We start from the raw sequence: 72,089 nt of genomic DNA on the forward strand, positions 1-72,089 counted from the left end.
ATTTATTTTGAAAATATAAAGTAATAATTCACTGTACTAATATTATTACTATATATAAAAGTGCTTTTATTATTATTATTGTTATTATTGTTATTGTTATTATTATTATTATTATTATTATTATTATTAATTAAAATAATAACAATGCTAATCTGTGAATTCATCCAAAGTTTATTTCTAATTTCGTGAATTAAAAGTCAAACTGACACGTCAGCAGGTTACCAGGTCAGATGTTACTTTTTCTGCTAATAAACGAAAGATGATTTCTAAAAAGTAAATTTCTCAAAGGATATTGCTAATTTCGTGAAATCGATTAAAGTTCATTTCTATTTTCTGCAGTTATCCCCATCTATTAATATACTAATACTATATTTAATTTAATAGTTTTTATTAATCATCTATGATAATTAAAAATAGGAAATGATATATTTATAACTACTTTTAGCCATTTACAACAATATATGCATTGGACAGTTGTACACTGTGTTGTAAAATATAGATAAATTGTTGTAGATGGCTAATAAGTAACGTAGATATATATCACTTTCCTTAAAAATATAACTTTTTATTTTTATCATTGATTGAAAATATTGTTCCACGTGTAGATCCATATATGCGTTAACAACAACAACAACGGTACTCAACTCCGTCATAAGCGGGGTATTATGGAGGTATGATGCAGACAATCTTACCATTTACCTAAAGGTAGCGAGGCTTACCTTATAGGTAGAGAGATTGCGAGAATGACCTCCAACCTAAGCTTTTACCGTTGAAAAAAATTCTAGACAAAAAGAAGAAGTAATGCCGAAAAGGAAAACTCGCGATCTAAGAATTATATATTTGTTAATCTCAAATCTAAAGAATCTCTCTAGAGAGTAGAATGAGAAAACTTTAGACGGATCGTCACGTATTACTCACTTAGATGTTATCAATCATGTTTTGATTTATTTGTAAATAAAAATTTGCCATTATAAATAGGATAAAAAAAACCCACTACCACTTTCGTGAGGCGGTAAGAAACATTGCTTATACGGAGGTTCCAGCTTCCTATAGAGCAACATTTGGAGATTTAAAAGAGATCAGAATCATTAAATTAGGTCCATGACGACTTGGCTTGGATATACCCAGGTTCAACTCTGAGGAGGCATGGTTTCTCTATTAACCGTCGTGTCTTCGGGTGGATTTAATAAGGGGTTTTTCTTCTATCAGATATTTGAAATAAGCAATTCTACTTCAACGGAGCTTTTTAGTACAAACCCGATTAAAACAACGTATACTAAACCTTAAGGCAGTTGAATTATACAACAAATTTGCTGTGAAATGAAAATTAAATAGAAAAAATAAATGTAATAACGACTTATAAAAGTCAACAAACGGCATCTTAAGTGGTGGTGGAATGCTTCTTGTCAAACTCTCGCTCTGCGCGTCATAGAAACACACCGAACCCAAATTCATATTTATATACCATCAGTTTTAAGCCCTAATCAATAATCATATTCCAATCAAAAACTCTCTATACTCCCCTACGATTTACTTCTACAGATCCATCAATCCAGCACAATAATCTCAAGTACACTGTTTTAAAATTTCACTTGGCGTGATTTGATCCGAATAATAATAAAAAAGTAATAAATCAATTGTTGAATATATTTGTGTTTGTGTATAATAAAAAAAAAATAAAGAGATGTATCCAGGAATGATGATGGATCCTGAGATGATGAGACTTGCTCAGGAGCAGATGAGTCGCATGTCTCCTGCTGATTTGGCCAGGATTCAACAACAGGTTTATTATCTCTCATCATTTATATATATATATATAATTTGCATTCGAGTAACAACACCTTGAAGTAAAATTGATGCTTTTGCATCTCAATTTCATCAAATTGATCCATTTGCATCCCTAATTAGCACTTATACCTAGACGCATCGATGCGGATTTCCATTATTTAATGAAGATTCAAAATGGATGTATAAACAATGTGTAATTTTCTCGCTTTTGATGGATCAATGTGCTGTTAACACTTGAATTATGATAATTAATTATAAATAGCATGATGCTTTGTTTATGAATAAATAATTAGGAAATTCTGACCTCACGGAAGATATCAGTTAATTATTAGGAAATTCTGACCTCGCGGAAGATATCAGTTTGTTATTCATAATTACTACAAGTTGCCGCCGCTCCTCTGTTGTAAAATGTGGTCTTTAGGATGTAGTTTAGAACGTCTGTTGACGGAAATTGATCATCACATAATTTTGTAAATTTACTTGCTATGCTAGTTAAATATTGTCCGAAGATATAAACATTACTCCAATCACTTGAGATTATAGTTGTTAATGGGAAATAGATTACGTCCATGTACAAGCACTTTATTACTCTTTTTAGCGCTGCTCATCCAAGCTTGTCTTCTGCATTCTCTAATTTTCAATCGTTTTTACTTTTCTGATTTTCCAGAATTAACTCTTCTGGGTCCACAAAACTTTTTTTTTTTCCTATCGTAGAGTATAACGTAAAAATCTCAACAGTCTCATGGTTTTGGGGGAGTTGGGAGCTACTTGGAAACCAAGGATTGATGGTGTATATTTTATATAGCATAAAGATAATGTAAATCATATAATTAGAAAACTTGAGTTTTAAGCTATAAGCACATTAAATTTAAAAATATACATTAAATGATGTAGTTTTAACATCAAGTGTATGTGTGCTCCTATTATAAGATCAGAGAGTTTAAGGATGTCAAACTCCAAACGTGACCACTGACCACTATGTCATCATAATTATAACCTCTTGAAAGTTCTTCATGATGATGATTGCTTTATACTTATGGAAAGGCTTAATCTTCTATTTTATGTTTAACTATGTTATGCAGATGATGTCCAATCCTGATTTGATAAGAATGGCCACAGATAGTATGAAACATATGAAACCTGAGGACTTGAGGCATGCTGCAGAACAGTTGAAGTCTACTCGACCAGACGAGATGGCACAAATTGGTGAGAAGATGGCCAATGCAACGCCAGAGGAGCTAGCTGCCATGCGTTCCCGAGTAGATGCACAAATAAGCTATGAATTGAATGCTGCCCAGATGCTGAAAAAGCAGGTAGCTTAATACCCTTGACTCCCAAGGATTAAACTCTTATGAAAGTCACATATGCATGGTAGATGCATAATGATGTAGATTACACTGTCCACTTATGAGGCTGGATATTATTAAAGTGGTTTTGTACTATAGTTGTAGCTCATGTGACTAATGATTTTAATTTATGTAATAGCGCTCATTGAAATTTAAACATATAATCTACCTGATAAAGCAATGTGGTTATTCCGAAAGTTCTAGTTAACTCTTCACATATCTGAATATTGGTTGTGTCTTTTTTATGGTAATTTGTTTGTTAGTTATATGACGAATTTAAATTGCATAACGCGAATTTAAATTGGATAACGTGAATAATGAGTACAATCGTACATGCTAAATAGCTGACACTGTGTTCATTTTGGTAGGGGAATGAATTTCACAGTCAGGGAAAGTTTAATGACGCATTAGAGAAGTATATGCGAGTAAGTATAGCATTCTATGTTCATGACTTTTATGGAATTGTTTTGAGTATATGGTTTTTTCTGTAACTTTACAAACATAACTTTTTTTCTTCTATTCCTTAACATTAATCAGGCAAAAAATAATCTGAAAAACGTTCCAGCATCTAAAGGCGCTGCTCTCCTCCTTGCGTGCTCTCTTAATTTGATGTCATGCTACTTGAAAACAAGTCAGTATGATGAGTGCATAAAAGAAGGTACCGAGGTACGTTTTGATGTTGTGTTTCTAAATTTTATATCTTGTTGGTCAAAGAGTATTTTTTTTACCATTATCACAAGGATCATCATGATTTTTTTTTGTTGCCTTTGTTCTCTTCTGGAACATATGAAGTTGAAGTAAACTTTGCTAGCCTGGGAATATAATAATGGACTAGCTTGTTTTTTAAATTCTTTCAGATATTGGCAAATGATGCAAGAAATGTCAAAGCTCTTTATAGGAGAGGTCAAGCATATAAAAATTCAGGACAACTACAGGTGAGTAATCTTTTGATATGTAATTAAGGTTGATATATTATGTTACAATGTAAAATTTCCTCTTGTTACCTTTATCTGATTGGCTCTAAACTATTTTAGAAAGCAGTGTCTGACTTGTCTAAAGCACTTGAACTTTCTCCCGATGATGAAACTATTGCAGAAGTTTTAAGGTATCAAACTATTAATTTGCATGGGTTCCCTCCCTTATGTTTACTGCTACATACTTGATCACTAACATGGTATCATGCAACTTAATACCTTGGCTGAATTTCAAAAAATTTATTTACTGACACAGGGATGCCAAGGATAAATTAAGTGAGCAAGGTGATGAGGATACACCAGGAGGTATTTTATTTCATCTGACAAATTTCATATAGACCGTTTCATCTTCTTTTGTCCTTTCTAAGACTTAAATATATTTCAATAGGCATAAGAATAGAGGAAATAACAGATGAACTTCCAACTCTGTTCTCTGAAAAGGATCAAGCTTCATCATCAGAATCTCCGGAACAGAAGAGGGATGTTAGTAAACAAGTGAGGAACACTAGTGGTGTTCTCAATGATGACAAAGAATCAATCAGGTGTGTTTTCGTTATACTTATACCGTTCAACATCAATAGTCTGCTAGCCAAACCTTTATGTTATTCTTATTTTAGATGATACCAAATTATGAACTTTGACAACACGGGCTATAAAATGTAAAACACTTGATTTTCAATTTTTCTATCTAGTATAATGCATTTGAGGAATTGTAAATCTTAATATCAAAACAAACTAATATAGTTGTTAATTTTGTGTAATAAATTTTACAATGTAGTAAACATTATGCTAAACAATTTGCTTACCTCAGTGTCCAAGTTAAAAAGCAAACTCTAAAATGTATTGGAAAAACCTGGTAACCTGATGAAGGGATCACATGATACATTATTGTAAGGTGTAAACTTTTCAGTACATTCCCAATAAATTTGCCTTCAAGTTACAACTATGGGCTACTTTCAGCTTGTTGACCCAATTGACCAGTTCTTCGCTTTGCTAATTTTTATTTTACCCGCTTGTCCTGTTTGAGATAAAACACCACTCAAATCTGCCCATTTATAAGTAAATAGATTAAACCCATGCGTTGCATGGTAAAAAATTGTTATCATAAAAATGTTAAAAATAAATAATGCATCTTTCAAATTTAAAATATAAGATTACAATATTATAGAAACAATGATGGGTTAAAATCCCAGTGGCATTCCGAAGTCCTGCAATGATATTTGGATCCTGAAAGACCAGGGTTCGAGTCTGAGCAGGCGAGGTTTTACCTCCAATTTAACGTCGTGCCTTCTGTGGCGGTTAAATTGGTGGGTTTTCCCTCCCCTGTGGTCCCTGACTTCGTGGATCGGTCGCTAGTGACTGTCTGCCCATATTGATGTCAGCTAGCCGTCCCGTGACACGAACGTTCAAAAAAAAAAATACTTATTAAAAATAGTTATATCATAAATGAATATGTTTTCATACTAATCAATGAACTTGGTTTTTTAATAATATTTAGATCATGCAACCATGTAATAACAAATAAACTCAAGGAAAAAAATGTATAAAATATACTCGTACATCATACATAAGTTATCAACATAAGTTCAATTTCAATGTTTAAAGCATAAACTAAAAGAGTAATTTTTAAGAAATTAATATATAATTTATTGAATTTAAGTAAGAGATTGAATTTTTATTTAAGAAAACTAAAAATTAAAATAAATCTTCTGAAATTCAAAAGATCAAAAAGAAAAATAATCACTATATTATATTTAATTCAATATCAATTCAATATAATTTGATATACTCCGTAATCAATATGCTTATACTGCAGAAGAAAACTATAGCTTTTAAATGTTAATACTTTTTAATATCATGACATAAATGATGAATGTAAATCTCAAACTTGTAGATTATGGAATGAATTAATGTATATCCGTTCACATATATAGTTAGAGTAAAAAGATTAAAATATTAAGATATACATGACTTTGACTTTGCCGTATAACTTCTTTTATATGCATGACTTTGCCATCCATTAATAATAACATGACTTTGATTTTGCCGTCTATCTTTTTTAAAGTTTTTTAACTATTGCTTAATGATAATTAGGCTAAACTATAAATTTTAAATTATGATTTATGATGATTAGGTTAAAGTATATTTTTTTATAGTATGCTTAAAATTAGGAAAATAATGTCAGTATGACATCTAAGCAAAAATCCTACATGGCACTATTTCATAATTGCCACATAGTCAAAAAATTATCCTCTCTTAGTTATATAGAGAGATGTCTTAGAATAGCCACTTAGCCATATGTATAATTTTATTTTAGTTTTTTTGCGACTATTTTACAAATATTTCTTTCAAGAACTAATCACGGGGCATGAATTCTTAATATCATAAAATCTTTGCAGACCACATGATCAATCTTACGTATCTCATTTATTTATACATTTCATATTCTTAACTTAAAACATCAATAGTAGTAGCCAATAGGCCGTTTTTACATATTTCTCACTTCTTGATTGTTTTGTTGTCTTATTATGTAGATCTTTCCAGAACTTCATGTCTCAAGCAGATCCAGAAACCATGTCATCTATGGGTGGTGGAAAGTTTGCAAGCTTATCACCTGATATGGTGAAGACCGCCTCCAACATGATTAGTAAGATGCCACCTGAGGAATTCCAAAAAATGGTCCAGATGGCAAGCTCCTTCCAGGGGGAGAATCCATCATTTACGAATGAGACCGGCATGCCAAATCTTACACCTGACATGCTTAAAACAGCAAATGATATGATGAGTAAGATGCCAGCAGAAGAGCTCCAAAAGATGTTTGAAATGGCATCATCTTTGAATGGGAATGGTGTACAATCAAATAGAATTAATAATAATAATTCAGATGGTCAAGAAAATCAGAGAAGCTCAATTAGTAATGGAAATAGTGGTGAGAGTGGTCCTTCTGAGGCTTTTTCAAATTCAAGAAGTGCACCTCAGCCGAGCTTTTCTAGTTCTAGCTCCAGCTCGGATCTTCGAAGCCAGTTGAAGAATCCAGCCATGCGTGAGGTATGAAGTTCATCATTTTTCTATCTACTAGTTTTAATTTGTAATCAAATATTATTGTTTAACTAGGATGTCGTTTTGTTATTATGAATTGTTATTATGAATTAAAAAACATCAATCTCTACACGTAATCTAACAATTTCACATTCGTTGTTTTTTTCATACTAGACATTCCACTTGTTAAATTGCAGTAAAAAAGCACTAGGGTATGTCAAAGAAACTCTCTTTGGGCCATTTCAATGGTTGAAATGGCTTTTCATTTCCTCTCAATTAATACGACAAAATGTAGTCGAAAGTAACAGCCTTCACATGTTTTTGTTGAACAAAAACTTGTCTGATTTTATCGTAAGCAAACGTGATTAACATTTATGTGTAATGTGTATATTACTCGTATGATATTTAAAATTTCACTGTCTTACATTTGTTCAGGCAAGTGTTGTGTTCTGTATTACATAAATGTATGGGTCTTATATATAGTTACATACCCTAATATTAGACTCTTGAACTATCATTATCAAAGCTTCCTATTGTCATATTTAGATTACATAATTGCTGATTTGTTGATTGACAGATGATGTCATCAATGATGAAAAATATGAGCCCTGACATGATGGCAAACATGAGTCAGCAATTTGGAGTTAAACTTTCTCGGGAGGACGCAGAAAGAGCTCAACAAGCCATGTCATCTTTGTCACCAGAGAACCTGGATAGAATGGTAACTTCATCTCAATTGAATTGCGCTTCTGCATAATCTAGTTTAGTAACGAGAAACCATTTATTTTTCACTTACCCTTGAAAAGTAGAATAAGCTACAAAAAGTTGGCTACAAGTGGAGGTGGCAATTGATTCTCTACTTCTGAATGGGTTGATTTGGTTGTTTTAGCAACGGATATGATAAAGACAAAAAATTTATCGTTCACGGAAATGGTTTAAAGAAGTTGAAAAGTTAACCATAAGTGTACTTTTAATGCATAAAATATCCCAAAATCTTTTAACTTACAATTTTCGATGAGTTAATGTGGTATCTGTAATCATTTTTTTACACTAATTGCTCATAGATTATTTAGAAACTGTGGAGTTCTTTTCTGAGTCAACCAAACTCAACCCAGCCCATTTTTATTCGAGCAAGATGTATTCGTTATTAAACCAGCCAATTTTGCCGACTCAAGCAACAAATTTTGATCCCACATCTATGGGATGGGAGACTCGTTCGCACCCATTAGGTTAAAGGTTTTAGGTCCTAGTAGTTTTTTTTTTGGTTGTGTTTAATTAGTTGATTTTCTTGTCAGATGAAGTGGGCAGATCGAATACAAAGAGCTGGTGAAAGCGCCGTGAAAACAAAAAATTGGCTTCTGGGAAGGCAAGGGTTGATTATGGCACTATGTATGCTTGCTTTTGCAGTCTTCCTCCATTGGTTGGGCTACATTGGCAGATAAATGCAACCAATTTGCTGACAAGACCAATCAGTAAACTTGTAACTGGAAATATGTAACGTTTTGAGCTAATCGGGCAGGAACTACAATGCAGAATGCACATACAGGCGCACGAGATAGATTGTAGAATATGTTTGTGTTTTTATGTTGAAAGTTGTAATACCCTGAATCTCTTTTTGCAATTTCATTTTTTCATTATGGTTCGAATAAGTTATAAGTGGCTAAGAAAGCATTCGTGGTCAATACACTAAATTATTCAAAGTTGCTAAGATTGCACCCGTGGTCAATACACAAATATTCTAAGTTGCTAAGAATCGATCTGTGGATTGTCAACCCGCATTTTAAGCTTTGGATTGCCCATTAACCAGCTGACAATCAAATGTATATGGATTAACATCTCTTGTGACAATCAAGATAATGTTTCCCTTATCTCTAGCATTACATAATTGACTAACACTAATTAAATTATGCTTCAATTCTGACATCGTTGGGTTAATAGCCTAGTGGCAAAGAGAAATTTTTCCAATTAAAACTTAGATCCAGGGAGACTTGCGTTTGACTGTTCGAGTGCTGGGGGGCAAAGTTTACCCCTGTTCGAGTGCTGAGGGGCAAAGTTTACCCCTGTTAAGTATTAACTGTCGTGCCTTCGGACGAGTTAATACGAGGATTTCCTCCTTCAGGTATTGGGTGACTCGTTCTCTAGCATGGACCTGATCAAGACTATAGTCTAGACCCCGTCGTGATATTCGATCTGCATATGTAAAAGAAACAAAAAACATGCTTCGATCCTGTGTCAGAGGATCATTTGAGAGACGACCAACCTTTATGATTTCCTTGGGAAGGGTCTCTAAAAGTGACACCAGGACTCATGCAGTTCCTATACTTACATAGTAGGGACTTTGCATCGAGTTGTATGTTAAAAAGGCAGTGCTCTTATTGTAATTAAGCAAATGGATGACCCTCTGTCAAAGCTTCTAGACATTGATGTCAAGGCTCCATTAGTCATTGAAAACTTAACAGGAAGAAATTTCCATTTCGAGGTTTCAATTGGAATCATCACGAGCATTCGTTATCGAGGAGAACATTTTGGTCGTGTCTTTTGAAGACTCAAAATGTGACATTGTTTGGTAGAGTAAGGCTTGGACTGTCGCTTATAAAAATTTAGTCAAACCTAAACTACATACCAGAATGAATATGTTGAAGTTCGGTGGAAACATGAAGTGGGTATGGATAGAGCCATTTCTGAGGTCAACATGATCCAAAGTCCGGCAAAGGAACTAACGGTGAAATAGTCAAACACATTACTGCTTATTCACCAACTAGATTGTTAAAGGGGGAGTTGGGAAAACAAAAGAAAGTTGTATAGAAGTATCAAGTATGCATCAGTGCCTAAACCACTTTTTTGCTACATTTATTGAATTACAGAAAATGTGCCAAAACTAAGGTCCGACAAAAAGTCAGATTACATTAAATGCAAGTTTTTTTCTCAAATTCATGGGCCGATGAATATGGTGAGATATCAGGAGTTGACTACAATTTACAGAGTACATAGTAGAATACATCCAATTGATGCTTGTTGCTTGAAGTAGTAACTTGATTCTGATTCATATTCTTTCATAGTTGAGCTTGTCTGACTGCAATAAAGAGTACACTGGTTTAAATACAGCGAGCAGGCAGGGCCAAATGTGTAGCCCATAACTTTCATTTAAAAGAATTACCTTGATAAGCATGTCTGTTGGAAGCCAAGCTGGTGCGGTTGGGACCCCAATCCATGCAATCTAAATTATATTCATGTCAAATTGTGTTTCAAGCAAGTTTTGTGACAGTAAAATGTGATACAAAGCATCATTATCTGTTTCCTGAAGGTTAAAGGGCAGTGGAGTTATTTCGTGAACTTACAAGTGCATACTCTCCTGTTTCAAAGATACGGATATCCAACACCTCTCCACGATCTTCATATATGTAGTCCAAGCCTTTATAGTAAGGTGGATGCCCAACAGATAGATACTGAAAGGCAACAAACCATCAGCATAAACTAAAACGAACTACTGAGTTTTAACACGTATGTTGAGCCAGAAGCCCATATTACTTGGCAAAATATTGTAACTAGAGGTAGCCAAATGGATTCGTTAGGCAGTCGTTAGTTCTTTCATATCATGACTCCATTTTCACTATAATATATAGAAACAAGTGAAATTTCATGATTAACAATTAAGTGGACATTAATTATTAGTTTTTCTTTAACTTATATATCCAACCAAAGGAGTTTTACAATAATTTGTCTAAAATCAAATCCAAAGTAGAATTTGTAAAAGTGATAAATGTGGAGATGCAATAGGCCTACAACTGGTTTGATTTTTGGTATTCCTGCGTGTAAAGTCATGTTCTTTAGCCGATAGTTAGAAGAAGCAAGTCACATGAAGCGAGTCAAAGTGAGTCGAGGCCTAAATGTGGATTTCCAAGTTTGGGGGTAGTATATTTTAGCTTCAATACTTTAGTATACTAAAACAGCAAGGCCTATACTTTACCCATTTGACGCGATGAACCCAACGTGAATCAACTAATAGATAAGCAAAGGGCTTGAAAATGTGACCTCTAAATGCAACCGTTGTATCTATCTCGTGTTTATATCTATAGTTGATGAGATAATGCATTAGTGGCTTGGCTCTTGTTTCACTTTGTGTATTTGTGAGATAGAGTTTATGCATTTCAAGGTTAATCATCATGATTTCATCATGTGATCTAATGGGAAGTACTTACATTGACACTGTTTAGATACTTTTCCTTGTCCACTCTAACAATTTGGCCCTTTTTCACTGCAAACAAAACATAAATTTACATCTATGATGTAATGCAAGTTTGCAAATGGATTGAAATATCAAAAAGAAAAGGCGAGCAAAAACCGACTGGAAAAAACAGGCTTCTTGGGTGGTTTTGAAGCAGCAGGGGCTTCTGTAGTAGTAGTAGTAGTTGTAGTGGCAGCAGGAGGAGGAGGAGAAGGTGAGGGATCAGCAGAGTCAGATGATTTCACAGAAATGGAGAAACTTAACTTACCACTGCCACCTGCAGGCAGCAGTCCAAGTTTAGTCATGGTATTTGAAGGTGGCGGTTTTATTAATGGAAATGATGAAGAGAAAGATGAGGAAGAGTATGCCATGGCCATTTCTTGTTTGTTCTTCCTACTCTACCTCTTCTTTATCATTTTTGTTTATATATGTATTATGTATAGATAAGAAAAGACTGGTCATCCATTAATTTGCAACATTTTCTTCTCATTATTATTTTTATCTTTTAAAAATGGTCTATTTAGATTAGTTATCTCAATTGTTTATCACATTTAATCTAAGGAATAAGTGACTAACCAATATATTTCAACGCAAATTTGTAAAACAAATTTATATTTTTGATCTTCCACCTTTTATAAAAGTATATATATATATAACCCTGATTTACCTTTAATCTAATATTGTAATGCTCATAAATGAAAGTGGTATGTTTTATGTATTACAGTATATGACTAAAAAAATTAAAAATATGATCCTAAATTAATTATTAATAATCCGAATTCAATAATCTCTATCTCGAGAATTGTTTTTAAAAGAAAAAATATGATGTATCATTCTATAACTTTTTCCTACAATTTTTATAATTAAAGATGATGTCATGTTACAAAAATACATTTATTCTAATTTAGCATATATTTTCTTTAGTCTATCATAGTTCAAATTTTTCATTTAAGTCTTGATAAAATAATTATAAATTTAAACTAATGATATTTTCTATATCTATCTTCAAGTAAAAATTTATTTTGGAGTTAAAATACATAACTACATAAGTTTAGCTCTCTTGGTGACAATTTTTATTAATTACAAATTTACAGTAATGATTTAAGTCTTGATTAAATATTTATAAATTTAAATTAATGATATCTTGTATATCTATCTCCGTAAAACTTTATTTTGAAGTTAAAATACATAACCATATAGGTTTAGCTCCCTTGATGTTTCGATTTTATGGTTATAGATACCTAAATTGTGTTTTGCTTTTATAGGTTGCAGGTTATATTATAATTATTATCTACTGATTATGATGTTAACATTATTCCACAACTTTAAAGTTTCAGCCTTATTAATATCAACAGTTAAAACAATTCCTTTTTATTAATTACAAATTTATAGTTATGATCTTTTGTTTATTATTAAATTCAATATTTGGTAATGTTAAGATCAAAGTTTGCATCTTATTACAATTTATATTTTGTATTTGTAACGAAACATATTTGCAACGGCCCAGATTGAATCCGGTTTGATTAGCTAGTCTACCAATAAACTAAACAGGATTAACATATTCTTAAAACGACACGTGGCGTAATCCTTGATCGACACATGTCCTTTTAATTCATTTATTTTATTAAATTAACTTTTTTAATTATAAATAGATTCAAATTCTTTATTAGACTTATAATTAAACTCTAACTCTTGACTTATTAATAACACATTCAATTTCCTTATTAGAATTATAATTCAACTTTGACTCTTGGCTTATTAATAATACAAAAGACATAATAACCTTATTTGATTGATCATTTTCCCATTAATAAATTGTCATTTTCCCCCTCAATTATTCAACTCTTATTATTTATATTACTTATAATAGGTTATTAACATGAAGACTTAAAAATTTTGAGTTTACGATCTGAAATCACAATGCTATTTGTCGTCATCCACTATGCTTACAAGTTCCGTTTTTGATGTGATTCTAAAAATTAAAGGTAAATATAAACTTTAAATAAACATATATTATATTTATCATTACCGTTTTTATTATAATTAAGTTTCAATCAGCGGTTTACTTTAACCATAATTTATTTCATACTAGTGAATGATGTATGAGACATATTCAAAAATTTTTTTTTGATACAATTTATAAATCTACTGTACATCGTACGGGTATTAAAACTAGTAAGATAATATAATATGACAGTGTTTTGTTTCGGTTTTGTTTTTCTTCACAAATGAAAAGTTCGGATTTTGAAAAACCAAAAACCAAAAATTAAACTAGACTTACAAATATATTTTTTTTAACTCGATTAAAGTATAATCTTTATATCTATATAATTATTAAAACAGTAGTTAACCAGACGATTCTAGAGCCTCCCCAACTTCAAACTAGCTTATAATATTGCCACATAGGATTAATTGTGAAGTCCCTCACTCGATGGTTTAACCCACAAGTGTAGAATACAACAAGTCAAGTAATCACTAGATAGGACTAGTATGAAACGTCAAGTAAGCACTAGATTGGACTAGTATTACGATAAATATAAATGCAAGAATATATATAACGTAATACGTACTTAAGCAGTATAAAGATAAGCAAGTAAAGTAATGGTGAGACACAATGTAATTTTCAAGTGTATTTTATTTATTGATGTTAAATAAAATACAAGGTTGTTGCGGAACAAGATATTACAAAGTAAGTATCTAAACAACCTATGAATTACAAGTGATCTAATTTTGCTAAATAAACTCCTTGATCGAAATACTTAAAGTTGTGAAGTATAACTGTTTAGATCGAGAGTATTTGAGCAAAGACACCAAATTGCAAAAGTATGTAATTTGGACGAGGAAGTGACTTGGTATTTATAGGCAAAAGAATGAATATAATATTCTTTTTTCCGTACAAATATGGTTACATGCATTTAAGGAAATTACTTTAATTCCTTAAATGCATTGATTAAAGTACAAGAATAAAGTTATATGATAGTGACTTATCTTCTAATTAACCAACCACCTTTACATGCGTGTAAGGCTTTTAACAAAGGACAAATGGATTGTCCGGGTAAAGGCATGTAAAGGCATAAAGTCAATTCCTCGTAATCAGTGTTCAGACTTGTAAGGTCTAGAACACTGACAAGGACTCCAGTCAGGAGATCCGGTAAGTCTTCCAGTGAGCTCCGCTATTTGTCAGACTTCTTTCTTCAGACTTCAGTGAGAATGTTCTTCAGTGGAAAGATCTTGACTGGAGTGAAGTCCAGTGAACAAATCTAGTGGAATCCAGATTCCTATACAAGTAAGTTGTTCACTGGTCTTCACATAATTTCTGAACAAATCTTCAGAGGGCTCCAGTAGTCACGTCTGGAGCGAGTCCAGTAAATCTGGACCTAACATTGATCCTATGTGTCATCTACATACTTTTTTTACAATATTTATAAGATATTATTTGATTTGTTAACTATGCATTCAATGCAATACTCCGTATCCTTTGATTTTTTTTTCTTTTGATTTGGTTATTTTTAATTAATATAGATAAAGATATAAAGAAACTATATATTCTAAAATCTAAATTTCATTAATCACGAAATTTTAAATCTATACGAAATAAGAATAAATTTAGTTACCGGATGTTTAAATCACGTGTCCTTATATATTAACAAAAATGATGGTGGATATGAGTCCATGAATATTTAGAAAGTCCACTCACTAATACATACATAATCGTGATATATACAGATATCAAACATAATGTTTTTAAGACCATTGAAATATAGTTTGAGCTTACATATGTTTATATAAAATTGTTCATTGTTCTTTGAAATTGATAATTTTTCTATATATATGTTTTTTTTTTTTACATTTTCATTAACAACTAGATATTGTAGATACTCGATGAATAATAATTTTTTGAAATGTCATTATATAAAAGAACTAAATACACTCATTCTTGTGAGTAATAAATATGAGTTTTTCTTTCTTTATGTTATTTACTTGCTTATTTTATACTTCGTAGATTGTAACGTTAGATATTATTTTTAAATTTTTATTCATATGGCTACAAAAATAAACAACACATCAAAACTATATATGATAACTAAATCACATTATCAACCTTAATTTAAACTCTTAAGTTATCCTAGCATTCTTAAGTTATCCACCTTAATTTAAATTTTCTTTAAACATTATATTTCATTCACGATATTTTAACTAGCCGCACATCGTGCGGGTAAAAGACCTAGTATATATATAAAGAGCTATCGGAAAGCGCTTACTTGGCGCTCTCTTAGCCCGCCATGTCAGCAATTTCTGATGTGGCATTACCAGAACAATCTGAATGACATGCCAGCAGCCACGTAGACAACTTATTTGCTGATGTGGAGTGTCCACTTCTCTATATATAAGTCTTAATTGTCTTTTAATAAAAAAAATGTCGGAGCCGAGCCTAGAACCTATCATGTGGATTGATTTGCCACTTGAACTACCATGAATTTTGTTTATTTTTTTAAATCAACGGTAATTAACAATTCAATGAGTATTCTTTTAAGTTGCAAATCCATATGCATATTTTATTATATAACATATAAAGGAAAGAAATCAACACTTAATTCGAATCAATTAGTGTCTGCAATTACGAATAACAATAGATAGTTTCAAATCCTTTTAGTTTTATGGATCTGGAGGTTTTAATTTTGATGACTTTTATTAAAACTATTCAATCACTATGAAAAATCCAAAAGATGAGGTTAGTTTATTTATACATCATTTCTTTATCTATTGCTATTTTCCAATCTTGATTTTGCATCTACATGGTATATTTTTCATTGATTATTTTATTTGTTTATATTTTTAAAATCGACAATAGTGTAATTAATCCATCGGGTCTATCCATATTTTTTTTTATTATACTATTTTTTAAAAATGAATTGGGTTGCATCATGCAAACTTAAAATTGATTGTATAACTAAAGATGTCCATTGTTTAGTTAGATCCACGGAAAATAACTATCTTGTGTTAAAGTAATAGGTGATTGTTGTTTTTATAATAGGCAAACATGTTATTGTTTAGTTTATAATTTGTTTTACATATAATTCGTGAAAACAAATTGTTCAATTGGCTTCTTTTCGTTTACAAGTTACTACATTATAATCCTAAGTTTGATCGTGAAGTCGATCCTCCAAATGTAATCTTTTGGTAAAAGCATATTACTCGGTTTATAAGTTATTACATTATAATGCTCTGTTTACGTCTATTTTCATGTTTTCTAAATAATATACAAAGTATCACAACTTAACTACGCTCACGATGTAACACCTAGGACTCACAATGCGAGTGTAAGAGTTTTGGGTCTTACATTCTTGGTGGCATGCTGCGAGCGGTAAAGATCCAACGTTTTGTTAATGATTAATTAGTTATTTATTTTTTTCTTATAACACGTCATATTTTTAAGGGAAAAGTGCAATTTTCGTCCCGTGATTTTTAAGAAATACATGTTTCATCCTCAAAGCATTTATATAAAAATAGGTCCGTCTCTATGAGAATTTAGATATATTAGATAAAAAGTTATAAAAGAAATGATTATTGAATTTAATGTAGCATTTTAAATAACTTAACTATACGCATAGGCTATCTTAATTATGTTTCAATAATGATTTTCTTTTTTAATTTTTATACAGGAACAACCTTTAACAAAGCATTACATCGTGGACTAGGGACTTTGTCGGTCAGACTTGCTCTTGCCATGGCCGAGTTCATAAGTTGGTATTTTATATAGCTTATCTTCTTGCATTCTTTTTTTTCTCCTTTGACATTAAGCTCATTGTCTTAATAGTATTAGGTTTAGTTTTATTGTTCTGGCTATCCTCTACGACTGAAAATGGGTATTTTGTTTGCGTTATGGTTTAATTTACAAATTGTTTCTGAAAAGTCCATTTGTATGTCTCTTCAAAAGGGTTTATGGTTTGACTATTCACTTTCGGTATAACAATCTTTTATTGCTTGTCATTTACGGTGAATTATTATGTAGAAAATCAAAAAGCCCGGTAGTTATCTCAACAATATATAACAGCTAAACTAACAGAAAACTATGTAAAAAAAAGTGGATATACAAAGTTTAATAAATAAAACAATCAAAGTACACAGCCAAACTATAAATTTAACGGTTAACTATTGATTGAAATGAAAACTTAGAAGTCTGCTTGGAAACAGAGAAAAGAGAGAAAAAGAAAATAAACTATTCTAAACAGTTTAGTTCAATGATGACTCGAGATTACAAAACACATCCTTAGAGAAAATAAGTTAATGCGAGGAAACACAAGACTGTGATGATGTTGAACTGTGTAACTCACTACTACAGATTATACGATTAAATTAAAACACAAGTAAATAAAAATAAGAATAGATAATCTCTCGACTTTGATGCTTCCAATTTACCAAGTTTTTAATCGTTTACACATAAGTCATGAAAAGATGCACCAAATATCAACCTTACTTAAAAACATAGCCATTGATTATACGATTTGATCTTCTAATATAATATTTAAAGTAGAAGCAGTTAAGAAAATATATTTTTAAAGTAAGTAGTTAAAAGATAATTGGACAAGAGCAATCTGTTGACTTTGATAATTTCTCATCTTTGACACTTTCAATTTACCAAGTCTTGTATCATCACACATATGTTTTTTAAACAATGAGTGTTAATCAAAAGTTGTAAGTTGCGAGAGCTTATAAGGAGTGGAGTGTTGGAGGTTCTTGCCTGCCAATTCAGTGCCACTATCATCTACGACTCTCCAGGACTCCCTTTCTCTATAAGAAAAACTTCTTACAATTTCTTCCACACATAATCAATTAATTTATAACTTTGTAGTTTAATAAGAAGCACTTTTTCTTCTATTTCCTTTTAATATTGCCATCTTTGGTTCCACTCCGTGCGTCCTCCAACTTTTTGGTGAAGACTCTTAGGCTAGGACTCTCATCAAGGACAACATCTAGCGTTCTTATGCTCAAAGACGCACCATTTTGGACGTTATAAGCACCGGCCTTAGTAGCTAGTATATTCCCAAGTTAGTTAATTAAACGTCAAAGTTCATGTTTAAACTTACGACTTCCGTGGAGGCAAAACCTTTCACCTCCCGTAAGATCATTAGATCAAGAGCTTGTTGGTGTTCCTCGTTAATCACTTGAGCCATAAAAAGGTGTATAAAGTATAGAGTACCAACCTAACGCAAAAACATACCCATTGGTTATGCAATCTAACATTTCAATCGTATATTTTAAAAAAAATGTCAGATGATTGGAAAAGTCTTTGGATAACAACATACTGTAAGTAGTTATTTAATCCTTCAATACCAAATACATATTGTTTGAAAGTGAAACTTCGAAACAATTATTTTTTACTTGCCAAGTCATTTTCTAAATAGTGACATAGACAGTGATGGCTTTTTTTTATTTTCCCCTTGAAAGTGTTGGTCTGAATGTAGGAAGTATGAAGTTTGGAATGCATTTGTCCCAAATGTGTTACTTACTATACGCTGTATTCTTGAGTAAGTCAATTTTTGTGTGTGCAGATGCGTAGTTGTTTTAGACATTATATGGACTCTAAAATGTTTGCAATTAGTTGTAAGGCCATGCCAATGACCACTAGCTAATTTTTGTTACGGTGAGATAAGACACTTTGTTTTTGTTAAGAGATCTCAGGTTATTGTGTTTTAGCCCTGAGAATTGGGCTGTTCAGATGGATAATATGTCGTCGTGTTATTGTGTTTTAGCCCTGCAGTCAAAGTCTGATGATATCGTACAAATGTTTAATTCCCAAATAGGAAGGAAAATAACATATGTGATTTAAAAAATTTTAACGCTTCAAGTTTCCTCCTTCCAGAACTAAAACACTGACTTTTGATTAATAATAGAAATATTAAATTGATGGCCTTAGTTTTTAAGATAGTTTCGTGTTGATCTACTATACATTTATATGATGTTTGCTAAATTTTTTGCTATTATCTATATTATCTTATAAAGCATTTTGCCTTTTTTTAAAATCCCAAAAGATGATTTGAACTACCTAAATTACCTTTCTTCTTTATTCACTAGTTTAAACATCTCTACCTAATATACCTATAATACCCTTAAATCCCAACCACTCATTTTTTTCTCTCTCCTCAAATCTCAAACACTCATTTTTTTTTCTCTGCTTCATAAATTATTTTATTTCTCTAATTTATTAAAAATCTTTTATCTCAAAACCGTATATCGATATATTATAAAAATTGTATGGGTGTTCTTAAAATTTCATGCTCTTTCATTAGAGATTTCATTCGATATACTTTCGACGATTTTAAAATCCGAGTACGGAACCCATACGGCTAAGTCATTTGGCTATCGTACTTTATGACTTATCACCTCTATGACCTATCACCCCTACCATCTCACCGCCGCATTGCACAGGTACTATTGCTTATCATTTATAAAACATCTCCAATGTAAAGTTATATCTCAATGCAAAAGTCGATGAAAGAACCCTGACATGTCGACCACGACCTGATGCTAAACAGTGCCAGTATGGGTAAGGGTTTGGAGCCGATGTGCGATGTCGACAACGCTGACAGGACGCCCACCCCATACCCGGTACTTTTAGAATTGAAGAGGGAGACCATAAAACAAAACTAAGATGGAGATCATGAAGACACCATCGAGATGCCAGCCACATCTGTCAAGTGCCTCAGAGTACTAAGTACTAACCATCACCTAAACATAAACTTGCATTAATTATTCAGAATTGACAATTACTGAAACTGAATACACAAATTGAAATATTTTAAGTCATTTCCGGTTTTGGAAAAAGAAAAATATGCAGCGTTTACCTTTCAATATCAACTACTTTAACACGACCGCCTTTCATGTATGACAAGTCCCCAGCGTGTTTGGCTACAGGATTGCTCCTTTCCTAGAAAACTACTTTAAACTATTTTTAAAAGGTTTACTTTCTAAAACAACGACTTAAAACTATATATATTACAAATTGCAAGCATTCTATATAGTGCTCCTAGCGTATAATTCTGTAAATCATTTTGTACGGTGTTTTGTTAATTAAAAACAAGAGAGTACCAACATGCTTCTTCTTTTCACACTTCTGCTATCTAATGTACCATTGTCATTGGCATCACTGCCAACGGCTGAAGCCAAAAATATTCAAAGTCCCCTTGAAAACATAGCCAAGCCAGGCTGCAAAACACGATGTGGGAATTTGACGGTTCCATATCCTTTTGGTATCGGTGTGGGTTCAGGTTGTTCACTGGACAAGACGTTTGACATGACCTGCAACTCAACTTACAACCCCCCAAGGCTATTCATTAAAACAGGAAACATACAAATATCCAAAATTTCAGGTTTTGAAATGTGGTCTACTGATATTTCTGTTACTTTCAGATGCTACAACGAATCTGGAGGCGTGACAAGTAACAATAGCGGGTGGACTAACTTAAGGACGACGCCTTTTGTCTTTTCCCAAAAGAATAAGTTCACGGTCGTTGGGTGTGATGATGTCGCCCTAATCACAGGGGCAGATCGGAATGGGGGTAACTTCTCTACTAGCTGTTACGGATTATGTAACAAGCCTGCAGATGTCCTTAATGGGACTTGCTCAGGAATCGGTTGTTGTCAGGCATCTATACCAAGGGGTCTCAAAAGATATGCTTCTGACACTCTTTCCTTAACAAACCATACAGGAGTCTTTGAATTTAATCGTTGTGGTTTTGCATTTCTTGGTGAGGAAACGAGTTTTCAGTTTCGTGGTGTAGATGATCTGTCTAATGCAACCGAGTTTTATTCTAGGATATCATCCGATGTTCCGACTGTGTTAGAGTGGGTAATTGAAAGCAACCAGAGCTGTGTCGAGGCCAATGTGTGCAAAGGAAACAGCTCGTGTACTGAGATAGATTTTGGTGGATATCGTTGCAGCTGCAATAAAGGTTACCAGGGGAATCCTTATCTTGATCCAGGCTGCCATGGTATGATTCAACTTAATTTTGAGTCTACTGACAACTATATGGAAATTTATCTCTAATCTAAATACTTTACTAGCAAATGGATTAAAATTAGAGCACTTTCATATCTATTATGTGAATCCAAATTTCATATATGTATCCGTTTGTATTTTGCTACTATATCACTCACATAAGTCGTCACGTGATATCCAAAAATGTCACCATAAGTTAACAAAACTATGACCCAATATTTGAAAGTTGGATACACAATTAAAGCATTTTCTAAGGTTAGAAGTGTATATGTATACAGTATATACTTCGAGCTATAATTGCATAAATTTCAAATCACTTGTATACATTATATCTCTTACTATGTAGTATGTGTCCAAAACCCGCGACATACTTGTTAATTTGTAATCGACATTTTTCTTTGCTAGATATCAATGAGTGTGATGTTAATAGCAACATCTCCTGTTATGGGGTTTGCATCAACACAGAAGGGAGTTACACTTGTAAATGTTTGCCAGGATACACGGGTAATGCAGATACACAAGATGGTTGTCAACCTAATAATTCTAATGGCTCAAAATTTCCGGTGATGGTATTTACATTAGGTAATTGTTCATATATATATGTTAACTTTCTTTCGCAACTGCATGAAATTGCGGTTTATTTTTGTTTGGCAAAACGTGTAACATCTCAAACAAATTAACAATAGTGTCAGCTTAATACATGCCGAGAAATTCACCACAACCACATACACAGCTGCAAAACTAGAACATCAATCCTGATGCACGCATATAGAAGTACTCCCGTTTTTCATGACTCATTTGACCGTTGTCCTAAGCAGCAAAAAGAACATTTGCAGCCCTCTAAACAAAATTTCATCCTTGACTTGAGCGAATACTGGAAGTACAAATGTGAATGAGAGTCTGCACATCTTAAAAAAGAAACACATTTCAATCCACAGCGATGTTCCACCCTCATTATCCTACCCATCGACCCTAAATTGCCAACCACAAAACAAATGTATCTTTAAATATGAACCAAGGAAACCATACAACATGATGCCAATTAACCAATTGCTCATTCTTTCGCTTATGAATGTTTTTCCAAGCCACTTTCTCCTTACTTCATCCATCAATTGTTGACTCCACGAGAAATCCTTGAATATTTCTCAATATCCTTTATGATTTTTAGGGAATTAAAAATAAACGGAAGCACAATATACTTGAATAAAACCAAATTTTCAGTTTATTGACATACAAAAGGCGCAACTAATCTCTACAAAAGTGTTAACTGAAAGTAAAATTGGTCACAAGATAAACGAAGTGTGAGTTTCAAATAAAAAGAATTAAGTTATTGGAAAATATAATATTTTGTGACATTCTTCTCCTTTCATGAAGCTCTGGTATTTGGCTTGGTGGCTATACTGTCTGGATTGATCGGGATTTTCTTTGGCCTAAGGAAAAGGAAACTAATCAAACTACGAGAAAAGTTCTTTGAGAAAAACGGCGGTGTGTTTTTGAAACAAAAGCTCAATACACCAGGGACTAGTGATTCAGTGACTATGTTTACTGCAGAACAGCTTCGGACAGCTACTGACAACTACTCTGAGAAGCAAATTGTGGGGTGTGGTGGTTATGGTGTAGTGTATAAAGGAATATTGCCTGATAAGCGTGTCGTTGCAGTAAAGAAATCTAAACTAGTAGATGGGACACAAGCAGAACAATTTATCAATGAAGTCTTGATCCTCACACAAGTCATTCATAGAAATGTTGTCAAGCTTTTAGGATGTTGCTTGGAAGAGGAGGTCCCAGTACTTGTCTATGAGTTCATCTCTAACAATACTCTTTTCTATCACATCCATCATAGATCGGGTGGAACGAGTTGGTTATCATGGGAGAATCGGTTAAGAGTTGCTATTGAAGCTGCAAGTGCGCTTGGATACCTTCATTCACAAGCCGGCATGCCTATCATACATAGAGATGTCAAATCTACAAATATATTACTAGATGAAAACTACACCACCAAAATTTCTGATTTTGGTGCTTCGAGGTTAGTCCCCTTGGATCATGATCAAGTCACTACTCTAGTTCAAGGTACACTAGGGTACCTTGATCCTGAATACTTTCACACGAGCCAATTAACCGATAAGAGTGATGTATATAGCTTTGGAGTAGTCCTTGCGGAACTCATAACCGGGCAAAAGCCACTTTCCGCTGATAGAACTAATGAAGAAAAGAATTTAGCAACATACTTTGTCAAGGCGGTGAAGGAAAGCCGCCTATTTGAAATTGTTGAACCACGAGTTTTACGCGAAGGAACCCTTGAACAATTACAAGTAATGGGTGATCTAGTAAAGAGATGTCTTAGTTTACATGGCAATGATAGACCAACTATGAAAGAAGTGGCAATGGAATTAGAGGGCTTAAAAAGGTTCAAGACTCATCAATGGAGCCAAAACCATACACATGAGGAGGCTAGAAGCTTGATCCTAGAAGTCGAGCCATCTGATCTTTATGATGTCCCATTGATTCCATATAGTATTAGTGACTGGGGATCTTACTCCAGTACTAGTATGACATTTCAAGAAAGCAAACCGCGTTAACATCATAGATTATCATGTTTTTTTCCTTGTAAACTCGATGTGTACCTTGTAATAAGGTCTATAAAGTATTTTGTCACATTAACCATATATATATATATATATATATGGGGAACGGGAATATAAGCCTGTTAGGTAACTATGTTTAGATGCCGGACATTCACATATTAATTTTTTAAACCATAAAAATCATGAGCCCCAGACATTGATTCATTAAACAATAAATAATAAAATATTAGTATATGAGGGGTTCCACACCTAAAATTAGGTGTCGAACAACCTTATATTCCCTTTTCCATATATATATATATATATATATTAGAGAAATGGGTATAATTTTATGACTTTGACTCCTTGATTTTAAGTAATTTTACGTCAAAGGATATTATAGACTTTTCATTAAAGGAATCTTTAATGAGAGGGAAAAATAAAAAGAGTTTGAGATTTCCAAATTAGGGGCGAATTATTAGATTAAACATTTTGTTTCTTTCTTTTATATTACTTTTTTTCCACTTTATTAACAAATTTTATTTCATATTAATCATTTTCATATTCATCTTCTTTAACTTTGTAAAATGTTGGGCTAATTGATTAAAAAGTATCTAACTGTCACTTTTTACTTTACTGAGGTCAAGACAAAAAAGTGTCCTATTGTGAGGAAAAAAATCCGCAAAAACAACTATGTTGGGCTTTTACCGGTTGAGACATGACATGGAGATGGTTAACACTTACCTGGCATCCGTGTGTACAATAGGACTCCACCTAACCCTATCTTTTTAATTATAGTTTCTTTTTCCGAAAATTAATTCATTCACATCATGCCAAAACTCACAAAAAAGGAGTAGCAGCCCAGTACAAACATATAAACATACGTATACCTCTAGTTTCAATCTTTTAATAATAGATATAATACATATATATATATATATTATATATAGGATTATAGGGGTGGGTTATTTGTAGTATTTGTACGTTTTATAGTACATGTGTAACTTAACTTACACACTTCTTCTTCTTTCTTCCTTCCATCTCCGACCACCACCATGATCATCTACGACCACCGCCATGATACTCCGGCGACGGCGACCATCTCCGGCGAGAGTTACACATGTATAACTACAACTTGCACTTGTGTAAGTTTTTCCGGCGAGAATCGGGTTCGTTTTCGGGTGGATACGGTACGGGCCAGAGGCCCTTATCCGTTCTAAACTTAACCGTTAAGGGACGCATATGGGAATCATATGAATTTGATGGGCGACGATCCAAGAGATGGTGGCAGTGTCCTACGGTACGGGCTCCGCCCTTGCTGCTGGCGCAGTCGCTGGGTGGTCGGAAATGATGCTGGCTGGTGGTGGTTGTCTCGCGAAGGAAAAAACCTAGAAATTTTAAACGCTAAAATGCTAAAAAAAAAAAGTTGTACTTACACATGTGTAAGTTAGTTACACATGTGTAAGTCTCGCCGGAGATGGTCGCCGTCGCCGGAGGATCATGGTGGTGGTCGGAGATGATCATGGTGGTGGTGGTGGTGGTCAGAGATGGAAGGAAGAAGAAAGAAGAAGTGTGTAAGTTAAGTTACACATGTAGTTACACATGTACTATAAAAAGTACATGTACTACAAATAACTTTCCTCTAGGATTATAATCAGATCTTTCCCCCATCTCTTTCCTTTTTCAGATTCCGGCCACCAAAACCGTTAGACCTCCGTTCATTTCGCCGGAAAAATGATGTATACCTCAAAATGCTACAAAAATAACCTCCTCATCATCAGCAACAAAGGGCAATCATCAAACCCCCAATACCACCCAACTCCACCTCTGCGACCACCTCCACAACGCGGTGGCGCCGCCGTGAAGGTCACCACTGCGCTGCCACATCTACCGACATCATTCTTCTTGGTTATCTTTGGTTACTGGCAAAACTCACCTGGTAATACATAGATGAATTGATATTTTTTGATTTTATGATATGGGTTTTGTTTGATATTTGTTTAATTGGGGATTAGGGTTTGTTACCAGAAATAAGGCGGCGGTGATGGTTGTGACGGTGATGCTAGAAAATTTTTGTTGCCTACCACCATGTCACAAAGACTATTAACCCCTTAAACCTTGCAACGGAGATCTTGAAATCAGTTGTGATGGCGGTGATCTTGAAGCCGGCTGTGATATATTTTCGAAATGTGGATTTTGAAGCCCATATCAGAAAGATATATCTAGGTACGTGAATATGATCAAGGATTTGATTGAAACAGATCGAAGCAGTTCATGAGTCGGTTTAATTTTGTGAAAAAAAAATATACATAGATGTCTATATAGTTCATTTTTTCCAGATCTAGTCATAACAAATCTGACAGTGGTGGTTGTAGTGGTTACGAGCGGTGATTAATTTTGAAACATCAAATCCTTTTTTTTCAATTGAGATAAATGGAAAATTCTTAAGTATTAGATGATTGATAGATGGATTGATGGATGCCTATAGCTCTATATAGTGGATTTTTTTTATGTATAATTATGTTTATGCTAATAGTAGAATGATTGAATATTAGATGGCTGGAAAAGATGATGTTACCGGAAAAAATGGTAGATGATGATTTGATAGGATAGGTTGTCATAGTGGTTGGTGATGTTGAATAAATTGGGATGAAGAAAGTGACATGACATCTTAGTTGGCAAGACACATTATTAATACATTTATTTAAATAATACAAAATGAAATAAAAAATAACAAAATGACCGGTAACTTGAACACAGGCCCTTTGTCGGGTTTTTTTTTCTCTGAAATAGGACACTTTTTTGTTTTGACCTCAATAAAGTATAAAGTCACAAGTTGAGATACTTTTTAATCAATTAGCCCTAAAATGCTTGACAATAAGTACGTAATATATGTAAACATATAATAACAAAACAATAAATAAAATAAGAAGACATTATTTCTATGCATAATGTTTTTATAGAATAATATGTCCGATAAAACGGATTTATTTATTTTATTGTTATGCTATTATTTATAACGTCATTTATTACAATTCATTCATGTTCATATTTATAACAATAAATAAAATATGAAGAGAAATAATTTACATGCACAATGTTTTTATTGAATAATATGTTCGATAAAACGGAAACTTCAAAATATTAGTAATGGGTAGTAATCTGTACACCACCAGTTTTTGACAATAAACCACCAAATATTCTTTATTGTGTTGTATAGTACAATACTATAAAGCACATTTAGTGGTGTATCGCCAAGAGTTTGAGCTGTATTTCAGAAGTTTTGAGTTGTATTAGCATTTTTGAGTTGTTTTGCAGTTTTTCGGCGGTCTTGAGCTGTTTTTCCAGCATTATAGAGCCGTTTTGAAGTTTTTCAGCTAGTTTTGAGATGTTTTTCAAAGTTTTTGAGTTGTTTTGCAGTTTTTCAGCAAGTTTGAGCTGTATTTCAACAGTTTTGAGCGGTCATTCAGCAAGTTTTGAGTTGTTAGACTCGTACGAGTCACGATTCGACTCGTACGAGTCGACTAAGCTTACAGTGAAAAAGAGACGACTCAGATGGTGACTCGGACAAGCTTTTGACTTGTGATGTCTCAAACGATTCGTGATCTGACTCGGACCGAATCGACCCGTATCGTGAATCGGTCGAGTCACAAAAGAAGCTCTATGTGCGGGCAAGATTTGGTCGTGGTGGATGATGTGGTGGTGGTTCGGAGAAGAAACCTATATCAGATCGATTTAGAGAGAGAAAAATGGGTATCTAGTATGTTAGAAGTAGCTAGGGGCGATTGGCTGACTTTTTCATCCGTCACATAACTTTACAAAATACAACACGTGTATATAAGGATATATTAGGGTAAATTGCATTTTGGGCTATAAGCCCATAACTTTGGGCTGGACTGCTGGAGTATTAAAATTTAACTTGTAGTTTGTAACTTTTAAGGAATTATGGTGCATTATGATTTATTTTATGAAAAAATTACTATAAATATATGTGTAAAATCTATTAGATAATTTAATATTATATTTATACATAAAAATATTTAAAATACTATATTTTTACACGTATAATATGTATTTTTACACATATATTATGTATATCATGACTCTTACGAGTCGAGTCACGATACGAGTCACGCGTCAAAAATCAGGAAAACGAGTCGTATCACGAGTCACGAGTTGACAACTATGATTATATGTGCATTTATAGTTAACTGTGAATATTTGTGAGGACGACATGATTATATATGATTATTCTTTGCATATGTGATCATAGTAAGCTTATGTGAATATGAGGTTTGGATTTTTTTTTTTTTTAAGCTATATTTGCTCATGATCATATGTGCATTCTTGTTAAGTATGATTGTTTGTGTGTATATGTTTTTTGGTAGACATGATTATATGTGATTGTTGTGTGCATATATGATCAGTGTGAGTATATGTGAAATATGGTTATGGAACAAGATAATGTGGACTTTTTTTTTCAAGCTACATATGCTCATTATCATATGTGTATTCATAGTTATATATGCTTGTTTTGTGTATATGTGTTTTAGTAGAGATGTTTATACGTGATCAGTGTGTAAGTGCTCAACACTCTTTAAAAAGGTAATTACGAAGATGATCATATGTGCGTCTCCAACACTTTATATTTGATTATGCTTGATAGATTACATACATGGTAAAATAATTAAATGGACACTAAATAGTTGGGTACAATTTAATTCATATTTATATATGTTTGTACCGAAATAAAATGGTTGTAAGTGTTGGTATGTACTTTACGTTGGGAGGGTGGGCATAAGTAGGCATAAGCATATGGACAACAGTCATTTGTATGCGTATATATGAAACAATTAAATGATCATATGTATGCAAGTAAATTTACATTGGTTATGTAAATGCATGTTTCATGCTTCATGATCTCGTGTGCTTGAACGTAACTGCATTTTGGCCGTGCAGAGATAATTTTCTAAGCAGATTACCAATCATGTGGGAAGAAAAAGGCTATAATGTATAATAGGAGTATGAAGACAAATGGTGGTAACGCTAAGACTAGGAAAGAAATGAAGGTGTCAAAAAATATAAGGAAAGAGGGATGGAGCTATAAGCCAAATGTAATAAAGAACAACAAAATTACTTGCTAGAATTGTGGTTGTATTTTTTTTCTAATCGAGCACAACGCGGACTGGTAACTTGGGAGCAGTGTACACCATTAAGTTTGGCAAGCTTCATTTCATTTTGACAATTTAACAACCACCTTTAATTTGTACCAAATTTGCAAAAGGTTTCTGAAATAGGGACCAAAAGTACAATGAAACTTAAAAAGGTCCTGAACCTGCCAAAACATACAAACCACAAGGACCAAATATGCAAATAACTCTAAATTTTTTTTTTTTGCTTATATATAAAGCTTTCATATAATAAAACATATTCTTAGTTATTGTATTTTATTTTTAACTCAACTTTATATAAATATTTATTTTTGAACCGTGCTATGCATGAGTTTAATGTAGTTAATCAACATAATAATAATATGTAGATATTTTTGTTTTTAAATGAGATAATTGTTTTGTTAAACTTGCTTTATAATATGTGTACGTCTTACTATAGCATTAACATTTGATTTCCATTTTATTATTTTATAGTATTATTACCGGTGCGAGGTACGAATTGATAATATATTTGGTGTGATTAATTCTTAGGTTATATGAAAATTAACCAAAATATAATAATATGATGAAACCTTTTGAAAATAATACCACTTAATATGTGTGATTTTTAATAACTAACGTAAATTATATGCATCGGATAATTAAATTTCAACCTATTATTACTAATTTTATCGTCATATTAAACTACCATTTGAACATATCCTAATCCTAAAACAACAATGATAGAAACTATACTCTGCAAAATAAACAAATTATGAAAATTAGATAGTGAAGATTCAAAATATGTAATGTAATAAATAAAATTAACGATATGTTTCAGAATATATTTGAGATAAAAATGGTATGATCGGCAATCGGCTTATTAGATTACAACTTTGATAGGTACATTGGATTTGAAAAAAAAATTCGAATAATATATTATATTACGTTCCTTAGTGAATACAGATAATTATCTAATATCCTGAATTTATAAAGATAATTTATATTATTAATTAATAGGTGTTTTTAAATTACTATATGACTAAAAGAACACTTGTTGCTTTAATATGATGCCACGTGTTAATGAATAAATGATATAATTCTGTTTTAGTTTATTGATAGATGTGATATTTTTTACAATTTCTACCTGAATTATAATTATACTAGTCCCAATATCCCGTACGATGTACGACAACTATATATATTGTATCATAATTTTTTTTTTAATATGGCTCATATATGATTCGTGAATATGAATTAAATTGTGGTTATAGTAAATCGATGATCGAAGCTAAATTATAATGAACAATAATGATAAATATATTATATGTTTAGTTAGAGTTTTGGATTTATCGTAAAGTTTTAAATACACATTAAAATTGGAACCTGTAAGCATAATGGATAATAACATATACCCTTGTGATTTCTTTTCGTAAACTCAAATTTTTGAAGTTTTCATGTTAATAACTTATTACTATAATTAATATAAAGTAATAGAAATTGAAGAATTGAGAAAGAAAAAAAAGCAATCTACTATTGAAAAAAAAAATCGATCAATTAAGGTTATAATGTATTTTTTTTATTAATAAGTCAAGAGTTAGAGTTTAATTTTAAATCTAATAAGAAAATTGAATTATATACAGTTAAAAAAACTAATTAAACAAAATAAATAAATTAAAAGGACACGTATCGATCAAGAATTACGCCATGTGTCATTTCATAAACGTGTCAATCTTATTTTAGTTTATTGGTAGATAGATAGATACAACATTACTTAAATTAATAAATTAATACACTAAAAATAAGATATAGTCGACTCATAACTCACTCTAATTCTAGCACTATTAAGATTAATTAATTAATTTTAGAGTAAGTTTAATTATATATGGATTCTAAAAAGTAAGATTTTTTTTATAATTAAAATAGATTAAAAAGACACATGTCATTTAAATATTATGTCATGTGTCGAATAAAGAATGTTACAATCTTGTTTTAGTATATTACTAGTTAATCAACCTGGGTTCAACCCGGGTCTTCTAATTATAATTCTAAAACGGTATAGAATATGTACAAATCCTAAAAAGGGTAACATTATTTGAGTGTCAATGGTTTCAGTCGTTTCTCTAAAGTCACCCACCTTAGTTCTGAACAACCACCTAATGGAAGATATCAAGACTTAAAAAAGAAGTTACAGTGATCCAGGAAAATACCTCTGAAATTTAAGTGAACATTGAATGATAATTAAAGTATGAAAAGTAGAAGACTAAGTTTAAAATGGAGACATTCAAAGATAACACATTTATGAAAACATTACCAAGCTTGATTATATGAAAATGTCAAATCTTTTGTAGCACTTCTTTATAGACGACATTGGTTGTTTTGCTTGAAGTTTTTCCACCTTTATCGACAATAAGGACCTTCAAACCAGATTTGGTCGTAACCCTTGAAAGTGCGACATATAGTTGACCATGTGTGAAAACCGGACGTTGTAAAAACAAACCCACTTGAGCTAACGACTGTCCTTGGCTTTTATTAATGGTCATGGCAAAGCAAACAACCAAAGGAAATTGACGCCTTTGAAACTTAAACGGAATGCGTATGTCTGATGGTGTAATCTTCATCCTTGGTATGTACACTACATCGTTCACATTTGAACCTGAGATGATTTTTGCTTCAATGACATGGGGAGCCATACGCACAACTTGCAATCTTGTTCCATTACACAAACCTTTAGACTGATCTATATTTCGAAGGAGCATAACAGGAACACCTGGTTTTAAAAGCAGCTTATGGTTTGGTGTGCCGGAGATCTTAAATCCATTTAGAACATCTGGTGAATATAAAGATTGTTGAAAGGCGTCAAGTGATTCGGTTTCACATGGACGATCAGAACTGAAGTATGTCCTCTCTTCTGCTTTTATCAGGGACAAAACATGGTCATTGATGCGATCAACCTCGTCGTTAGTTGGAACTAATATAGCCTTGTCACGAAAATATCCAGGTTCATGAAGGTGATCATTAATATTGGGATAAATTGCATCAACAATGGCCTTAATATGATCACCATCAGATTTGATAAGCACATCATCCAGGAATTGAACATCAGCTTCTCCGCCTTTATTGTTATCTCCGATAGTTCCTTCACCAATTTGTATGAGCCAATCTGAAAAGGCCTTGACTTCAGTGAGTGATGATTGTGGGCTCCCTAACTTTAAACGCATGTTTTCGGTTAGCCTTAAAACAGTACAGTGACGCCATATGTCAGAAGAATTTATTGATGCGTTAACAATTTGTGCACGAGTGCCTCGTTGAATAACTGGAAGAATCTGACGGAAGTCACCCCCAAAAAGAATTACTTTACCTCCGAAAGGTTTATCACCTGAAGCACGAGATGATGAAGCAAGTATGTCACGCAATGTTCTGTCCAACGCTTCAAAACAATGTCTATGCATCATAGGTGCCTCGTCCCAAATAATTAATCTTGTCTTTACTATCAATGCTGCTAAATCACTATCCGGAGTTATAGAACAAAAAGAATCCTCATTTATGTTGATCGGTATACGGAATCTAGAATGAGCTGTTCTGCCACCTTCTAGCAGTAAAGATGCGATACCACTTGATGCAACATTCAAGACTATCTCACCCTTTGAACGAATAGCCGATGATAAAGTCTTCCAAATATATGTCTTACCTGTTCCACCATAACCAAATATATGTCTTACCTTTTTAGGCTTTTACTGACGTATGTCTGTAAAAGTTGATTTTGCATGGGTGATGTGTCAGAAGAAACCTCCCACTGTTGTTGGTTACACCAAAGTTTGATATTGTTTTTACAGAGCCTTCTTCAAGCAGCATATCAAACATACTTACGAGATTCCTCTTAATGGTAGCCTGGATCTTATTTGACTGTAATTGTTGAGAGAAAAACGGTAACATAAGTTTTTGTAACAGTAATTTGAAATTAACCTAAAAGTTGTATAGAACGTATAAAATAAGGCATTCAAACACGCAATAAAGCCTGTTCATCCATGAGTAGCATTTCGATGCTCGCAGTATTTGATGGATTGTTTGAATAGGACTGCTTCCAGAGGCGGATGATCTTCACCTTAATTGTGCAGCCTTCTGTTTCTGCGTTAATGGTATTGATGAAAGTAATGTCATTATTATTAGCCATGTGGAATTGGTATTGTTTTTTGAGAGAATGTAAATGAAAGAATGGATGTGTGTGAATACCAATTCCCGTAATGTATTCTTTATATAGGGATGATACAGATTTTTTTTTTAGAAAAAAATCTGTTAAGTTGTTAAAGTTTTACACAATATATGTTTTGATAGCTACGAATCTGTGTTAGAAAATAGATATAATAATTAAATTAATTGTTTCCAGAATCCTTTGTATGTATATAGATTGTTTCCAAAAAATAATGTACATATATATAATATATCATATAAGTTAATATAGATTGTTTCTAAAATAATTTACGTCCCTCATATTATATAAATATAACTTAAGAAAATAAAAGATTTGATATGAATTATTTTGGAAGTTAAGAATATTTGATTATGATAGTACATAAATAAATATAAGATAAAAAGTTCTACCAATAAATTATGTCTTACGTGGATCATAAGAGCCGGCCCAAATTTTTGTCATAGTCCACGTAGAATGTTATTGTCAGTGGCCTTGCAACCAGGCTAAAAGATGGGCCAAAATACGCCAGGTGTTGCTGACATGGCATGCTTTAGAAACAACATATGTGCTGCAGTATTCTCCCAAATAGGAATAGCTCCACAGAAGATGGAATCACATGTAGATGGAAAAGTGTCTGGATTAGAGGGTGTGAGGGGTCACCTTGTCTGGATTATAAGAATGACTTTTATTACCTTTGCAGCATCATCGGATTGTTCTTAACAGGTGTGTATGCAAGCCATGGAGCTGACACCTATGAAGTCAGAACTCAGAAGTGTTTATAACAATTGCAAAAAACTAATAAACTTAGAAGGCAATTTTGCAAATTTATGCAATTAAGTGAATGATAAATTATCGTTTTACACCTATGAACTAACTAATCACTGTAGTTACAGTAAAGCCAACCCTTGCTGATGGGGCCAATGTTTTAGGATAATCTTGCATCATAACCGGTTAAACCAATAAACCAACAAATAGCTTAAAACAAAATGGGTCAAACGGGTAAAAAGCCATCCAGCCTATTTACAAACCTCCTGAATCATTTTAATTAAGAAGTGTTTCGGATCAACATGAACAAACACATGTTGGTTCATAAAAAACCACAACCTGGCATGGATTTCTCTACAATGATAATGAAGATTGCAACATTTATTTAATCAATTACCAAAATAAAACCACAACCTGGCATGGATTTCTCTACAATGATAATAAAGCTTATTCCAAGAGCCTGCAGTTTATGGAATTATCATTAGCAAAATTGTCCTATACTATTTTCCATTGCTAGTAAAAACAGAAATTAAGTGAATGAAAAGAGATGAGAGTCATGCCTAGCATCTTAGCGAAGAGTGAAACACGTGTTTCATTTTCGATTTCAACAGGCTCCTGTATCTGAAATTCCACCTCGCTGAGCATTTTGGAAATAATATAAAAAAAGAAGTCCCAATTTGAAAAGAACCATATTGCAAATTCACCTGTCTAACTTCCGATTCAAAATCCCTTATATTAATATAAGAAGCTTAATATAAGAACATAAAAAAGCTATAAAAGTATAAGACCCTGATGGTTTTCCATTCACTTTTTCTATTCCATTCAATTTGCCATTTGATTAAGTGTAAGTACGCGCATATAAAGTGATTAACAGCTTTGAAGGCAATCAACAAAACGTCGAAAAGTGATTATGAGATATCAGTAAAAAGACTTAGTAATACACATGTTAAATGTATTAAAATGTTTATTTGCCTAAAGATATTCGGGCATCACCTAGCTATTTGGAATTGCAAATTCCTTATAAAATACTATAAACAGATAGCATTTTGAAAGTATTAAATACTAACATAGATAAATTCAAACAACAAACATCCCTAAATAAATAAATGCATTACAATAAACAAAAAAACATACCCATAATCAATAGAATCCTGGAGCTTCACTTCAGGGTCCATTTATTTCCCCTTTTCAATTCTATCTGCATATATATAGATATACATACATATTAATACATATGCATCAAAAATCAATAACCCATTAAAAACTTAATATAAAAGATCTCATTTACCAATAGAAATGACCAAAAATGACTTGACTATAAATCAGAGTAGCCCTCATGACCTATGAAATCCCAACTTTGCAGATTCTCAAAAGAGAATTAAAATAGAAAATATAAGCAGAATCCCCCAAATGTGTCGATTTGACTTTTAAGGTTTAAGACAAAAATTTAATAAGAATCGAAATTTGACTTTTTAGGTTTAAGACAAAAATTTAATAAGAATCGAATTAATTTTTCAGGGTTTGATAACCTCTTTGTTTGGATTTTTTGCTTGATTGTATTAGGGAAGATTGGTTCATAGTGAGTCCTGGTCTGAGCGTATTTTTGGATCGAGTGGGGTTTTTTTTTGATTTTTTTTCCCAAGCACAGGAGGTTTTTTTGTAAGGGGGAAGAGGATTTAGGTTGTGAAACATTTTTGGGGTAGGATGATGACGTAAGGTTTTCTAGAAACGTATGGCAGGAAAAGGGACAGGCTGCCACATCAGATTTTTTAAAAAAAAACCTTCTAGAAGCAATCTTCTTATATTAATATAAGGGATTTGTAGATACTCCTATTAGGCTCTATTTGCAAAGATAAAAAATTTCTACGTAAATTACAATTATATATCAGGCTCTATTTGCAAAATCAATTACATGTGATCAAACACATGTAAAACTTATTATTTTCATAAAAGTATATAAAGCACATTAACCTCTCATATTTTAGGAAATTCAGCACTTTGTTATACCCAAAATACCCTTATTTCTTAATTTTAGATCTCTTATTATGACATCTGTCACCAAAACCGATAGTTTATAATAGTCTCTAACTTGAATTTCTAATTTCTTGACTAGTCAATGTGTCTACATTGTATAACAAACGTAGAGATGGTGTGATCATTCCAATAGGTGACTTCTATTACTTGAATTCCAAAAGTTTAGGATTTAGTGTAACACCCCGCTAAAGTGGAATACACGGGATGCACAGATAAGCACATTTGCACACAATACAAGTTCCAACACAGCCATTAGTATAATTAAAGAACAAAAGTACGATCGTTATTACAGAACATAAATGAACTTAGAATAGTCAATATCTGGAAGACAGAACAATTGTTTTTTAAGAACAGAACTTGAATTGATGTAGCAAGGAAGGTCTTCATATCTCCTGAACTTGTACGCTCGAACAATCGCCAAAAGGATGGGCTTAGAAAGGAAGACTCCTATGCTAAAGAACTATGAACCTAGCCTGAAAAGCATGTAAGTTTAAAAGGTCAACTATAAAAGTAGTTGGTAAGATTCACATAATGTACTTTTAGTTTACATATACGTATATATGTATAATAAGAACAAGATCATAAGTTTTGTACGTCGAACCAATGCACATTGTAATAATATGTACTTTATGATAGTAAGAACTAGATCAAGAACTGCACTTTGAACATAAGTACTTAATAATAGTAAGAATTAGGTCAAGAACTGCACTTTGAACATAAGCACTTTATAATAGTATGAATTAGGTCAAGAACTGCACTTTGAACATAAGCACTTTATAATAGTATTAATTAAACAAGAACATATAAAGAACTTTTAGGTATAAGTTGTCATTGCTAAACCGATTGGCCAGAACTAAACTTTAATGTAATAGTAAGCTCATAAAGCTCAAGTACTTTAAATAAGATCGATGTCAGAACAATGACATGAACAAGAACAAGTAATATGCATCCTCCTGAATTGTGGAGAATGAGGGTAGGCCTACCCTAAACAGCGCTGTCCATAATTACCTATGGTTCATTCCCTGAACTGTGGGATATGAATTGATAGCAGTGAACAAAAACTGAACAAGTACATATACGAACTAGAACATAATAAAAATCAAGTACAGTAGTATAAATGTATTTAAGATCCTGCCCATTCAAGACTTAAATACTCTTCCAAATAGTTTAAGAATCATTTCATAAGTAGTTCAAGATCAAGCTCATAATATGGTTCGTAAAATAGTTCAAGAACATATGTACAAGTACGAAAATAGTTTTCATGTTTTTCAGTCCCCGATAAAGAACTTGAACAAAATGTACGAAAGGGCGATTAGTGAACTCACAGTGATCTGGTACAAGCACAGAGAACAAGCACAGAGAACAAGTACAGAGATAGATAAGTTATATCTATCACAAGCCAAGCACGTCTTGATGGATGCCTAAGTACATAACATTGATCATAAATAAGTACATATATTAGTTCAAGTAATATTTAATCATTGAAGTGTCCTTGATGAACTAATGATTTGATCCTTTGAAGATCTTTGAACGTTTTGACTCAAAAGAGTTTTAAATGAACTTTAAGTACATGAACTGGACTCGAACTGAATGTCTTTGAACTCACACATAAGTACTTATCGTGTTAATGAGTTGAACATGTCTTTAATAATGAACTTTAGCCTTTAGAACTTGATTTAATTACTCATAGAACTTGCACTTTAGTAATCAAGGTAGAACATATCTTAAATGTACTTAATTAGGGTTTACACTTTGTACGTTGTCTTAGATCGACTTATGAGCTAGCTTTGGTGTTAGTACGTAGCCTTTGATGTGCTTAACCAATTGATAATGATGTTATGAACTCATTTGGTGGTTAAGGATCAAGTGTGGTATGATAAAGAACAAGTACGTGTTGTTTTGTAAGTGTACAAAGTCGTTTTAGGGTTTTGGATGCAGGATCGTCCTAGCTTCCCTTCAAGATCGTCCCATTTCTAGCCAAGATCGTCCCAAGGTCAGTCAAGATGGTCCCAAGGGTTCCAGATACAAGATCGTCTCATTTAGTCTAGTACAAGATCGTCTCAGGTGTACATCAAGTGCAAGATCATTTCTAGTATTTATGAACTTAAGATCGTCTTAAGAAGACAAGCATTAAGATCGTCCTAGAGGACAGGAGGCAAGATCGTCCTAGGACTAAGGCAAGATCGTCCCATTCCAAGGACAAGAACAAGTGTTTGAGCCAAACCAATCCAAAGGATTAGTTACCCATTAAACGTGCCAACAACATCACAACACCACACAAGATCGAACGAACAGGAACCATGAACAATGAGGGCTGGCTAGGACGATCTTGGGCTCAAGATCGCCCCTCCAGGATCGTCCCAAGTGCCAAACACGGTTGAACAGGAGTAAGAACATTGCACAAAGATTTAGATCGATTCCGGGACATGTTAGAACATAGAACTTGTACATATACGCACAATAGCATTAACCATTAACACTTTTAACGATTTCAAGACCATCTATTACATGAACAAGGTGTGGCACATCAAGAACAAGTTTTTCCTTCACTTTCAAAATTTGGTTTTGTAGATTAAAGCATGTTATGACCCAAATTTGTTCACACAAATGTTATTAAACACATTTAGACACAAATCCATTAATCATTAACACGATTTCATATCAAAATTGGACCAAAATTGGAGGATTTCGTCCTCGAAATTAAGAGTCTTGCCGATCAAAAAGATGAGGTTACTTCTTCTTAATGAAGTCCTCGCGTTCCCAGGTATCATTATACCCATGTCTAGCACTCCAACGTACACGAACTAATGGTACTCTGCTTTGTCTAGTCTGTTTAGCATCCCTATCAATGATCTCGATGGGCTCTTCCGTGAACTCGAGCCCTTCGTCTATATGAACATCCTTAACAGGAATGACGGTCGGGTCATCAGCCATGCACTTTTTAAGATTGGACACGTGAAATGTATCATGAACATTGCCAAGCTCTAACGGTAGTTCTAGTTTTTACGCTACTGGTCCCACACGTTTTAATGATCTTATAAGGTCCAATGTACCGAGGCGCTAATTTGCCTCTCTTGCCGAACCGGGCAGTACCTTTCCATGGAGAAACTTTCAATAGAACTTTATCGCCTACCTCGAACTCTAGAGGCTTACGGCATTTGTCCGAATAGGACTTTTGTCTGTCTTGAGCAACCTTAAGCTTTTCTTTGATAACAGCTATTTTGTCTATAGTGAACTGTACGACTGGGAGCTTCATCCAGCTTCTTTCACCGGCGTCAAGCCAGGAAAGTGGTGATCTACACTTACGACCATATAAGGCCTCGAACGGTGCACACTGTATACTAGTGTGGTAGTTGTTATTGTACGAGAACTCGATCAACGGAAGATGTTTTTCCCAACTTCCTCTGAACTCTAATGCACAAGAACGGAGCATGTCCTCCAAAGTCTGAATTGTAAGTTCGCTTTGCCCGTCCGTCTGTGGGTGATAAGCGGTGCTCAAGTTAAGTCTAGTACCTAATGCTTCTTGAAGTGACTGCCAAAAGTCGGATGTGAAGCGTGGATCTCGATCGGACACAATCGATAAAGGGACACCGTACTTGGTCACAATATCGTCTATATAGATCTCAGCAAGTCTCTCCAGAGAGTAGTCATCACGAATAGGAAGGAAACGAGCTGATTTAGTAAGTCTGTCTACGATAACCCAAATAGAGTTATGATTGTTCTTTGTAGGAGGCAGTTTCATAATGAAATCCACTTTAGAACATGTCAGACCCCTGCTAACATACTCAAAGATTTCTCTCTTCATCCCAAGCCACCAGTAGTCTAGTTTCAAGTTCTTGTACATTTTTTCTGCACCCGGATGAATCGAGTACCTTGAACTATGAGCTTCCTGCATGATGATCTCTCGAACACCATTGACTGCAGGGATCCAAACTCGGTTCTTGAACTTTCTGACTCCCTCATCATCAATTTCAAGCTCATGAGCGATTGGGCCTAACCGCTTTGCCTTTATGTTGTCTTTTGATCTCAAGCCGAACTCTTGGCCTTAGATCACAAGTTGTCTTAAGTCCGTACGATCTGCCTCCTTAATGGATAAGATTTTCACTCGTTCTTTTCTGCTCAAAGCATCAGCTACTACATTCGCCTTCCCGGGATGGTACTTGATTTCACATTCATAATCACTGAGTAACTCCACCCAACGCCTTTGTCTCATGTTCAGTTCTTTTTGGTTGTACACGTGCTGCAAGCTCTTATGGTCGGTAAAGATAGTACATTTAGTTCTGTACAGGTAGTGCCTCCAAATCTTTAAAGCGAACACAACTGCTCCAAGTTCTAGGTCGTGGGTGGTATAGTTCTTTTCATGCACTTTGAGTTGTTTGGATGCGTAGGCGATCACTTTGCCTCTTTGCATCAGTACACAGCCTAGACCTTGATGTGAAGTGTCACAGTACACGACAAAGTCTTCGTTGCCTTCTGGTAAAGCTAGAATAGGTGCTTCACACAGTTTGTCTTTCAGGGTTTGGAACGCTCGCTCTTGTTGTTCACCCCATATAAAGTCTTTGGTCTTTTGAGTCAATTGAGTCAAGGGTAGCGTGATCTTAGAAAAGTTCTCGATAAAACGACGGTAATAACCAGCTAATCCAAGAAAACTACGAACTTCAGTATGAGCTTTCGGAGCCTCCTACTTCTTAATGGCTTCAATCTTGGCCGGGTCGACATGAATGCCTTGATCATTTATGACGTGGCCGAGGAACTGTACTTGGCGAAGCCAGAACTCGCACTTAGAGAACTTAGCGTACAACTCTTCTTCTGTAAGAAGTTGAAGAATAGAACGTAAATGTTGCTCATGATCAGTCTTGTTCTGAGAGTACACGAGTATGTCGTCAATGAACACGATCACAAATTTGTCTAAGAACGGACGACAGACACAATTCATTAAGTCCATAAAGATTGCTGGAGCATTAGTTAGACCAAATGGCATAACGAGAAATTCGTAATGACCATAACGAGTACGAAAAGCTGTCTTTGGGACGTCACCATCTTGAACACGAATCTGGTGATAACCCAAACGTAGATCGATCTTAGAAAAGTATGAGGCACCTTGCAATTGATCAAACAGATCGTCCCTGCGAGGTAGAGGATACCGGTTCTTAATGGTTAGTTTGTTCAGTTCACGATAGTCTATGCACATTCTCATGGAACCATCTTTCTTTTTAACGAACAAGATCGGTGCTCCCCAAGGGGATGAACTAGGACGAATAAAGCCTTTTCTCAAAAGTTCTTGTAATTGATTGGACAGTTCTTGCATTTCAGGAGGAGCTAAACGATACGGTGCTTTAGCGACTGGTGCTGCACCGGGAACAAGATCAATATTGAACTCGACTTGTCTAACAGGTGGAATGCCTGGTAAGTCGTCAGGAAAGGCATCTGGGAAGTCCCGAACAATGGGGATGTCTTGAACTTTTAGTTCTTTAGCACTTTTATCAATGACATGAGCTAGGTACACAAGATGATCTTTCTTATCTAAGTACTTACGGAACTTCATGGCTGCAACGATTTTAAGTTTGTTCGTGGACTTATTGCCTTGTACGATCAAAATCTCACTGTTCTGAAGCGGTATATGAACTGATTTCTCGTGACAACAAATAGTCGCGTGGTGTTTGGATAGCCAATCCATTCCCACGATAACGTCAAAACTACTAATCTCGACAGGGATTAGGTCAATGGTAAAGTTCTTGTCTACTAAGATCAAAGGACAGTCTAGAGCAATTTCATTAGTGCCGTACTTATGGCCATTTGCGTACTCTACCACATACTTATCATTTAGTTTGCCAGTTTTCATGTCAGTCTTAGCTTTAAAGTCTAATGCAACAAAGCTACGTTCAGCACCGGAGTCAAATAGTACGGAAGCATAATGATCGTTCAGAAGAAAAGTACCTATCACAACCTGAGGGTTCTGACGAGCTTCCTCAGCGTTCAGAGCAAAAACACGGGCGTTAGCAGGGCCTTGTTGGTTTTGCTGTTGCTGATGGTTCTGGTTCTGGTTTCTGGGCCCGCGTGGATAAGCAACACGCTGAACTTTGGCGTTCTGGAACTGGTTCTGATTTCTTTGAACTGGAACAACAGGTGGTAGTGGAGGTCTTACATTTCTCATAGGTGGATTTCTGTTCACTAGCGGTGGGTTGGTTCTGATCAAGTTCGCTGAGACAACATTACAGTACTTTGCCATGTGCCCAACACCTTGGCACTTATAGCAGACAGGACAAGCACCTGTGTGATGAAGGTTACAACGGTTACACTTTGGATAAGCTCCAGAGTATCTAGTCGGTCTAGGCACTGCGGTCACAACATAGTTCTTCAAGATCTTCCCCTTCTTACTTGGGGGCTCAACTTTCTTCTCAACCACCTCTTCAGCCTTTCTCTTCCCCTTGTCAACATTCTCAGCCAATCCTCCAGATCCGATGATATCTTTGGTTAGGGTCTTAGCCAGTACAGTGGCTCTTGACAGGGTCTTGGGGCCTTTGCTGGTGAGGTCATAGCGGATCTCAGGAATCAAACCCCAAATGAAACGATCGATCTTCTTTTCCTCAGTAGAAGCCAAGTGTGGTACAAGTCTAGCAAGCTCATTGAATCTCAGAATATACTTCCCAATCTCTAATCCTTCCATCTTCAAATCCCAAAACTCTTGTTCTAACTCTTACAAAGCATCTTTGGTGCAGAACTCAGCTCTCATCATCTTTTGAAGTTCTTCCCAAGAGTGAGCATAAGCGGTCTTCCTGCCAACAATAGTGACGATGCCAGTCCACCAAGACCTAGCAGCTCCGTCAAACTGGCTGGTCGCATGCTCCACCATCTTATCTTCAGTAGTTTCAGTGTGGTACAGGGCTTCTTCCATGTTCTCAAACCACATCAACAGTTCGGCAGCACCTTTCTTCCCTGTGTACACTGGGGTTTGCACTGAGTAAAGGTCTTGAACAAACAACCCCTACTTCGGGTAACTCTGCCCTCAGTAGCAACTTGGGTGTTGATCTGACTAGCACCTTCAGAATCACTGTTCGCCTCTTGATTCTGTTCTAGCCCTTCTTGAGTTTTCTTGCTCTGTGTAACTATAGTACCTTCAGTCAGGGGAATTTCTAGCACCTAAGCAACTTGAGTAGCAAGGTTCGGCATCATCGCATTCATGCGGTCTGTGATGAGGTTCGCTACATCTTCTAGAGTGAAGTTGACAGTAGCATTAGCACTTGCTTCAGGTTCAGCGGGTTCAACAGTGGGTGCAACCTTAGCTTTTCTCCCACGTTTAGCCGGCATCCTTCCTTATATCTCCTGATAAGACGAAAATATGAACTCGATTACGTTTCGAACAAGTCTATAGCTCCAAGCACGTAGTACGTTAATAGATGATCGTCATTAGCACAGTACATGAACAAGAACAGTCGTCGGTCGTACGATAAGGACCTATAGTCGTATAAGCTCTAAGGCCTATAAACGAAGCACTAGCACGTATGTCTTACATGAACGGATGAACTATAAGAGAACGAATGAACTAGAACATGAACTAGAACTGATATGATCAAGAACGAGATTGCACGAAGTTCTTAATTGAGCTCTAAGAAATGGATGACACCTTCAATGACACACCTTGAGGTCTTAGGTGCTTTTATCGTAATTAGATGTAGTTGATCAGGTTACATCTAGTTAGGATAAGAGTACCTACTACTCAAACTGATCATAAAAGGATCACCTCAGTGTGGATTCAAGTTATAGCTCGAGTTTCCCTTAGGAAAAAGCTCGGTGTTCACTATAACATGGCACTGATACCAATTATAACACCCCGCTAAAGCAGAATACACGAGATGCACAGATAAGCACAATTGCACACAGTACAAGTTCCAACACAACCATTAGTATAATTAAAGAACAGAAGTACGATCGTTATTACAGAACATAAATGAACTTAGAATAGTCGATATCTGGAAGACAGAACAATTGTTTTTTAAGAACAGAACTTGAACTGATGTAGCAAGGAAGGTCTTCATAGCTCCTGAACTTGTACGCTCGAATAATCGCCAAAAGGATGGGCTTAGAAAGGAAGACTCCTATGCTAAAGAACTATGAACCTAGCCTGAAAAGCATGTAAGTTCAAAAGGTCAACTACAAAAGTAGTTGGTGAGATTCACATAATGTACTTTATGATATACGTATACGTATATATGTATAATAAGAACAAGATCATAAGTTTTGTACGTCGAACCAATGCACATTGTAATAATAAGAACTATATCAAGATCTGCAAGTTGAACATATGTACTTTGCCTTAGATCTGCAAGATCTGCAAGTTTTGTACGTTGCCTTAGATCGACTTATGAGCTAGCTTTGGTGTTAGTATGTAGCCTTTGATGTGCTTAATCAAATGATAATGATGTTATGAACTGATTTGGTGGTTAAGGATCAAGTGTGGTATGATAAAGAACAAGTACGTGTTGTTTTGTAAGTGTACAAAGTCGTTTTAGGGTTTTGGATGCAGGATCGTCCTAGCTTCCCTTCAAGATCGTCCCATTGCTAGCCAAGATCGTCCCAAGGTCAGTCAAGATGGTCCCAAGGGTTCCAGGCACAAGATCGTCTCATTTAGTCTAGTACAAGATCGTCTCAGGTGTACATCAAGTGCAAGATCATTTCTAGTATTTATGAACTCAAGATCGTCTTAAGGAGACAATCATTAAGATCGTCCTAGAGGACAGGAGGCAAGATCGTCCTAATGGTCAACTCAAGATCGTCCTAGGACTAAGGCAAGATCGTCCCATTCCAAGGACAAGAACATGTGTTTGAGCCAAACCAATCCAAAGGATTAGTTACCCATTAAACGTACCAACAACATCACAACACCACACAAGATCGAACGAACAAGAACCATGAACAATGAGGGTTGGCTAGGATGATCTTGGGCTCAAGATCGCCCCTCCAGGATCGTCCCAAGTGCCAAACACGGCTGATCAAGAGTAAGAACATTGCACAAAGATCTAGATCGATTCCGGGACATGTTAGAACATAGAACTTGTACATATACGCACAATAACATTAACCATTAATACTTTTAACGATTTCAAGACCATCTATTACACGAACAAGGTGTGGCACATCAAGAACAAGTTTTTCCTTCACTTTCAAAATTTGGTTTTGTAGATTAAAGCATGTTATGACCCAAATTTGTTCACACAAATGTTATTAAACACATTTAGACACAAATCCATTAATCATTAACACGATTTCATATCAAAATTGGACCAAATCATCAAGAACATAAACTTGAAAAAGTTCACTTTTAATTTGATCAAAAACTCATAAATTGTTGTTGTTACCTGAGATTTGATTCCGGAAATATGTTTTGATTATCACAAGGATGCTAAAAGTACAAATGATTGTGGTTTAACAACACAAAATCAAAGGATGAATTTAGTGTGTGAAAATGTGGTTGCACTATGTGTTTCTAGAGTGAGAAAGAAGAAGGAAGAAGAAGATGGAGTATGTTTGTTTCTCCCTCTAGAGTTCTCTTCCTTTTCTTTATATATATTACCATAATAAATGAACTCCCTCTAGAGTTCTCTTCCTTTTCTTTATATACATTAAACTAGAACTTTAATGAACATGAACGTTTATGAACCGAACTTTAATATTTCATTGCACATAATTATGAACTCGTCATATCAATAAAGATTTAAGATCAAATTGACCTTCATATAAGCACATAATTGAGGTCTAAAGCACGTCAAGAACTTAATCAAATTGAACTGTCTGGCCATTCTAGTGGCGAAAGTACATTTCAAGAACTTAATTAGAACATTTCTAAGACGATTGTTACATTTAGTCACTCTATTTTCCTAAATTTAGACGGTTATAATTATTTCTGTTGATTCTAGACATATAATTATACGTTATATTCATTTCTAGACATTTACAAATTTCTATAAACTATTTAGTGCGAGGTAAAATATGTAATTAACAAAGTATATTGTATAGATATATGTAGTAGTAATAATAATAGTATTGGTATAATATGAAATTAAACGTTAATTACAAACCAAGCAAAAACTACTAATAACTAAATAATTTAACATATATAATGGACCGATGGAAAGCAAATAATTTATGATCCAACAACAAAAAAAAAATTCTCCTAATCACTAGCTAGTGATTTACGGATGGAGGGAATCAAAATCTCAATTAGAAGTCTTGATTAATAATGATAATAAAATTCCAATTAGAAGTCTTGATTAATAAGTAGTCCTAATTATAATCAAAGTCAAACACCTACATGGGATATAAGCATTATTATTAGTCATCAAAAACTCTAAAACACAATTTCTCCTTGTAAGCTTATCCTGTCGTCGAACAAAAGGGAGCATCATCACAAAAACCAATTTATTTTTTTTCATCATACAATTGCCAATACATTCATCTCAAGGATTCTTGAATTTTTGGTAAGATAATATACAATTTCATTGTATTCTCAAAAGATCTTATTGTATAAAAAAAATCCATGGTTAAAATACTTATAAGTTTATATTTTATATTTTTAAGGTATCTAAAGAGTGATCATCAATCTTGGGGTAAATTACTTATCTCTTCTTTTCATATATATCAATATATCTATATATTGTGGATGTTTTATTATAAGTAGACTATTTGATGAATATATATTATGGCAAAATTTACGAGAACTAATAAAAGATTTTTTTTTTACGTATTATTTGTGGTGTAGCAATCTATATAATATAAGAAATCTAATTATTGAGAAATGTACATCATAATAACAGATATAAATGAGTGTTGGAAAGATTTGAAAGTCTAGATAAATATTTAGTTATAATAGTCTTTAAAACAGTGAGATAAAATTATTTTAGAAACTGGACAGATTCAGTTAGTCAGATTTGAAAGGTCATATCTTGGTCATGGAAGATGGCTAAGTCACGTTTTTGGTGTCTAAAATTAAGTTCAGGAAGTGTACTTGCTGGTGGAATTGGTTTCGTGTCAAAATATGAAGCTTAAGGTTATCAGACAGATTTTATAACAAAACTGCGCAAAGCTGAGTTTTCCGAACAGATTTGAGTTGACTTCAAATAGTCATATCTTGGTCGATTTTATGAACAGGAAGTTTATTTTTTTTTCAGAAACATTTTTAAGATGTTAAGAGTTTATAGTAAAAAATTTGGATTTTTTTGAAGCTTTGAAGGTCCTTAACTTTTATAAAACATTTCTGTGCGTGAATAGTGAACTTTTGACTAGTCTGTAATTATATAATTTTAAAAAATAGTTAACGTGCTAAATAAATTAAGAAAAAATTCATGTAAGTATATAAAACTCTAAGGTTACAGTGGTTAATATTTGAAAGCTTGAATTGTTCGTTTCATCCTAATAAAAAATAGATAAAGTCACCAAAAATTTCAATGAATATGAACTTGTAGAAATCAATGGTATATCATTAAAACAAATACACTATATTAAGTTATGTGACTTGTAACTTAATAATACATGACAAATCAGTTGTGAATATTTTGAAAGTAGCCATATATGTATATCATCAAATGCGGGTTACAATGGACGATTATTGATCATGCCCATAATTGTAACTTGTACATGTATATGTCGTGTAGATTCTAGTGATCTTTTGGACTTTGCACAATTGCTTGCTGATTGAAGTGAGTTTCGTGGCCCCTTTTTATATTATTTCTTTGGGGAAAAATGATGCTCAAAACACTTTTTATTTTTTTACTAGTTGTGCCAAAACTAGTTTGTTTTATTGGACAAATACGTGTAATTATGAAATGTGTATGCTAGCTTGCTTGTGTTGATTTCTATGATGCAATAGATGTCTGTCGATATCTATTGAGGACTATTTGATAACTATTTACCAACTTTATACTCCAGCTGATAATTGTTGGTAGGCAATGTGGGATTGAGTTGTTGGCAGGAGTGATGGGGTTCTGTTGTTGGATAACTATGATGGCATTGATCAGTATCTGGTTTGCATACAAGCTACATGTTTATATTTACACTATTTTCCAAACTTCATATATTATGCACAGCAAATTCATTTGTATTACTTTAAACCTACGAACTCACCAACAATATGTTGACATTTCCGAGCATTCATTATCAGGTAATAACAATACTTAAGGAGAGTGAGCATATGGACTTTAGGAAGACTAATAAAGAGATCCTTCATGGACTCCTAGTTTGCATTTAAACATTGAACTCTATTTGCTATTTTCTACATCTTTTTCTATCTGATGCGTATTGCCTAGACTTATCCCGCTTGTGGGAAAAAAATTTGTTTGGATTTCATTTAGTATGACTCTATTATAAATTCCATAGGCTATGCTATATCTTTTCGTCATATCCTACAATTCTACCTAAGGTGGGGTGTGACACCTATACACCTAATCTATACTTTTATACTATCTAATAAATAAAGCAACCCTCTCTATAAAAGTTATGGAGAATTATCTAAATTACCATTAATGATTAAATTACAATATCAATCATTTATCCAAAATATCTATATTAACTTTTACATCAATTATCTAAACCACTCTCTGCCGCCTCCACTACCAACAATCGCCGCCACCACCACACTGTTGTCGCCACTATTAGTCATGAAATATATAATTAAGCATCCGTATGGTATTAAGATTAGTTCATTCCATAAAAATATGGGGTTTCAATCATAGCGTAATAAATACAGTATCATTTAAGTTTCGTTTTATTTGACCATTGGCCTCCCAATTAAACTAAACGTAACCCCTCCCCCATCCATCTCCTATAAAACCAACTCTCGTACCAACTCAAACCACAAAACTTGTCACAGGTGCAAATCATGACTAGTCCTTCTTCCCCAATCGTTCTAACTCTCGCTCTTGTAACCATGTCGATGTTATTGGTCCGAAGAAGGTGATTTATTACGCGGTTATTGTGATGTTTCAGATAAAGGTGATGTTCCCACAGCCGCGCCTCCTCGAGGAACATCACCTTTTGCACGCACCGCCTAAAAACACCAATGATCACACTACTCATAATGCTTCAGTTTGGGATTATGGCAGATTTTAAGTGTTATTTATAAGATCAAAAACACAATTATGAATAAACGTGTAAATAAAGAAAGTATTGTTATAAATTGAAAAGGTTCATGGGAGAACCTTTTAAATTAGAAGAACCATAAGAACTTCTATATTATAACTTGATGTTCGTATGTGCACGGTATATGGGAACATATTCGTTCACATATGAACTATCAAGTTATAGTTACAATTACATATGTCCATATGTGAATAGTTGTGAAATGAACCTAACCAATGCTTATATTATCTTTGATATTTTGGTAATTAGTCATGCAGTAATTACACGTTGAAATGACCAAACTCGACTCGACCATTTTTTAAGAATTTTTTTTTAAATAAAGAACGTATTCAATTATAAATCTCGACAAATACATTCACCAAAACTCTTTGTAAAAGACAAAGTACAAAAGTTAGAAATTTCGGCATGACCTTCTCGTAAAATCGACATCAGATACCTGTTACGGATGATAAGTTTTCAAAATACATTTAACCATAATTTCTACATTACTATTACAAATTGACTCATTATAAATATCAAAAACTCCTTCAATTTAATAGTTTACATAACAATAACTTTACCAAAATGACGTATCATGAGCCAAGATCAGGAGGGTCATTACGGATTCTAGCATCAATACCATTTTTCCGTAATTAGCCAAATACTCCAAGTTTGTATTTCAACTTCAATAATCTTCAAAGCACTAAATCTTGTTTCCACAGCCGGGACAACCTATAAAAAGGGTAAACAACTAAAAGTTAAGCAAAACTTAGTGAATAATCTTGCATACATTTATACACACGAAGGAGGACAACGCACAAAGGACTATTACATGTAGCCTATGGTACCGTCGTACCATATCTACATGCTCACCTTTGTACTTTAACGCATTACATGGATCCATATAAGCTATATCAACACAATCAATATCAATAATCTCGGGATTCTTAGGCCCCATTCACAAGAGGTTCTTAGGTCTTATACATCATATCTCAAGAGGTTCTTAGGCCTCATAATACAATGCCCCAAGTTGGGCTTAACGCCAAATCGGTTACCACACACAGAATCCACCATCATATGGTAATCGACCCAACACATATATAAAAGTATGCAAGAATACTCACCTCCTTCGCGACCACAAATCAACAATTAAGACGACCGCATGAACACAATACACAAGCTTTCAACCTAGCAATAATCACAAGTACATATAAGATCATCAATCACATACTAGGCTACCTAGCCATAATCATTAGCATTTCAATACCAAAACCATCTTTTACAATCTCATATTGCTCTTAGTTTAATTTACAAAACATGAATCTCTTATATCCTTATGATAAGGTCAAATCCACTTTAATAACAAAATCACTATTTTCATATTTGACAAGGCTGACTTCAAACAAGCATAACTCGAGTTCTACTCCACATTTTTACCCCATTCCAGTAGCCACTTCAACAAGACACATAAACCTACATTTTCTTTTCAGAACTCAACAAGTGATTTATCTTTTATAGAGGAGTTTTACACATTACAAAGTCAAAAACAGATTCTGATTTTCACTGCAAAACCAGATTTGACCATCTGTAAGTTTTCGCAAATTTAACTTACATAAAAGTTGAACTAGGACCTGAGACCAATTTCATATGAAAGTTGACTCGCATACCTTTCAAACGACAGGTTACACGACTCCTACGGATTGAAAGATATAAGCATTTTAAAATAACACATTTTCCATTGAAGTTGCTGATCTAATTCCAAATTTGCACAAAAACACTTCTAAATCAACTCAAACAAGTTCATGGCACTTCCATTTGATAACCTTTAACTTAATATACATACCAGGGGTTGTTTTCAATGTGATTTTAACATCAGTAGTATAGTATTATTATACTAAAAATCATCCCAATTCAATCACTAACCAAATTCTCATCACACATATAAATAAATATTGGTTTCTTCTTGAAATAATAATAATTATTTATGAAATAATAATAATAATAATAATAATAATAATAATAATAATAATAAACTATATATAAATAATAAGCTTTTGAATTTTGGGATGTTACACAAGTCCGCATAATTCAGTAACTAAACAGTCTTTTGATATCACTTCACAATGCGATAGTAATTAGTTGTATAACTAGATTTTAGACGTGTGTCAAATATACGAGTTTTACAACATTATCAATATAAGAATTAGTATATAGAAAAAAAACACTTATACGTTAAATGTAAAAATATACTTAAAAAATTTAAGATATTCAAATGTTAATACTGAATGCTAAATCATATTAAAACTAGATGGTGTATCAAAGTCTATTTCATACAAACTCTTATAGAAAAACAATATCTTAACTTACATTATATAATAAACTATTAATTATTTTTAAATTAGGTTAAATGTGTAAAATATATCCCTAAAGATTTAAGATTTGTAAACATTTTTAAACAATGTAAATAACTATAAAAGTGAACATCAAAATTGGTAAATCGAGGTGCAATATGTTCTGCTTATTTAATAATTGTTAGAAGTATATGTTTATCTAATAGTCAAATAATGATAAGTATATGTTAGATATATCCTTTTCAATGTTGTATTAGAATTGCATCGACAACTTTTTTGCAACTTTTATTAATTTTTTTTAATTGATATTAGTTATGACATCATCAATGTTCGATTTGATGAAATTGAGCAATTGGATTGGTTATTGTCAATTTATTATATATAAAGATGATGTGCGAACTAAGTTAGAGTTTATGGTATTCAAATAATGTAGTAGTAATACGGATAATATGATATCCATGTCTTTTCGTATGGCACAAACAACAATTTTAGTTTCACTAATAACATGTCGAATAAGGGTTTGGTTAATTCCCGTATATTCCATGAGGCAATGTTATACATCAAGAAACTCTTCACCAGGAGTGTTTGCCCCCGCATTAGATTGATAACGTGAAGACTAAAGGAATTGAGAGAATTTGATATTGTATTACCAGAGAGAAATTATACAAAATTATGTAAAGATGAATCTAAAACTACTTTCTATCTATCGATCTATACATTTTATATTCAAAATATATTTTAACCGCCTAACTAATATATTTACATAAGCTACCCTGTAAAACTAGTATTGTCATAAACAACCCTATACCTCTACATCCCCTCCCCTCAAACTGGAGGCGCGGAAAGACCCAGTTTGGAACTTAAAATGGAATGTTGCTCATGAGTTAAAGGCTTAGTCATGAGTTCAGCTAATTGAAGTTTGGAAGGAATATGTGCAGTTTGTAAAAATCCTTCTTCTATCTTGTCTCGAGTGAAGTGAACATCAATGGCCAAGTGCTTGGTTCGTTCATGAAAACAAGGATTAGCAGCTATCAATTGCGCAGATTTGTTATCACAGAAAAGAGTAATTGGAAGCTTGACAGGAACATGTAAATCTGTCAAAAGGTAGCTCAACCAGAGTAATTCACATGTGGTAGCCGCCATACTTCGATACTCAGCTTCAGTAGAAGACCTCGAAACTGTTGGTTGTTTCTTTGTTTTCCAAGAGATAAGAGAATGTCCCAAAAAGATACAATAACCAGTAAGAGATCGACGAGTCATAACACAAGAGGCCCAGTCAGCATCAGAAAACCATGTTAATTGTAAGCTTTGTTGCACAAGGTAAAATAAACCTTCACAAATTGTTCCTTTCAAATATCGAAGAAGGTGTCTTGCTGCTTGCATATGTTCATCAGTAGGATTAGATACAAATTGACTAAGATGTTGAACAGGATAAGAAATATCTGGACGTGTCATAGTTAGATAAAGAAGTCGTCTAACAAGCCTTCTATAACTTTTTGCAGAAGCTAAGAGTTTTCCTGAAGTCAAACTCAATTTGATATCTGAAGGAAATAGTGTATCTGCAGGCTTGGCTGCAGTGAGGCCAGACTCTTTGAGTAAACCCAGAATGTATTTTCTTTGATTCAAATAAGTCCCATTGGCAGTTCTGCATATCTCAATACCAAGAAAATATGTTGCGGGGCCTAAATCCTTAATGGTAAATTTTGCATCCAAAGCAGCTTTAACAGAGACAATATCTTCTTCATTATTGCCAGTTAACAACACATCCTCAACATATACCAGGGCAATCAAGAATTTTCCATTGTCAGATCTAACATACAGAGAGTAATCATGTTTGGATTGTGTAAAACCCAAAGACAAATTTTTTTTGTAAATTCTTGATTCCATTGCCTTGAAGCCTGCTTGAGTCCATATCTCTTTTAAGCTTACAAACCTCTCCTTGTTTTGCCTTTAGATAACCTTCAGGAGGTGACATCTAAATGTCTTCATCAATATATCCATGTAAAAAGGCATTATTAATGTCTAATTGATGTAAAGGCCATTGCTTTGCAGTGGCTAAAGCAACAATGACTCTAACAGTGGCTAACTTTAGCCACAGGGGAGAACGTGTGTTTATAATCAATCTCTTCTTGCTGAACAAATCCTCTGACCACCAGTCTGGCTTTAAATCGTTCTACCTCACCATTGGCTTTATATTTTACCTTATATACCCATTTAGAGGTGATAGCTTTATGTCCAGGTGGTAAGAGTGTAAGATCCCAAGTTTGGTTTTGTTCAAGAGCATTAAGCTCAGTCTCCATGGCTGCAACCCATTGTGGGTGCTTAGAAGCTTCTAGATATGAAGATGGTTCAGAAATGGCAAAAAGATTTGTCAAGAAAGACAAATATGTCTTAGGAATAGAATTGACATTTTCAGGTGTAAACAAAGGATATGCAACTTTAGATGAAGAAGCAAAATTGCTTGCAGCCTTAGAAGTGCTAGTAACAAAATCCTTAAGCCAAATAGGTTGAGTGGTATTCCTAGAAGATCTTCTAAGATTATTGGCAGGATTAGATGAGTGTGAAACAGAATCAACAATAGAAACAGAATCAAAATTTGGAATATTATTATCAGAATTGGATTCAGGATTAGACTGAGATTGTGAAATAGGAGGTGAAAATGGAAAATGACTATCACAAGGATCATCATCAGTATGAAATGAAGAAAATTCGGAATGTTTTGGCACAGCATGAGAGAAACAGGAAGAATCTTTATAAGGAAAAATATCTTCCTTAAAAACAATATCTACTTGAAAAGACTTCATGAGATTCCAAATTGTACAGTTTATATCCTTTATTAGAGGAAGGATATCCAATTAAAATACATCTCCAAGCTCTATTAGCAAATTTATCTTTAAGATGTTTGGGCACATTGGCATAACACAAATAGCCAATAATTCTGAGATGATCATAAACAGGAGCTTTGTCATGTAAAATTTCATAAGGTGTTTTCCATTTCAGAGATTGGACAGGCATTTTATTGATGAGATAAGTGGCAGCAAGAATACATTCTCCCCAAAATTTAATAGGAAGGTTTGCATGACATCTAATGCAATCTATGAGCTTTAGAAACCATACAACTATCACAATGAAAATGTGAAGCATCCAAGTTTTTACAATCTGGAAAATGTGCCATTTTAGACAAAGAAGTATGCCCAAGTCTGGCATGAAGTATGTCCAGTGTAACAGAAGGTTTAGGCATAACAAAATTACTACAAGATTCTTTATTCAAAGGAACAAAAGGAGTAACAACAGAATTAGAATAAGCCTCATGAAAGGCAGATACTGAAGAAGTAAAAACATCCATGCTTGGTGTAGGTTTGCAGATGTACAAACGGTTGGACCCTTTTCCAAGTGCCACAACTTGCTTAGTAATAGGGTCTTGGAATACACAATCATCAAGATAAAATTGTGCAACCAATTTATTTGTATGGACTAAAGTACCAACAGATAGCCGATTGACTTGGAATTTAGGAATATAAAAAAACATTGGTTAGAGTAATGAAAGGAGTTAAAGTAACTTGACCAATAATAGTCACCTTCTTATATGAGCCATCAGGTAATTTAACTAAGATAGGCTTTTAGGACTTGAATAGAGTGAAACAGAGATAGATTTGGTGACATATGATCAGTTGCTCCTGAATCTGATATCCAATCATTTTTAATATCTATTAGAGGATGACACATCATTGCAAATGCAACTGGATCAGGGGATGATACATGATAAGCACCAAAAAAAGAAAATATACCTGCATTAGAGGTACTGGCTTGGTTGGAATAGACATGATGAGAAGAGCCATTTTCAACCATAGGATTCTTGCCATTGAACATCTTCATAACCTCTTGACAAACAGCAACAACTAATTGTTGATCAAGACCTTGTTTATTCATACCAATCTGTTCTTGATCATTCATAACCCCAAAAGGAGACTCCTCAATCATTTCTTCAGACACAACCTGAGCAGCAATTCTAGAACCCTTTTTAATGGCTTTCTACCTTTATACCAATCTAGATAGCCCAGTCTTTCAAAAGATTGCTCATACAAATAACCTTCCTGTTTACAATAAGTGCAAACATGTTTATTATCCCCTTTCTGCTCAAATTTTCCAAACTTGAAATCCTTTTTTCCTCCAAAATGTCCTTTAGGATTGTTATTGACAAAGAAAGCACTTGTCTTTGTTTTTCCACTTGTTGAACAATATAATAAGCTTTGTTAACAGAGGGTAAAGGATATGTGGACAAGATCTGACTCCTAACAGATTCATAATCATCATTGAGTTTCATCAAGAATTGCATCAACTTAGATCGGCTATCCATTGCAAGAAATTTCTTAATCAAATCACAAGTACATTCAGCCATCTTTCCACAAGTACAAGAAGGGATGCCATTCAGATTGCTTAGTTTATCCCAACATCTTTTCAATTTATTGAAATAGGAAGCAACAGAAAGGTTACCTTGTGAAACTTTGCTCAATTCTCTTTCCAATTGAAAGATAAGAGGTCCATTACTCTGTCCATACCTTTCGTTCAACACTTTCCAAAAATCTTTAGCAGATTCAGTGTACATGAATGCATCAGATAATTCAGGAACCATAGAGTTCAAGATTCAGCAAATAACCATATAGTCACATCGAACCCAGCGTTGTGAATCAACAACATTATCAATAGGTTTCACACACGTGCCATCAATAAACCCTAATTTGAGTTTAGCACCTAAAGCCATTTTTATATTACGGCTCCATCCAAAAAAATTTCCTCCATTAAAAGGAGTATTAGTAAGAACCATTCCAGGATGATCCGAGTTAGTTAAACTCAATGGATCATTGACCTGATTAGATCCAATCGGAGTTTGAGCGGAAGTTGAAGAAGTAATTGTCATGAATGCAATACAAAACTTGAAACCCTAATTTTACGGAATAAACTTCTGATTGAAGAGTACTTTGATCAAAAAATTTGACCTAATTTTCAGGAAATAACAGAACGGATCAAAAATTGATCGAGAAATATGTAATCGAAGAGGTGATCGGAAAATTGATCGGAAAATAAGGTTTCAGATCATCATTGTGCTCTGATACCATGAAGAATAAAGGAATTGAGAGAATTTGATATTGTATTATCAGAGAGAAATTATACAAAATTATGTAACAATGAATCTAAAACTACTTTCTATCTATCGATCTGTACATTTTATATTCAAAATATATTTTAACCGCCTAACTAATATATTTACATAAGCTACCCTGTAAAACTAGTATTGTCATAAACAACCCTATACTTCTACATAACGTTTGATGTTTCGGTTGGAATATCTACCTCATCACAATCTTCAACAACATCAACCTTTTTCAAGCCTCCTGGCACATCTAAATTTTCATTATTATGATCCTTTGACCCAACCCCACTTGAATCTAAAACATAATATGAATTACTGGTTGAAACATTGACATTAGAAGTACTTGGGACCATCATGTTTTTATCTATTCTTGTCTGAATTCGGTGGTGGGTTGCTAGAAATCGGCTTTGAAAGAGGCTGACCCCTAAATTGTTTCTTTCTATACTCGGAAATCGGCTTTTTCCACCTTATTCTGAACAGGAAAGACTCAGCCCCATGACCAAACACCCGACAATGTGAGCAGTGTGGAGGCTTCCACTCATACTCAATCTCGACATCTTCCTTTGAAAACCCCTCACCGTTCACATTTGGGATGACAATAACTAGCATGTTCTTCAAATCACATTTAGCATATAACTCAATAAGAGCTCTCGCATAACTATTTCTTCCTAAGAAATTGACGCAGAGGGAAATTTAGGATAAATAATTGATTCCGTTGATTCAAAGAATACCGAGAAACAATTCTTCTAAAGTTCGTTGATTCTAAAAGAATACCGAAATTTAGGGATTTTCACACAAACACACACGTGTAGGAAAAATGAAACTTTGATTTATGATAAACTCATGTCCAGATACATATAAATAGATCTGCAAAATTCGAATAGGCCTAAAAACATAAGTGGGCTGAAAGTTCTAATGAAAAGAAAATCCGAAAAACCCAAAAAAACATATAAAAAGGTCCATAACTCCTAGAAAACAGTGTTTTTGGGCCCGAAGACTGACCCAAACCGCCTTTGGCCATTTTCAACTTGACGCTCCTCTTTCCAATGGTCGTTTTGACTAATCATACGTCAAAATCGGAGCTCTGTAGCAAAAGTTATGGCCGTTTTAGTGAAAGTCTCTTTTTGTCTTGTTCTTCTAAGTACAAAAGGGTCTGACCTTTAATACTTAGGCTTGGGCCTGCATCAGAAAGTTAAGCACATATTGCTAGTGTATGCATCTAACAACAACGGTTTTTGTCGGGTTCTGGTTGGTTTGTAGGCAATTCCCTTACGGTTAGAGGAGGGCTTTTGCCGCTTTACGACTACAGGGGAAAAGGGTTTTTGCCAAGTTCTGGACTTGGTATTACCTTCTTTAATATGTTAATTGTATGTGAACAGTAACAGTGTCCATCATGTATTAGTTTAAATATACCAAATGCCCAAATTTAATAAAGTTGTTAGTTGGTCCGTTGGTTTTGAGTTCACTTTTAAGATAAAAAAACCCCTGGTTTGAATCTTAGTTTTTTTTCTTCCTTTTGACAAATTTTATAATTTTAGTTGTACTGCATGTACTACTCGCATCATTATATGAGAGATTAGTGTGTATTGCTGCTACGTGTAAGCTTTTTAAGAAAGATATTTATTTATAATAATGGTTATATATATATATATATAATTATTAAAACAGTAGGAATCCGAACGATTATAGAGCATCTTCAATTTAAAGCTAGCTTATAGCATTACCACATAAGATTAAATCATACATGGCATTCTCATATATTCTTTACAATAATTTAACTATAAATTTCTAAATATATATATAGGAAAAATTATGAAGTAAAATAAAAAAACATATGATTTTATTAAATGTTAAATATTATTTTGGTAAATATTTTTCCCCCTTATATAGATTTTGTACTATATTTTTTTATTAAAACGGCATCTAGCTTTTGCTAAGAGATTTCCCAAGTGATAGTTGTGAGTCCACCTAAACAAGATGTACAAGAGATCAAGATATAACAAGATATGAGGTTAGACAATAATAATCACAAGTTATATCAAGAAACCCAACTGGCAAGTAAATCGAAACTAGACAAGACTAGTTAGAATTACGATCCAGATAATGGATAAGAATAATAAAGTACGATTGCTTGAAACTATATAAATTACTAAATATAATCAAGTATTATGGCAATGAGTCGAGATGTATTTTTCAATGTATTTTATTTATTGCTATAAACAAAATACAAGAGTTGTTGCGGAACAAAGATAATCACACTTGTGAAAATATCTAAACAACCCTAGAAATACAAATGATCTATGCGACAAGGAATTACTCATAAGAATACTTAGAGTAATATCACACGTTGCAATTGCCAAAGTTTCGAGCAGTTTTGCAAGTGTGAGAAGTCTTATATTTATAGGCAAACATGTCTTGATGACATGACAAAATGCCGTACAAATATGGTTGGATGCATTTATGGATTTGTGGGACAAATCCATAATATGTTTGTTTAAGGTAAAGTATGTAAGTTTCTTTGATGTGACTTGACATACTTTATTCCCAACCTTTTGCTAAAACTTTCCCAATCCCAGGTTGAGAGTAATTAACCAGGTAAAGGTAGTTAAAGCTGCAAAAAGACTTTCCTCGTAATCAGTGAAAAAGTGTTGTAAGTACTTTTTCACTGAGCCTCTTCAGATTCAACTTCAGGTAAGATCTTCTCTGAGCTCTGCTTCTGAGATGATCTTCTTCTTCAGTCTTCAGTCTTTGACTTTAGTTTGAACGTCTTCAGTGTAGGTTGATTCTGAATCTGAAGTGAAGCTTCAGTGAGCTTTATTCCGAATGACTTCAGAATTCTAAGCAAGCTTTCTTCACTGAACTTCAACTATTTTGAACAAATCATACTTCGTCGATTTTCGACCTAACAATAGTTAATGATTTGCTATTCCATGTAAACATTTTACATCTATTTACATGACATAAAAATATTCATGACCAATTAATGTATTCAAATATTTAAAATTCATGAGATAATAAAACATGTTTTTAAAAAATCGTTATAGTAAATCTTTTTAAGTATATGTTTATGATATTTATTTAAATTAAATGATAAGATTAAGAAAAGAATTAAATAGATCATATTTGTCACTAAATTTTATGTGTCATCTCCATATTTATCTTTGCCAATAATTATCTTATATTTATTGTATATCAAGTTCCATCTCTTTTGAATATGACGAAATTTTAACATACCCATATTTTGTTTTTGTCTAACGATGTACGATTTGTGAGATGAATTAGGTGAAATTTTATTATTTTAATAACTGAATGAAATTTGTCGTAAAAAATTTGTTTTCGCGTTTTTTTTAAAAATATTTCTCAAAATGAATAACTCCTATAGAGGTAATGTTTAAAATGTGACTTGATATATGTTCACAAAAATAACCAAACTAAAACCATCATATATTAGTCTAATACTCATATGACATCATACCAGATATTTCATACTGAGTATATAAATCTCCACTAAATAAAATGGTTGTATTAATAACTACAAAAGGGCCAAGGAATAATATATAATTTAACAGGAAATACTTTTTAACGATCATTAATGTTTATATCTAGATTAATTTGTTGTAATTTCTTTAACGACATTATGTTTATATGTAGATTAATTTTTTAAAGTTTTTTTCGCCATAATTTAAACGGTGTGTGGAGATCGTAAATAGTTACACGCATCGCGTGGGTAATATATCTAGTATATCTATATCTATATTAAAAGAGTAGGAATCCTAGCTTTTTCAAGACTTCTTCAAATCTAAAGTTATGTTAAAAAATTGCCACCTAGGATTTATCCTATGTCTCATCACCAAACTTTTTTATATATATTTTTATTTAAATATAGATAGATTTAAATTAATTAGTTAAACATTATATCAAATTAAACATTATAATTACAATTATTTATTTGAGACATTATTCCATCCTTTTTTTTTTAAATTATATATTCAATATATTTTTTTTTACAAATCTAAGTTTTGACAAGATATTCAAGCATATTTAACATTAATGTTATGCTAACTATACCAAATTTTAATTATCAATATCATATTAAAACTTTTGATAATTCAATTAAATAACCGCATATCGTGCGGGTAAAAAACTTAATATATATATATATATAAATATAAAAAAACTTATCAAAAAGTGTTCACGTGGCACTCTCTGAGCTCGCCACATCACCAATTTCTTACATGGCGTAACGATTTCACTAACACGTCAGGAGAGCCACGTTGACACCTACTCCGCTTATATCAACCTCCATCTAAGCTTTTAGAGATATATATGAACATTTATTAAAAAGATGTTGGGTGTCGGGATCGAACCCACACCTTCCAGTTTATCATGACTTTAGTTTGCCAACTGAACTACAATGCATTTTGTTTAGATTTTAAAAAGCCACATTACTTAAAGATCCCTTGATATTATAGTTTCGATATATATTAACACAATTAATATTAATTTACGGCTCACAATAAGGAAAGGGGCATGGGTATCTCGTTATTATCTACACAATGGTCTGTAACCCATTATTATAACGTTGTTTTATTGTGTGTGAATGGCGGTGGTATGATTGTTATCATGAGGAGGGGTCAATGATGACGGTTTGTGGTGTTCTCTGTTCTTTGTAGGCTAATACCGTATGGTACCTTTAATAAACAATTTTGATTCGATTGTTCTAAACGTCCTTGAAACTCTATGGATCACTCCCATGAGGCCATGACTGTATAGGTACATCGCTTGCAAGTTGCCAAATTAGTTACCACTTATTGAGTTCGGATTTTGCATGGTCAGCGGTTAAACCGCTTATTGAGAGTTTAAAGAAGCGACTTTGATGAGATTAGGCATTGACTAAACAATACAGAGATACACGGGAAGAATTCTCTCTTTTTATCGACACCGATTAGATTCCAGTTTTTTTTTGTTTATTTCTTCAATTGAATAGAATATAGCTTTCAACCTTGGATCTGTCATAAACGAAGGTGGAGATGATGTTTCCGGTCTAGCTCTCTAGAGGTGGAAGGTTTTCCAACCAACCCTGTTTGTTGTTAATGCTAGCATATTTTTGAATTATGTAATGTACCTGGTCCTCAAAAGTGGGACAAGAAGTTAATAATCAATGTAATAGAATGGTATAGAGTTCAATAATTTACTGTAATCATTTTATTAGTAGTGGTTCACGATGACGAATTTACTTTATATTGAACAGCCAACAACATACTCTGTATTGCTTGCCAGCGATACGCTAATTATCTTGAATTTTTCTTATTGTCTTTCTCATTCATCTTGATAACTCAATTGAATTATATCGACCCACTCTATTAAAATGTAAATAATTATAAGATGTTTATATAAGATTGATGATCTATATACATCGCTTTTTTTTTTTTAACTTAATACTATTAGGGCTTATGTAACATTCTTTTTCTTTTGACAAGTAAGCTCTTTTTCTATGTGTCATTTTATTGTTAATTTTCTTTTTTGTATTTAAAAAATCTTAAAAATTATCTACCATAAAATCACAATTTGAACTGTTAACCTAAAATTTAGGTAACAATATGCTCATATGTATTTTGAAATTCCAATAGTCAAATGATTATGATCATAAGATTAGATTTGTTTTATAACTTTTAAATTCATTAAATTTTTGAATATATTTATATATATATATTTTTCTTCTATTTGTGTTTTCTTTATGCATTTATATTATACTATTTATATTTTTTTATTATTATTATTGACTTATTGTTATTATTATTCTAAGAAATAAATCTAATTTGTTATAACTTAATATTACATTTAGTTGATCATAAGGTCCATTTCTTCTTCTAGTTATTAAGTGCTGAGTGTATTAAGTGACTGAATATATAAGTAATGTCTGTAAAAAAAATATGTAATTGATAGTTATTTTTGTTTATTAAGTAAAAAAATGAAATTTGACTTAATTATTAAGTTCGTAACTATTAATTTTATTAACTAAAAAGTAAATGGGACCATAGTTTAACATACACAACAACAACAGGACCCAATCCCTGCGCGGGATATGGGGAAGGTAAGCTGTAGACAGTCTTACCTCTACACAAAGGTAGAGAGACTGCTTCCATAGGGACCTCCGGTCACAAATTAGTGCAAAGCGGAAAATGAGAAATGTTAAGAAAATCATACCTGTCTGCCGAGAATCTGAAAAGAAGAAATACCTGTCTGCTGGGTCCGGCTACTATACGGGTCAAACGTTTATCAATCATGCGTCCTACCGATATCTAAGAGACATGTTTGACAATACAAATACAAATACGGAAGCAACCATATTGGGCATATTAAGCAACCATAGTTTAACATATTTTACATATATATTATATATTCATAAATCATAGTATTAAGGAACTGATATTCGTACCATAATTTTTGATGTATGTACCACAACGTACAAGTTTTACAGCTGACTGTACAAACTAGTAATGCACATTTAGTTAATCATAAGGTCCGTTTCTTCTTTTAGTTATTAAGTACTGAGTGTATTAAGTGACTAAATATATAGGTAATGTCTATATGTATTAAGTAAAAAATATGTAATTGACGGTGATTTTTGTTTATTAAGTAAAAAAAACATGAAATTTGACTTAATTAGTAAGTTATAACTATTAAGTTTATTAAAGAAAAAAGTAAACAGACCATAGTTTAACATATTTGACATATATATTATATATTCATAAATCATAGTATTAGGGAAATGATATTTCGTACCACGATTTTTTATGTATGTACCACAACGTATAAGTTTTACAGCTGACTGTACAAACCAGTAATGAACCGTTCTGGTAAATGTATCAAAGTGAGTGTATCTCAATTATATTTTAACCAAATCACTTTCGTTAATTGTGTTTCCATTATAACAAATGTCATCAATTCAATTTGGGCTTTTTAAATTGAGATTGCTATTAAAATTTATTTCATACAACCATAGCCTCAAAAACTCCATATTGCAGCAAAAACAAAAACATCACGGTATGTTTTTTTAACCAATACTTTGATTTATTTGGTTATATTTTCAATACAAAATTCATTGTTTTTTGTGTTCTAATTTACAGATTTTTGTGTTAAAAATCAAAATCATTGCTTTCTTATGTTTAATTTAGGCTCTTTTAATTGCTTTTGTGTTAATTAATCTATTATATTTCATAATATCAGCATAAAATATATCGAAGTTTCTGATTGTGATATAGTCTGTTGTGTGAATACGTCTAACATCGAGCCACTTATAGCCGTTCTCTTTAAAAATGGGTTTTGTTTATAATGGGTTCTATTCTCTTTTAGATTAAAAAGTTTAAGCCAAATTTTAGTAGCAATCTTAGTTAGAAAGTTGCCTAAATGAATATTATATAATTAATGCAGCTCAAAAACAGATTCTTCAATGTACATTATAATAGTCAGTTTATGTCCATTTTTCATGTATTCAGCAAGATGGACATAGCCGCAACCATGCTTAATGATGTAACACCTAGGACATGTAATGCGAGTGTCCGAGTTTGAGTTTTACATTCTTGGTGGCATGCTGCGAGTGATAAAGAAGGTTTGTCATAAGTTACTATATTAGTTAAGCATGAAAAATCAAATTATGATATACCCCAATAATATCTTTGCTTTTTATTATGTTACCATTAAAACTTGGCCTTTTATTCTGTTTCATTTAACGTGTCAGGTGGGTCAAATGGCGGGTTTGATACTCAAATTATGATATACCCCAATAATATCTTTGCTTTATATTAATATTATGTTACCATCAAAACTTGGCCTTTTGATCCTGTTTCATTTAACGTGTCTGGTGGGTCAAATGGCGGGTTCGATAAGATTAAAAAAACGATAGCTCAATGGCCAAATGTGATGACTGAGGGTGCAACAGTTTTCATTAAGACCTTTTCCACCGCATCTAATGGAACACTCTAGGGACACAAACTTCAGCCAACATCCCACGAGTATAAGATAGTATTCTCCCCTAACACTATCGTCAGGCCAATTCTAGATTATACTGGATTTTGATATTCTTCTAACTTCATATCTTTTACTGAAACTGCCACTAATGATCACGTTAAAGAGTATCATTGTGTAGGTTAGTTTTCACGCGGTCTTCTTTTTCATTATTTTATATCGGCGGTTGATACCACATGTTTTTTGGTCCCGCCTACAATATGTATTAGCCGTCATTGGATTTCTTGTCAAGATGGGTGATATGACTACCTTTATATGCTACTAAAAATGTATTATTTTCAAATACAGTACATCTATGCCTTGAGCTGTTATTGATAATAGATATATTTAGAGAAAGCATTATATCAGAGTATTTGAGTAGCTTACATAATAAGAAAGGCAATGGCAAAAATATGTTTATTTTAATTCATAACCTTTATTTATCATTGATTTCACTTTTGAGTTCAATGTTAAATTTATGTGCAGAAGAAAATATGGTGTCTCTATACCAACGAGAACAACCCTAGACTTATGCCAACATCTACCAGTATCATTAATTCTCTTTTTCTTTTAATGATGAACCATATGCAATTCTCAATATAAACACTCTTCATGCAGCAATCATGGAATGGTGAGTTATGTGGTGTTAAATTAATTATATGCTGCAACTTAAGGTGTTACTGATAATTGATATCTTTATTTAGTTTATCCCATGTACACGCTTATCGTCATACGAATATTAGCTATATGCCTATATATATATAATACTATATTATTTTTTTAGGCAGGGTTGGCCAACATATTAGAGAGTTTGAATTCATGTTGTTATCGTATATAAACAATGGGATTATCCTCTGATTCACATACTTCATTTTCCTTTGCAGGAACACTAATACGGGTCTTCTTAAGGTGTAACGAATCCTATAAATTCCCCAATTTTCCGTAAGTTGCATCGAATTCTATAAGTTCCCCGTATTTTGTGTAACTTTCATGCATTTCTCAATTTTATAAAAAGAAATCCCCCTCTTCAAATATGACCCATTTGACCCGTTCCTCTAGCTAACAGAATTGTAGTCTCATTAGGTGATATCTAGCCCGATGTTTAATATCTTCAAAACAGGTTATTAATCAAGGTACAAATAAGTTTTGGTGTTACTAGCAAAAATAGAAATCAGGCATCAGGGTCACTTATGGTTTTACAATGGGCAAGGTTTTTTTTAAACTTCGTAGTTGTATGCCAAATGATATATTAATGCGGGTCTCAACTCTCAACCAAGTACCTCTATCTGATCCAACCAGATTTGACCTGTAAATACAAGATTCAAATCACATAGTGTCACCACTAAGACTACATGAATTGAGATGATTTACTTAAAAGGATCAACATTTTCAAGTATTAGACCCTTTGCATTTGTTTTCATCAGGTAATATACTTACATTTTTGCATTTAAGTAAGCCCACATGACATTGCAAGCTAAAATCAACTTGCTATATATTAACTTCGGAAGTAGATTGGCTATATAATATATCAATTTGTTTTGTCACCTTTGTGTTCAAAGCTCACATTATCAACTAACTTTTTACTTTATAGTCTGGCAAAAACCAAAAGGAACCTTCTGTTAGGATTGTTAGTTGCTTGGGAGTCTATAGATGGTATGCGTTTATGTTTACTCGAAAGCATGTGTATTTGAATTTTAGTGTGATTAATCCTATTTTCATGTATAGATCTAAATGTGCTAGATGTTCGTTGTTCCTAATTTGTTGAATCTTCCGACCTTTCCTAAAATTAATAGCGTATTTAGATTTATTTTGTGCTTTAATGTTAGAGAAATTGACATCAATAAAGCACTACTTAATGCAATGTACTAATGAGGATTTGGTATGCAGATTGGTCTTTGATTGCTTAAGGGAATCTATTTTCATTCTTACTGCTGTTATAAGCATGCAAATGGAATGGAGTTTGCCCAGTTTTCAACATCTATTTTATCATATAATAACTATAATCATTCATTTAAAGTTATAAGTTATTTTTTATTACATGTCATTTACGATGAATTACGTAGACTACAAAAAGACCGGTGCAACGCACGGATTTCACCTAGTTTCATATATTGTTTCTATTAACTATTTGTACTTTATATTTACTAGGGTTTACTCTTGCTTAGGTTATAATCGGTCAACTACTATTGATGTTTCTCTTGACAAGGTAATTTGTTGTGTGTGTGTATTTTTTTTCTTTCAATTTTGTGAAGTCCCTCACCGATGGTTTAACCCACGAGTGTAAAATACAACAAGTCAAGTATGCACTAGATGAGGACTAGTATTTACGTAAATATAAATGCAAGAATATAAATAAGTCAATACAAGACTTAAGCAATAAATAAGCAAGTTAAATAAAGGTGGAACACGAAAGTAATTTTCAATGTGTATTTTATTTATTGATGTATAAACAAAATACAAGGTTGTTGCGGAACCTAGATAATACCAAAGTAAGTATCTAAACAACCTTATGAATTACAAGTGATCTATACTTGCTAAATAATCTCCTTGATCGAAATACTTAAAGTTGTGAAGTATAACTGTTTAGATCGAGAGTATTTAGGCAAGTTCACCAAATTGCAAAAGTAATTTGAAAGAGGGAAATGACTTGGTATTTATAGGCAAAATAATCTCTACAGTGATTATTTTGCCGTACAAATGTGGTTGGGAGCATTTAAGGAACTTAGGTATTTTCTTTAAATGCAATACTGAAAGTACAAGGATAAAGTCACATTGATAGTGACTTGTCACCTTTTAACCTTTACACGCATGTATAACCTTTACAAGGGACAAAAGAGATATCCGGGTAAAAGCGTGTAAAGGCATAAAGTTAATTCCTCGTAATCAGTGTTCAGACTTGTAAGGTCTAGAACACTGACAAGGACTCCAGTTGTTGATCTGGTAAGTCTGCCAGTGGGCTCCGCCACATGTCAGTCTTCTTCTTCAGACTTCAGACTTTGTCTTCAGTGAGAATGTTTTTCAGTAGAGTAGATCTGGACTGGAGTGAAGTTCAGTAAGCAAATCTGGAAGACTCCAGATTTCCTGTACAAGTAAACGCTTACTGGACTTCCATAATTTCTGGACAAATCTTCCGGATTGCTCCAGTCTTTAGGTCTGGAGCTAGTCCAGTAAAACTGGACCTAACAAATTCCCCCTATTTGTTTAGAAATTATGTAAGGTTTTTCAAGCTTCTATCTATACAATTATATGCCTGAAGAACACTTGAAAGAATTTGACTAAGTCTAAATTTTGTTACTGGAAAACACCTTATAGATCATCAGTGTTTCCAGTTTCATCTTTTCATTCTATCTTAGACTTGATCTGATGATATACTTGTGAAAATAAATTGCAACAATAATGACATTACATCTTTTGCAATAAGTTACAATATATTTTTTTTTTTTTGATATTTACATACAACAAGTACATGAAAAATAAAGAGTCAGGCTTGTCTCTTTGGAGCACTTCCACCAGCTTCTTCAGTAGCCTTCCTCTTAAAACCTGGAGAGTCTTCTGGTTTCCTCATTCCCAGAGTGACTTCCATCATCATAATCCTGCTATGCTCCTTCTCAATCCTTTTCATAAAGTACCTCACATCAACAGAAATAAGCTGAGGATTTTCTTTGAAGTACAAGCCAATTTCTCTGAGTTCAGACCACCCAAATGCCATTACTGACGTACTTCTTCTTTTATTAGTGAAGTTTTCTTCCCTTGTCAGTTTTACAAAAAATTTTGAATGGGCTTCATGGTCTGTGGCCAAAAAATTTTCCTGGCATCAACTCTACAGTGCATTCTTTCATTGTATTCATGTCTTACCTTTGCCAGTCTTACTTCTTCTTCAGTCTCTCTGGAGATGCCTTGTGAATTTGCAACTCTTTGCAATTGAGTCCTGCTTATGCTCCTGGACACATCCAGAGGAATGAAGTTGCTCAGATCAGCATCTCTCTCTGCCTTTGTTCTCCTGGATGGCTTGGGTTTACCTCTCATCTTTTTCCTATATTCATTTTCCAAGGCAAAAGCATTCTTCTTTGCTTTTCTCTGGAGCTCAACCAACTCATCTTTCCTGGCAGCAATCAACTCCAGTACACTAACCTCATAAGTTTCAGCATCATACATCTGCTCATCTTGGGCATATACTGAACGAAGACAAACATCATCCATCACTTCCAGACATTTAATGACTCTGGGATCATTCTTCATGTATCTATGCACATCAATGTGCACACTAAGACGGCCAGCATTGAAAGTATCCAGTGTTCCCCTTTGTGCCATATCCATCTTATGTGCTCCCAGTCATTCTTCAGATTTTGCTTCCAGATGTCAATTAATATGCACTCCTGCTGAAGTTTCCTTGATCTTTCTTCATTAGCATTAGGCAAGGAGGCAATAATATCTGTATCTTCACCTTCTTCAGTATCTTCACCAGAAATGACATGAGGCCTTCTTTGCTTTTTAAATGTAGCCAAAACTGGGAAGTCCTCAAACTGAGGTTCTGACTCACCAGCTTCAGTACTGGCATCATCTTCTTCTTCAACATTCTGCACACTGGCATCAGTACCAGTTGCTTCTTCCACATTAACATGAGCAATGGCTTCAGTGCCAAGTGCTCTCTGAGCCATTTCTTCTTTCGCCTTGGTAATCTTTTCAACAGCCTGGTTAAAATCATCAGCACCAGCCTTCAAACTGCTTTCCCCCTTGGAATGACCACTAGTCCCAGACTTGAGGGCATTCCACACATCCTCCAGTTTGTTTCTATCAGAGGACCCAAAAGTTTTGCATTCAGGGGTCATGATAGCCACAGATGTTTTCAACTGCTCAAAATCTCTTTTAAGAGATTGGAGTTCAGAGACCAAGTCCTTTGGCATTTCATCTTTTATCATCTTTGAAAGGTACCCTACTATTGAGTGGATCGTAATAAGAAGCGATTCGTTATGTCAAGAGTGCGGAATCCTCTTGAGATAACTAGATTGCTATTGCCTTCTATCAATCAATAAGTAATTAATCAACCCAAGGAGATGCACAAGGCTTGTGGTTCGTATAGAAGATCACACGAAGGAACAAATAACCTTGACCCGTAAATTCGTGAATAATTCGAAAACAATTAACAAGGATTAACCTAATTCCGTAGATTAGGTCTTGTATTTATACTAGTTGATATTGGGTTGTGTGGGCTTCGGCCTTAATCGCGTAATTAAGCCCGAATTAACAATTAGTCAATTCACCTCGTGCTGACGTCAGCACGAGGGTAATCCTTCATGCTGATGACGTCAGCACGAGGGACGTGCCTTTGACTCTTTGTTTGACTTCGTTTGGCTTGTACATAACATCCAATCATCGTTTAAGTGTTCTACGCACTTATAAACCTTGATTCTATGTTCTTGTACCTGCAAAACAATATATAACACACAAACACAATATAAAACACAAACAGATATAATATTGAAGTTCAAACGTAATCATTAAATATCAACACAAGTTCTTGTTTAAATGATTACAAACAAGTTCCTAAAAACATAAATGATAATCAAATCTATGTTGCGATTGTCACAACGAATCTGCATCTACAATCTTTTCAATTTGTGGCAACAAACTATCCTGAATGGTCCTCAACACTGACCCAGATATTTCTTCAGTAATTTCCTTCAGCATGTCAGCTCTTAATTTTCTGGCAACTTCATCACTGATGTTGCTGACAACTGAAGTCTGGTCAAGTGTTGGCTTCTTCTCCACATTCTCAACCCTGGTAACTAATCTCTGAACTTCATCAGTCAAACTGGACAAGGGACTAGCAACACTTGTCTGAATGGCAGTATGCACTGATCTGACCAACTTTTCTTCCAAGCCCTGGACTGCCACTTTGATTTTCTCAGAATTGATATTTGTGGCCAGTACCAGTTCATCCAGCTTCTCAAATACTATCTTCTCATTACCAGCAAAAACAAGCATTTGTGACCTCATATTATTTGATAGTGAGGATTTAAAGTCAGAAACTAAAGAAACTACCTGTGAAGAAGTCTGAAGGGATCTTTCCAGGTCCGCCACCTTAGTAAAAAGGTCTTGGACCTCGGTTGGAAAACTGGTGGAAAAATCTGGAGGAGTTAATCTGGTGGCCTGAGATACTGGAGCTTCAACTCTTGTAATATTTGCATTCTGGTTGACATTCTCCAGTTCCACCAATGGTTTAGAAATTTGTTGAATATTTTGTGGAGAAGAAGAAAAATAAGTGTTCTGTGGATTTGTTAGAGGAGGTGGTGTTTGTGTTGATGATTCTGGTGGTGCTTGATTTTCAATTTGTACTGGAGAAGATGGTGGTGGTGAAACTGTTGCATTTAACTCTTCAACAACTGTACTGGTGATATGACTGGGAGATCTTTCAGTATTTAAGTCATCATCACGGAGGAAATCCATATCTTCGTCAAAGTCTTGATTAGAAATGGGAGACTCCATTTCAAAATCTGGCATTCCCCCTGCCATTTGTTCACCTACACTTCTATTCAAATCAATCTGGGCCTCCTGTACTTCAACATTCACCTACACTTGCTCAACATTTTCATTTACTTGTGGCTCAACCTGCTCCACAATTAAAGATCCATCCAAATCCATAATGTCACCAGCTGTAGAATGTGAGACTGGAATCACTAGAGGCGAGGCTCCAATGACACCAGTCCGTGAAAGAGTTGTGTCAGAAATTTGGCTTTCAATATTTAGTGCAGACACGGACTCTAACAAAGGTTGGGATGACCTTTCAGATACTTCACCACTCTCCCTAACAGAAGTTTCGAGAGTGGTTGCTTGCAAGTTTTCCCTTATGACATCTCCAGATTCCTGTTGGGAGGAATTTAGATGGTTGGCTTTGGTACTACTGGGGATGACCAAATTTCCCCCTCTCCTAAGTCGTCTGGGTCTAGTTCTTGGTCTAGTGGAGGTGGTTGATGGAATAGAAAGAGATGACTGCTCTGGGTTAGGAACCTCCTGGGTTTCTGGAGGAACCACTTCAGTAGTGAGGACTCCAGAGGGTCCCTCATTGTTTTGAAGCCTCTCCTGTGCCAGCTGGTATTGCTGCGACAGTTTGTTCATTTGCAATATTTTCATCATAATTCTCAACAACTTCCCTTCTAAAATTGTTCAACATAGCCTCAGGAATATCAACCTCCAGATTATGTGAAACCAAATGGTTTAAATCTCCCACATACTCAGCCATTGAAAAATGACTCGAATTATTATCATAACCCTCACCCAGTTCTCTCTTGAAAGTGATAGACAAAAATCTAATAAACGGGACATTTGCTTTTCTTTTATGTGTCCTTAGTCTATCAGCTAAATCATTGAACAAAATTTGGGTGAAATCAACGC

At 33.7% G+C, this 72,089-nt stretch overlaps 6 protein-coding genes across 6 annotated transcripts; 2 read left to right on the forward strand and 4 right to left on the reverse strand.

Moving 5' to 3' along the window:
* Window positions 1-1,392: 1,392 nt before the first annotated feature.
* On the forward strand, window positions 1,393-8,900 carry LOC122604043 (outer envelope protein 61). The gene is made up of 11 exons (XM_043776936.1): window positions 1,393-1,783; window positions 2,871-3,101; window positions 3,503-3,559; window positions 3,672-3,800; window positions 3,992-4,069; window positions 4,169-4,239; window positions 4,365-4,414; window positions 4,497-4,650; window positions 6,643-7,156; window positions 7,725-7,868; window positions 8,443-8,900. Exons 1-11 carry the CDS (start codon window positions 1,685-1,687, stop codon window positions 8,587-8,589), a joined length of 1,674 nt encoding a protein of 557 aa, XP_043632871.1. The 5' UTR covers window positions 1,393-1,684; the 3' UTR covers window positions 8,590-8,900.
* A 1,025-nt stretch (window positions 8,901-9,925) lies between these two features.
* LOC122605085 (NAD(P)H-quinone oxidoreductase subunit O, chloroplastic) lies at window positions 9,926-11,791 on the reverse strand. Its single transcript, XM_043777963.1, has 5 exons — window positions 11,494-11,791; window positions 11,347-11,402; window positions 10,486-10,593; window positions 10,305-10,364; window positions 9,926-10,220 (listed from the first exon to the last, which is right to left on the reverse strand). Exons 1-5 carry the CDS (start codon window positions 11,747-11,749, stop codon window positions 10,191-10,193), a joined length of 510 nt encoding a protein of 169 aa, XP_043633898.1. The 5' UTR covers window positions 11,750-11,791; the 3' UTR covers window positions 9,926-10,190.
* An 8,675-nt stretch (window positions 11,792-20,466) lies between these two features.
* LOC122604290 (wall-associated receptor kinase 5-like) lies at window positions 20,467-23,951 on the forward strand. The gene is made up of 3 exons (XM_043777177.1): window positions 20,467-21,364; window positions 21,778-21,954; window positions 22,747-23,951. The coding sequence occupies exons 1-3, from the start codon at window positions 20,467-20,469 to the stop codon at window positions 23,949-23,951; spliced, it is 2,280 nt and encodes a 759-aa protein (XP_043633112.1).
* A 7,471-nt stretch (window positions 23,952-31,422) lies between these two features.
* LOC122604291 (ATP-dependent DNA helicase PIF1-like) lies at window positions 31,423-39,011 on the reverse strand. The gene is made up of 5 exons (XM_043777178.1): window positions 38,877-39,011; window positions 34,441-34,503; window positions 33,971-34,029; window positions 33,803-33,873; window positions 31,423-32,777 (listed from the first exon to the last, which is right to left on the reverse strand). The coding sequence occupies exons 1-5, from the start codon at window positions 39,009-39,011 to the stop codon at window positions 31,423-31,425; spliced, it is 1,683 nt and encodes a 560-aa protein (XP_043633113.1).
* A 13,352-nt stretch (window positions 39,012-52,363) lies between these two features.
* LOC122604293 (uncharacterized mitochondrial protein AtMg00810-like) lies at window positions 52,364-53,425 on the reverse strand. Its single transcript, XM_043777179.1, has one exon. The coding sequence runs from the start codon at window positions 53,423-53,425 to the stop codon at window positions 52,364-52,366; it is 1,062 nt and encodes a 353-aa protein (XP_043633114.1).
* A 1,198-nt stretch (window positions 53,426-54,623) lies between these two features.
* On the reverse strand, window positions 54,624-56,171 carry LOC122604294. Its single transcript, XM_043777181.1, has 3 exons — window positions 55,629-56,171; window positions 55,327-55,570; window positions 54,624-54,958 (listed from the first exon to the last, which is right to left on the reverse strand). Exons 1-3 carry the CDS (start codon window positions 56,169-56,171, stop codon window positions 54,624-54,626), a joined length of 1,122 nt encoding a protein of 373 aa, XP_043633116.1.
* Between the last annotated feature and the right edge of the window lie 15,918 nt (window positions 56,172-72,089).

This window comes from Erigeron canadensis, chromosome 6 (assembly GCF_010389155.1).
Source record: "Erigeron canadensis isolate Cc75 chromosome 6, C_canadensis_v1, whole genome shotgun sequence".
NCBI classification, from domain to species: domain Eukaryota; kingdom Viridiplantae; phylum Streptophyta; class Magnoliopsida; order Asterales; family Asteraceae; genus Erigeron; species Erigeron canadensis.

Coding starts and splice junctions, on each gene's coding strand:
- LOC122604043 (XM_043776936.1), top strand. CDS start 1,685: ATGTATCCAGGAATGATGATGGATCCTGAGATGATGAGACTTGCTCAG. Junction 4,415..4,496: donor TGATGAGGATACACCAGGAG/GTATTTTATTTC, acceptor ATATTTCAATAG/GCATAAGAATAGAGGAAATA. Junction 4,651..6,642: donor GATGACAAAGAATCAATCAG/GTGTGTTTTCGT, acceptor CTTATTATGTAG/ATCTTTCCAGAACTTCATGT.
- LOC122605085 (XM_043777963.1), bottom strand. CDS start 11,749: ATGGCCATGGCATACTCTTCCTCATCTTTCTCTTCATCATTTCCATTA. Junction 11,403..11,493: donor CAAGAAGCCTGTTTTTTCCA/GTCGGTTTTTGC, acceptor TTTTGTTTGCAG/TGAAAAAGGGCCAAATTGTT. Junction 10,221..10,304: donor CAACAGACATGCTTATCAAG/GTAATTCTTTTA, acceptor TCTTTATTGCAG/TCAGACAAGCTCAACTATGA.
- LOC122604290 (XM_043777177.1), top strand. CDS start 20,467: ATGCTTCTTCTTTTCACACTTCTGCTATCTAATGTACCATTGTCATTG. Junction 21,365..21,777: donor TCTTGATCCAGGCTGCCATG/GTATGATTCAAC, acceptor TTTCTTTGCTAG/ATATCAATGAGTGTGATGTT. Junction 21,955..22,746: donor GGTGATGGTATTTACATTAG/GTAATTGTTCAT, acceptor CCTTTCATGAAG/CTCTGGTATTTGGCTTGGTG.
- LOC122604291 (XM_043777178.1), bottom strand. CDS start 39,011: ATGGCTGATGACCCGACCGTCATTCCTGTTAAGGATGTTCATATAGAC. Junction 34,504..38,876: donor GCAGAGTACCATTAGTTCGT/GTACGTTGGAGT, acceptor CATAAACTGCAG/GCTCTTGGAATAAGCTTTAT. Junction 33,874..33,970: donor AATCCGATGATGCTGCAAAG/GTAATAAAAGTC, acceptor TCTTCTGTGGAG/CTATTCCTATTTGGGAGAAT.
- LOC122604293 (XM_043777179.1), bottom strand. CDS start 53,425: ATGGAATCAAGAATTTACAAAAAAAATTTGTCTTTGGGTTTTACACAA.
- LOC122604294 (XM_043777181.1), bottom strand. CDS start 56,171: ATGGTTCCTGAATTATCTGATGCATTCATGTACACTGAATCTGCTAAA. Junction 55,571..55,628: donor CACTTATTGTAAACAGGAAG/GTTATTTGTATG, acceptor GTATAAAGGTAG/AAAGCCATTAAAAAGGGTTC. Junction 54,959..55,326: donor AGCCAGTACCTCTAATGCAG/GTATATTTTCTT, acceptor GTGTATTCCAAG/ACCCTATTACTAAGCAAGTT.